Below are 72,089 nucleotides of genomic sequence, written 5' to 3'. Positions count from 1 at the left end.
ATTCTGTTATCCCACCTATGGGAAACTTGAGGATTACTATTGACTTTGACAAGGTGTATCCATGTTATGGCAAAAACTTTAAGAGGTGGAAGCAAATGGTGTTTTTCTTTCTTAATAGTTGAGAGTTGCTTTTGCTCTCACGGACCCCAAACCACCTCAAACTGATGATCCTATTTAAGATGCCAAAAGGCTAGCTACGATACAAGCTGATTTCCAATGCAAGAGTCACATACTTAATGTTCTTTCTATTGACTTATATAATGTTTATAATTCATATGCGTATGCTAATATGATTTGGAACGTACTAACAAAAACGTATACTCTCAACGACGCCGGGAATAGAAAATATGTAATTGGCAACCTCTTGAATTTTCAAATGAAGGATGGTGAAAATATCCCCTCTCAAATTGGCAAATACCAAGTCTTAGTAGGAAGGTTGTCGAAGAAGAATATTGTTCTATCTGACAAATTTGTGAGCTATTCATGAATTGAAAAATTACCAACTTCTTGGGATGCTTTCAAACTTAATATGAAGCTTAAAAGGAAGGATTGGTCATTTGATCAAGTGGTTGTCCACATAAAGATTGAGGAGCGAAACCGAGCCAAGGACTAAACGGAGAATCCTAAACTCAAGGCCAATTTGGTTGACACCAAAAAAGGAATGTCTTCTAAGAAGCAGAATATAGAAGATACCAAGAAAAACAAAGGACAACTATTTTATATGTGGTAAGTTGGGACATTACAAGTGGGACTACCAAAAGTAAAAGAAGAATTCAAAGACTTTTGACAAGGCAAAGACAAATCTCGCAGAAGATGATGTTTTTGCAGCCATGATTACTGAAATTAATGCTATTGATAAACCCAATGATTGGATAATTGACACAGGTGTTATTAGGCACATAACCAGAGACAGAAATGTATTTATGAATTATTCTACCATTGTTTCTTATGGGAAAGTCTTCATGAGAAATTCTCAACATTGCATGTGGTAAACTGAGACATTACAAGAGGGACTACCGAAAGTAGAAGAATAATTCAAAGACTTTTGACAAGGCAAAGACAAATCTCTCAGAAGATGTTTAGTACCCATAATTAATGAAGCTAATGTTGTTGAGAAACCCAATGATTGGATAATTGACACAGGTGTTACTAGGTACATAACCAAAAACAAAAATGTATATATGAATTATTTTACCATTGTTTCTAATGAGAAAGTCTTCATCAGAAATTCTCAACATTCAAAGATAATTGGCATAGGACAAGTAACTTTGAAGCTTACTTCAGGAAAGTTTCTTACTTTGAAAGATGTACTACATGTACCCGATATCGTTGAAATTTGATTTCGGGACCTCTACTTAATAAGGTTGGGATGAAACTATGTTTTGAATTAGATAATTGTATTATCACTGTGATGAATTTGTTGGGAAAGGTTACCTCAAAGAGGGTCTGTTTGTATTGAGCATTATTGATTCAATGAAAGATAAGCCAAGGGCTAGTTCGGTTTACTTAGTTGACTCATATGATTTATGGAATAATAGACTAGGACATGCAATGGATCATATGTCTGTAAAATTTCAATAGTATGACTGATTAATATTGATCTTAAATCAAATATCATTAAATATCTTACATGTGTAAAAGTAATTCTCTAAAAAACCCCATAAATCGATGACAAAGCAAAGTGGCCTTCTTGATTTATTACATAGTGACTTATGCGACTTTAAGTCGTATGAGAGTCGAGGGGTTGAAATAGGCATGTAATTACTTTTATTGATGAATTTTTCTAGATATGTCATGATCTTCTTCTTAAGACTAAAGATGAGGTGGAAAATGCTTTTATGTCCTTTAAAGTAGAGGTAGAAAATCAACTAGGTAGAAAAATTAAATGTCTTAGAACCAATAAGGGCATTGAATACGGTACCACTAATTTCGCTAAATTTTATGAAATTAATGGTATTAATCTTGAAACAACAGCTCCTTATCAACCCGAGTCTAATGGAGTGATGGAAAGAAAAAATCGATCATTGAAAGAAATGATAAACTCCATGTTAATAAGTTCAAGTTTACCGCTTGATTTATGGGGGGTGTTATATTATCCGCTTGTCATATTTTGAATAAAAGACCGGGTTATTGCCTTATGATTTATGATTTGGAAACAAACCGAGTTTAAAACGCTTAAGAGTTTAGTGCTGTTTGGCTAAGGTAGCAATACCAGAACCGAAAAATGAAAATTAGGTCTGAAGACCTGTGATTGCGTATATATAGGTTACGCAAAACATATTTCGGCAGATAGATTTTTAAACGTAAAAGCCATGGAGGATGTGTTAGAAGAAAACATGATAATAGAATCCCGGGATGCCAAATTTTTTAAAAATGTATTTCCTTATAAGTCTAACTTACCTATAAATATTGATGATGGTAGTAACTCTTAACTTGGGAAAAGATGTGTCAATAAATAAAAACCCATTTCCAGTTGAAGAAAGTCAACTTGGAAGAGATAAAAGACAAAGAAAAATCTACTTTTCAAGAAATGAGTAGCTTGTCTATTTAATAAACAAAGATCCTCTAACCTATAACGAAGCTGTAACTTTGCAGATGTCGTCTTTTAGAAAGAGGTAATCCATAGTGAAATAGATTCTATAATATCTCAAAAAAAATCTTTTGCATAGGATTGTATTTCCCTATTGCATTTTATATTTTGTACAGTACTGTTCTTTTTGCATCTCAAAAAAAAAAAAAAAAAAAAAAAAAATCATTTGCATAGGATTGTATTTTTCTTTTGCATTTAAGATTATGTTTTTATCGGACTGTGTTCCCCTTTGCATCTAAAAAAGAAATCATTTGCATAGGATTGTGTTTTTCTTTTGCCTTTTAGATTATGTTTACATAGGACTGTGTTTCCCTTTGCAGCTAAAAAAAATCATTTGTATAGGATTGTATTTTTTCTTTTGCATATTATAATATATTTTGCATAAGACTGTGTTTCCTTTAGCATAAAAAAACCCTCATTTGCATAAGCCTGTGTTACCTAAGCCTCTGATCTCCATCATCGTAGTACTAGCATACTACTTGACTTCCAATGGTATACATTACGGATCACAAATTTCATCTTCCTTTGTACTTTCTCATACTCTGACTATGGTAGCACTGGTATGCTGTTTGATCTCCATCGCTATAGTACTTGTGTACTACGTGACTCTAATACATGTTGGATTGCTTTTTCATTTACATCATGGATTTTTGTGCATAGGATTGCATCTTCCTTTGTACTCCTCCAAAGTTTGAAAGGCTAGGTTAGCCACAACTCTGCAAGATTTGCCAAATCCATACCATTTTCTTGGATCGACCGAAGGGTATCTTTCCAAATATTTTTGTTTTGGATCGACCAAAAGGTGTCTTTCCATATACCATTTTCTTGGATCGATCAAAGGGTGTCTTTTCATATATCATTTTCTTGGATCGACCAAGTTGTCTTTTCATATACCATTTTCTTGGATCAATCGAAGAGTGTCTTTTCAAATACCATTTTCTTGGATCGATCGAAGGGTATCTTTCCAAATATCTTTATCTCGGATTGACCAAAGGATGTCTTTCCACATATCATTTCCATGGACCGACCAAAGGGTATCATTCAAAAATACCATTTTCTGGGATCGATCGAAGGGTGTCTTTCAACGTACCTTTTTCTTGGATCGACCAAATGGTGTCTTTCCAAAATATCTTTTTCTCAGATTGACCAAAGGGTGTCGCTCCAAGGTTTCATTTTCTTGGATCGACCAAAGGGTGTCTTTCCATGTTCCATTTTCTAGGATTAACCAAGGTTGTCTTTCCAAAATACCATTTTCTCGGATCGATCGAAGGGTGTCACTCTAAGGTCCTGTGGTCTGGGAGCAACCGATAGATGTTTTTCCATATATCATTTCCATTGACCAACCGAAGAGTGTCGCTCCAAAGCACATTTTCTTGGATCAATTGAAAGGTGTCGCCCCATAATAACAACACTTGTGATCGGCCGAAGGGTGTTGAATCACTCCCTTACTCTCGTAGTTGGTCGCGTGCTACCATATCACCCTCATGCATCTTTGATCGGTCGAGTGATGCTTTATCACCCTTATACTTTGGTCGTGTGGTGCTTTATCACCTTTATACCTTGGTCTAGTGGTGTCATATCACCCCCATACATCTGTAATCGATCAAGTGGTGCAATATCACCCTCATGCATTTGTGATCGGTCGAAGGACGTCCAAATCACTATTGTTTCCATCATTACTTGAAGGGCATCATTCCTTCCCCCTCAGTTTTTTAACTAGAGTTTGGCCAGCGAGGAGTACCAATGTCGCTTAACCACCATTATTGCCTTTAATCCTCAGTCATTAGAAACCCTTAGGTTGATAGCCATAAGGCTGCCAATAGGGACTATTACTCAAAAAACCCTTAGGTTGACATCCATGAGGCTAACAATAGGGACTGTTACTAAAAAATCCTTAGGTGATAGCTATGAGGCTATCAATAGGGATTGTTATTCAAAAACCCTTGGGTTGTTAACCTGCTTGGGCTGCCAATAAGGAGTGTCCTCCTAATCCCATCATAAGTAAGTAACCTTATGAATACGTTTCTATGTTGTGACGGATCATATGAATATTACCAATCTACATGTTTTCAGCCTTATGATGGGCAACATGCGTTGTTTTCGGCTTTTATTGAGCAACAATTTAACCGATCAATTTTTACCAAGTTTGGTTTTGTCGTTTGTATTTTGCATTGCATTTCCGTCACCCCTACATAGGATACCAGCAGTACATGCTCTGGGCTTCAAAACCAGGTGCTCTTTTGTCTTTGCCCTTCAACTGGTGCATAGACCTCGGTCAAAGAGGGGCATTTTTGTAGACCCTAAACTTTGTTACCCCCTTGGCAGTAACGACAATCGGACGTGGATTGAGGAAGTTTCTCTCTCAAGAAGGGATCGACCACCTAACCTACCTCACCATGATTCCGTTAAGGTTCGTACAAGTGTTTTTTAAGTGTAAAATACTCAATGCTAGCCAAGGGTGCAGAAGTAGTGATTGGAAACACTGTCAGGAATTCACCGGGCACCAAATTAGGGTTAATCACTTTGATCAAAAATTTTTTACCCAAATTTGAACCAATTCTTAAACTATTGGATAGTGCTCGGAACGAAGAATCCAACGGTATATTATGCGTCAAAATCCGACATTAGGGTGAGAAACAGGACCTGAAACAGTCAAAGATGTCGATCGGGGTGATATGCATCAACCATGAGGATCCACGGATCCACCTAAGGGTCCATGGATCCGTGGAAGGTTCCACGGATCCATGGAACCGTCCAATGGGTTGTGGAGCCATCTGATTGGCCCACAGATCCATGGGGTTCCATGGATCCATAGAACTTCCACGGATCCAAGGAACTTACATGGATTCGTTTAAGCCCTCTCTAGCCGTGAGTTTAAATTATACCCCATTATATCCTAAAAATATCTAAAATCCAGAGTCTTTTTTTTCCTATAAATATGACCCCCCTTTATAAAGACATAACTTCTTCACGTGAAGAACATCTGGAATCCTTATCTTTAAAAGTGATTTTTCCTTTTTTAGCTTTCATTTTGCAAAGTTTTTACTTTGCCGACATGGTTTTGTCCCCCTGATGTTCCATTGCTCTGCGAAAAGTCCCTCGATAAGTCCCTCGAAGTCCCGAATCCGCAGACAATGGGAATGTTTCCAAACCCTACGCTATGGGAAGTATAGCCCTTTAAGTGAGAGAGAAGAAGTCTTTTTCCTTCCACCTGAGCCGAGGTTCTGTCCGATTTTCGATGAAGTTTCTTCCAATACGCCGAGGTTCTATTGAAATTCCAACAAAGTCCTTCCGATATGCCAAGGTTTCGCCCAAATTTCGTCAACAAAAGTTCGTTTGATAAGTTGGGGTTCTGCCCGAATCTTAATAAGGAATCTTGTCTGATAGAGCGCAAGCATCAACAAAATTTCTGTATGAAAGTTCTTCCCTTTCCAACCCTTGTGGAATCGTATCCAGGTATTTTCACTTGCCTACTCTATTTTAATTTGGCACAATGTAGGCCATTAAAGCAACCTCTTTTTGTACATATTAATTCAAGTGTTTCACATGGTTTTATGCACATAAAATATCAATTTTACCCATCGAGGGTATTTTGGTAAATATGATTATTTCATGCTGATTTGCCTTTTTGGTATTTGGAATACCTCACATATATGTTATTAATGTATTTAGCCATGTTTAAAATCAATGGTGATGTTTAAATATGATTTTTCATGCATTTGATGCTTTTATTCCCTCTAGGGGCATTTTGGTAAATATTATCATTTCATATTGGATTGGACTTTAGATATTTGGAATATCTCATATACATGTTATTAATGTATTAGTCATGTATTTAAGATCAATGGTGATTAGGGGTGTCAATGGGTCGGGTTGGGCCGGGCCTGCCTAAACCCTGACCCTGACCCTAGAGGCTTTAACCTAAACCCTGACCCTGACCCAACCCTGGCAGGGCCAAGAAATCCTCAACCCTGACCCGACCCTGCCAGGGTTTTTCCTAACCCGGCCCGGCCCGACCCGACCCTAGCAGGGTCGGGTTGGCCCTGATTGACCCTGTCCCTGAACTGACTTGACTTTAATTTATTTTTATTTTTTTAAATGGTTGTTATGCCTATAATTTTTACTATGCCAAAGTTGATCGATTGTAAGATTTTAAAATTGTCCGACCGCGATTGTCATATTCCACCTCTTGCAAGTAAAATATTTTAACTTAATTTAAAGCAAGAAAATGAAAAGATTATAAACAAGTGCACTCAATGAATCTCGTATTCTCGTTAGCTTGAGATCTGAAATTTCTCTCCATTCTGCTCCTTTCTAAGCTTAATTATGTACAAATGCAACAGGGAAAGAAAAACCGTGAAAATCAAAAGATAGAAGATGGATTACAAGAAGAAAAATAAGAGCAAGTACTACAAGTCCTCGATAATAAAATCAAACATGTTCATACCATCACACTAACCCGAAAGTCGGGTTCCTAAAAGCCACACAAAAAATATTCAATAATCCAAAATAAATTTAAGAAAGAAAATTATCTAAGAAAAGACCTGGATTTGGTATGTATCCGTTTCCATCCATTAATTTAAAAGTTCAAGAGATCTCTGCTTTTACATTCTATACCTCCATGCCTTTGGCCTCTGCCACAGAGAGTCAGAAAAATTTATCTACAACAGCCCCATCTCCCCAACCCCTTCGATTCCAACAAGAATAACCTATTCTCCTTTTATTACCCCTCCGTAAGCCTATAACAATAACAAACAAACAAGCAAACAAAAACCCCGGACTTCCATAGCAAAACACTCCTCCCTTCGACTCTCATTCCCATCTAATTACTTGACCCCAAACCAGATAACCTCTTAAATTTTCACTGAAAATCACCACACCCATTTGACTTTAAAAAAAAAAAAACCACTGTCGATTCCCAGCGAAAACGCCCACCACGGCACCACCCCTTTTTTTTCCTCTAAAACTTCGATTAAACCCTTCTAGGGTTCAACCCAACGAAAAGAAAAAAAAAAGGAGAAATAGCAAAGAGAAGAGAGCGAGGGACAAAACCAAGAGAAAATACACAAGAAGAAGAACAATCGGACATACCTAATTGGTCCAAACTCGCCTTGCAGTTCTCCTCCTCAGCCTTCTCCTCCAAAGTCCAAACGAGAACGATAGATGAAGCTAATCCAAAGATTCCGTATATCCGGACATCACAAAGGGTTCTATACAACTTCCCTTCCAAATCACCTTAAGTCTGCAGATGTTCAACTCCTTCAGTTCAACGATTCTTCCCTATTATTTTTCGATGTGGGGATAATTTGCGAAATCGCACAATGGGAAGATGGAAGGCCAAGGGAAAGAGAAGGGGGAAAGAGAAAAGAAAGAAAAGCGAAAGAGAAGGGGGAAAGAGAAGAGAAACAGAAGGGAAAGAGAACGGATTTAGCCATTTAGGCTGTTTCGTTTGAAGAAGATTTGGAGAAGATTGCAGAAACGGCGAAGGAACAGAGATGGGGTGAGTGAAATGTGATAGGGATTTGAGGGTTTTGAGTGTTTTTTTATTATTTTTTATTTCTTTAGTGTTAGGATAAAGAAAAAGTATAATATAAATAAATATAAATATCTATATAAGTATATATTGTATATATAAAAAAATATAAACATGCTTATAAACAATACAGGGTCGGGTCGGGCCGGGCCGGGCTTAATCCGAGGCTTAAACCCGATCCCGACCCGACCCTGCCAGGGTCAAGCAATTTTTAAACCCTGACCCGCCCTTCGGGCTGAAAAATCAGGGTCGGGTCCGGGCCGGGCTCAGGGCGGGTTCGGGCGGGTTCGGGCCGAGCGGGCTTTATTGACACCCCTAATGGTGATGCTTAAATATGGTTATGCACATAAAATTTCAATTTTGTCTCTAGGGGGTGTCTGTGTAATTATTGTCATTTTATACTGGATTGTACTTTCAGTATTTGGAATACCTCCTATACATGTTATGGACATATTTAGTCATATTTAGATCAGTGTTGATGTTTAAATGTGACTTCTCAGATCTTTTATGCCTTTATGCCCTCCAGGGGAAGGGGTATTTTGGTAATTATATTTATTTTAGGTTGATTTGTCTTTTGGATATTTGAAATATCTCACATGCATGTTCTTAATGTATTTAGTCATATTTTAATCAATGGTGATGTTCAAACATGACTTTATTTGCATTTTTTATGCATTTATGCCCTTTAAAGGTATTTTGGTAATTTTTACCATTTTATGTTGGTTTGCATACTTAATGTATTTTTGATCCCTTAGATGCATGACACTCTAATCATGGTTTAACCCTGCATGTTGTTATATGAGACTTTGTTTTGAGAGAATCTTTGAACCCTAGCATCTAATACGAAGGACCGACTCCTCCGGGTGGAGTGGGATGCGTAAAACCTTTCCATTTTTGTAACCTGACCTCTTACCCATTCTCTGGCCAGATCATATGGAATCAATCGTAGCACTATCCTTTAACCAGGACTTGGGCTACCCATTTAAGGTTCTAGGCCCTTCATAACCTAGGTGGGGACTCCCTTCCTTTTATTTTAAATTGTGCACTCTCCCTCATCTCGGACAAACGTGACATCATGTCACTGTCAACTCCACACACATACCATTTCAATTTGAGTCACTAATACAAAGGGATATCAACCTCTGGTAAGTCCTACGTCGGCCCCCACACCGCAAGGGTGGCAATCCGATCTAACGGCGTGCGTTGTACCTACAATGGCGACTCCACTGGGGAAAGTTTATGGTCAAGCTTTCAATACTAGATGCTTCTTTTGTTAAATGCAAAGATTTTTCTCTCTCATATAATGTTTGTGTGATAACATGCTTGTTTGATGACTTTGTTTTTGTACCATGATTGTACTAGCAGCATCATGCAACTGTGAAGATCCGCCATGGGATCGGGGGGGTTCTCGTATGGTTTTCCCCCTCCTCCTCAGAGGTGTCTAGATGTATCGTCCGTTTCTTATGGAAATGGTCCTCCCTTTGAGGACTGGAAAGAAAAGTTGCACGATTATCATGTTGGATATGTTATCTATCATTGTGTGTCCATCAAACCTGATTTAATTTGATTAAATTAATTAATTGATTTACTTATATTATGTGATTGTCATAATTGTTATTTAGTGCAATTGCTCACTTTATACCGTTTGTTGTTCACAACTTTAGACAGAGTTAGGTAATTTATTCTATGGTTGCCGTATTGTACATTTGTTCAATAAGGATTGGGCAAAAATATAAATACGGGCACATCTAGTGTTGAACATGGATCCACAAAGATTCCTGAATTATTCACCATCATGTTTTGATCTGCGACGGAAATCTCTGGTAGTTACCTTTTCCATACCTGAGAGATACTTTCTATTTTATTTGTGTTGTGTGCATTTATGGCGAGTCAATGGTTGATGCTTAGCGAAAGGACTGATTATATATCGGCTGCTCGGTGTATACAATCCGGATAGTAATAGATGTGATGCTCAATAGGGTTTCCACTGCCCGTATAAGGGGAACATCCAAAAGAGAGTTGTCGGATTTGATTGTGTCAAATCCAAGGCCTTAGTATTTCCAAAGTGTTTGCAAAAGAGAATTTTATTTTATTATTATTAAATTAAATTATTTTAAAAATAGTTTTCAAATGTTTTTCGGCCATTCAAAGTCCTAGACACTCTCGTGATTAATTATAGTAGACTGAAATTGTGGCGGTGAGTTTTATTCCATGGTTGCAGGGGTCTATTATGGATGTTAGTAGTATGGGGAGAAAGTGTAATAAAACATCTATCGATTGGGGGTTTACAGGTTACGCCTTTTGTAGAAATGTTCTTTTATGCAATTAAAAAAATTTTTATTGTAGAGATTAGGGGTGTCAACCGGTCGGGCTCGGTCGGTCGTGGTCGGGTCTAGCCGGGCCTCACCAATTTTATAGGCTGCACCGTGTCCGACTGTTTAGGCATTCGGGCTTGCCTTGGGCGGACATGGTACGGTTTCATTTCGGTCGGTCGGTGTTCGGTCTTTAATCGGGGCAGCCTTATTCGGGCTAAACAGGCCTAAACCGGGCTCAAAACGGACTAATGAACCATTTAACTCTAAACGATCTCTAAACGGTGTGGTTTTACTAATTGACATGCAATCAGAATTTTAAGTTCAAACCATCACACCGTTGGGCAGTCACGGTACACCTCAACTCAAAGTCAAATAAAGCTTATCCCAACTAAAATAGTAGCACAACACTGAATAGAAGGCATTTCTAACAAAGTAAGTAGAGGGAAAAAAAAAATTGCAGCACAACACCAAATAAAAGCACATCTAACAAAGTAAGATCTAAAAACTAAGCCTCATTTCACCTATGTTAGTGTATCTAACCAATAAATGTCAAAGACCAACAAAGAAATAAACAAAAATAGGAAATTTGGAGGGAAGGGGAGGAGAAGTTTATAAGTTAAAGGGTCGGGCTGTAACCAGTCGGTCTAGGTCGGGCCTGGAATCGGTCAGTCCGGTCGGGCGCCCGAAGGGGTAGGACCTCACACTAGGACCGCCCGATTACTAAACGTGTCGGACCTAGGCCCGACATGTTTAGTAATCGGCTCGGGTCGGGTCGGGCTTTAATCGGGCGGGCTCGATCGGGGCTGCCGGTTCGGGCCTGGAATTGACACCCCTAGTAGAGATGTCCTTATGTGCAAATATGGATAACTTAAAGGGCTACCCTTTAGGATCACACCACTTGGGACGATTTGAACCGTTAGACTGTAATCTCCAAAATAAGCATTCTCTTTAAAAGAGAAGGCTTAGGTCAATTTTAAGGACTAATCGTTAGTTCTCAATTGTTAATAATTTTAGAAAGTTGAGAGTTGAAATGAGAAGAGTCTCCTTCTTCAACCTCAAGCTTTGGCCATTGGAGGGTGGTCGTGACCTTGTGCTGCATTCCTTTAGAGGAACACGCCACTTGTGTGTTCTAGGTGACCATTCCATCCCCATCAAGATTAGTATGATATTCATGTATTCAATGAGATCTTTGTGCTTAAGATTTTTGAACTTGATTTTGAATCGATTCGCTTTAGCCACCGCTAATAATTGACATCAGAGCGATGGTTCTTCATTGAATACATTAGATGTTCTTGTTTGTAATCTATGCCATGGTTTTAGGCTTCTATTTTTTGGTTCCATGTTCTTCTCTATCTTCTTCCTCTTTTTCTAATCTTTTCTCCCATAGGATTTTTCTATTTTGAACAAGAAAAATCCAGCATTCGAACACCCCACATGGAGCATCGTCTTTGCAATAAGAGAAAGAGAGAACGAGAGCGGCGCGGCTAGGAGCACAGTCGATTCCACGGCTGTGCGCCTTGCAGCGGGTACACTAGGCGAGAGGAGGAAAGGCGAGGGGGGCGTGGGGGTGGCAGCCAGGCGCTGAGCATCACAAGCAGCAGGCTGCTACCAGTGCTCGCAAAGTAGCAAGCTGCTGCCTTGCATGAGCATGGAGCAGCTAGCAGAGGAAAAAAAAAAAAACAAAAGGGTTGTGGGGGTTAGGATTTGATTTTCGTCATTGTCTTCTTCTCCCATATTCTTGTTTTAGCTCCATTAATGGAGGTCTTGTTTGAAGGTCCTTCAATGGAGGTTGGTTCATGATTCTCTAATGGTGTTTTAAACAAACTAGGAATCTTTCATTGTTTCCTATTTAGATTAGAAGAGATCATTAATAAATCTTTGATTTGAATTAATTTTGGAAAGTGTTTCCTAAACTAACTCCAACTCTAGATTTGTTTTGTTTTAAAAGGAAAGCAGAATTGGATTGTAATTCCATAATACAAGAGTTGTATTGAGTTTCTATTTCTAAGAGGTTTACTTGGAGACAAATTAATCATAATTGCTAACTTTAATTTCTCTCTCTTATCTTCTCCTTTTTATTTTTGAATTTAAATTGAGATGGGACCCATATTAAAATCAAACCATGGGTAAGACCTATGGATCGAGCCATAGTGATCAAACCATGGTTAAGACCCATGGATCGAGTCACATGGATCGAACCATGGGTTAGACCCTTGGATCGAGTAATGTGGATCGGACCATGGGAAAGACCCATGGGTCGACCCATGTTGTGATCCACATGGGGCGACCCATGTAGTAATCCACATGGGTATGGGTCCATGGATCGATCCACATGGGTTTGACCCACATGGATTGACCCAAATTCTTGTAATCCTTTTCTTGCATTTTATTTTTGAAATTTAAGATCAAAATTGAGATTGATTGATTTTGAATTAATCTAATTTCATTTTATGACCAATTGCATGCATATGTTTCAAACTTCAATTAATTAAAAATTTTCAGATTTGCACATGGAATTGGGTAATTAATAGATGTGGTGATGTATTTTGTGCTAACATTTTTTTTGTAGCGTGGAATGGCTATGGGATAGTTGTGTAGTGTATATTTTAAATTTATGTCACTTTACTATTCCCCCCCCTCTTCTTTCTTCATTTAATGGCTGTATTCCCCCTTGAGTAGCCTTAATTTTGGAGGGTTGGTTTATCAAGGTTTTCACAAGGGTTGTAATTATTAAATTTATTTTTAAGTTCATTGGATGTAACTAGTTGAAGATATATGATGTACTTTGAGATGGAGAAAGAGGAACTACATCTTTTTGATGGATGCCGTATTAAGTGAGAACTTCTCAAGTTTCAAGACGTTGAAGATTACTTGGAAAATCCTATGACTAGTCTATAAAGTAGCTTATTTTATTTTACGTGTTTCTAGATGCATATGATGTATGGATGTTAGATGTAACACATGCGATATGTATCCATAATAATTTATCTTATTACCTTCGACTTTTAAAGCAAGTATTAATACGGGAATCTTTAAACGGTAAGAATCTCGTGGCCTCCTATCACGATGGGTATAGTGACTGTTTTGAAAGCACTTTGGGAACTTCGAAAAGCTAACCTTAGTGAGTGATGAATGAGTAGCTTACTCCCATCTCCGGTGTGATAAAGAATGAATCATGGAGGGTAAGGTATGCTATTTGGAGGTCAATACTATACATAGTTTTTTACAGCAATGGGAGTACACAGTGATAGGTACATACTTGACTTGAGTGTGCAGTGAACTCCGAAAGGCTAAGTTGTCACTCATAGTTTTTTACAGCAAAGGGAGTGCACAGTGAACTCCGAAAAGGCTAAGCTGTGTATATTCCAAGTGTTTAGTAGACTCTAATGCACATTATCGACTGAGAGGGATGTTAATTCTGTGAATTACTATTGAAATAGTGTTGCACGTTTTCCTTATTTCTTTCAATGGTAGATTTATTAATTAATTTCTTGTACATCGTTTGTAGACTTACTTTCTCAATATAATGAACAATAATGCCCTTAGCTCCCTACTGAATGACAATAGACTGACCGGGTCTAATTACCTAGACTGGAAGCGAAAGCTTATACTTGTTTTGAAAGCGGAGAAAATCCACAATTTGCTTACTTCTGATGCACCTCCTTTACCCAAATCATTGATGAGGATATCCTCAACGTTGTTTGCATCAAAGATGACTGATGGCACCACCATCCTAGATCATATGATGAAGCTTAATAAGACTTTCAGAACCTTGAGGGTTTTGGTACTTTGTTCGATCTCGATTTTAAACTTGACTTACTAATATGCTTGTTGACGCAGAAAGTACGCTCAAGAAGAGTAAAGTTGTAGCTCTTATCACTGAGTAAAGTTCTCAGTCTTCAAAGAACAAAAAGAAGAAGATAACTAAGAAAGGGAAGAAAGGCAAGTCAACCACAGTGAAAGATGGAGGGGTACAGAAGAAGGCAAAGGCTGAAAAGAGAAAGTGTTTCTACTGCAGTAAGCCGGGACATTGGAAGAGGAATTTCCAAGAGTACCTTGTTTCCTTAAGAAGGATAAGACAAAGATAGGTATTTTTTATACTTTTGTTGGTAGGACCAACTGACATGTGGTGTGTGGTCTCTGGATCCACTGCACACAGTTGTAATATATTGCAGGGGTTTCAGGAGAACAGAAGGACAAGAAAGAATGAGATCACTCTCAGAGTATTAACTGGAGATGAAGTCAACGTAGTAACTATTGGAACATATTTTATTCATTTTAGTAGTACTGAAACTTTAAGATTAAATAATTGTTATTATGTTCCTGGATTTAATAGGAATTTGATTTCTGTTTCAAGACTCATATATGATGGCTATAAAACTTCTTTTGATAATGATATGATCATTAGTTATAGAGGCAAACATGTTGCTTCTAGTTTTATAATGAATGGCCTTTACTTTCTTAATTTTGTATTGAATCAATCTGGTAGTTCCGGTATGACTGTTAGTGTAACAAACGAAAATATTCTCCAGATAATTAAACGTACCTATAGCACCTCAAGCTAGGCCACATAGGAATAGACAGGATATACAGGTTGGTTAAGGATGGACCTCTCGAAAGTCTTAAGGTGCAACCATACCCTATCTGTGAATCATACTTATAAGGAAAGATGGCTAAGCAACCTTTTCCCAAGAAAGGAGGGAGAGCCACTGGTACGTTAGATTTAATCCACTCAGACATTTGTGGCCCATTAAATATCACTGCTAGGCAGAGATATCAATACTTCGTCACTTTCACCGATGATTACTCACGATATGGATACATTTATCTAATGCACCAGAAATCGAAAACCTTTAAAAAGTTCAAAGAGTTCCAAGCCAAGGTTGAAAACCAATTAAATAAATGTATCAAATGCCTCCGATCTAATCGAGGTGGTGAGTATTTATCCGACAAATTCTTGGATCACTTATGTGATAGGAGTATCTTATTGCAGCTAACTCAACCAAGCACACCATAACAAAACGGTGTGTCAGAGAGAAGGAATTGAACTCTATTAGACATGGTCCAATGCATACGCACATACTCTCAGCTGCACTTGTCATTTTGGGGTTATGCTTTGGAAACGACGATATAAATTTTGAATAGGGTTCCGAGTAAGTCTGTACCCAAGACGCCATATGAGTTGTGGATAGGGCGCAAACCTAGTCTACAACATCTTAGGGTATGGGGTTGCGTTACACATGTGAAACGACAACATGCAGACAAACTAGAATCCAGGACTGACAGATACCATTTTCTAGGCTATCCCAAAGGCACCATTGTATTATTACTATAACCTAGTAGAGCAGAAAGTGTTTATTAATAAACACGCACGTTCCTTGAAGATGATTAGATCATCCCAAGATTTGAGCCAGTAGCCATCCAAGAGTTGGAAAACCCTAATGCTCAGACAGTCCCAGTCACACCCACCACTAAACCACCACTACCAGTGGTAATTCTTGTAGAATCAAGGCGTAGTGGAAGGACAATTAGAGCTCCTGATCGTTTGGTTTTCTTTAGCGAGGAATCAAACAAATTGGACGAGTTCTATATGATTACCGACTCTTCGGATTCAGATCCTAGCAACTACCAGGAAGCTATAGGAGATGTAAATACAACTAGATAGATAGATGTTATGACAAACGAGATGGACTCTATGTATACCAATGGCATTTGGACTCTAGTGGATCCACCTGAAGGTATTAGACCTATGAAGTGTAAATGGATCTACAAGAAAAAGAAAGGTGCTAATGGAAACATAGAGAGATTTAAGGCAAGGCTAGTAGGCAAGGGCTATACCCAACGAGAAGGCATAGACTATGAGGAAACCTTCTCACCAGTCGCAATGCTAAAGTCCATATGGATTTTCTTGCCATAGTAGCACACTTGGATAATGAGATCTGACAGATGGATGTCCAAACAACTTTCTTGAACGGACATCTTGATGATGACATTTATATGTCTCAGCCAGAGGGGTTCACCACTCAAGGAGAGGAGAACAAAGTGTGCTAGTTGTTGAAGTCAATCTATGGACTTAAACAAGCATCTAGAAGTTGGAACATCAGATTCAATCAAACAATCAAAGAGTTTGGATTTGATCAGAATCTTGATGAACCCCAAGTTTACTAGAAGTTCAATGGGAGCTCTGTTTGTTTCCTTGTCCTGTATGTAGATGACATACTTCTCATCGGGAATGATGTATGAATGCTATCTTTTATACAGATATGGCTATCTACTGTAAAGATATGGCTATCTATAAATTTCTCCATGAAAGGTTTAGGTGATGCCACGTACATACTAGGCATCAAAGTAGTTAGAGACAGGAAACTCAGAATTTTAGGATTGTCCCAAGCCAATTACATAGACAAAATTCTAAATAAATTTAGAACGCAAGGTTCTAAGAGAGAGAGGCATTACACTTTCTAAGCCGCAATGTCCACAGACTCCTAAGGATATAGAGACTATGAAAGGTATTCCATACGCTTTAGCGGTTAGAAGCCTTATGTATGCAATGCTATGTACTAGACCGGATATATGTTGTGCAGTTGGTATGGTCAGCCGGTATCAATCAAATCCTAGACAGGATCACTGGACTATTGTTAAGTGCATCATGAAGTACTTGAGAAGAACAAAGGATCATTTCCTTGTTTATGATGCAGATAACTTATCAGTAGTAGGATACACAGATTCAGATTTCTAGTCAGATAAAGATGATAGAAAATCGACTTCTGGAATGATCTTCATGTTAGGAGGAGGGGTTGTCATATGGAAGAATGCAAAACAGAAGTCAATGGCAGATTCCATAACTGAGGCTGAATACTTGGCAGCATGTGAAGTAGCCAAGGAGGGGGTGTGGTTGAGAAAATTTCTCACCGACCTGGGGGTTGTACCTGACCTCGTGAAGAACCCTATAAGTTTGTTATGTGATAACAGATGAGCCATTTCTCAGGCTAAGAAACCAAGAGCACATCAGAAAAACAAGCATGTGGTGCGCAAATATCATCTCATTCGGGAGATCATACAATGAGGCGACATATCCATTGCCAAAGTTGATTCTACTAAAAACTTGTCTGACCCCTTGACTAAGGGACTTGCACCTGTAGTATTCAATGGACATGTTGAAAACATGGGTATAAGAGTAGTTGGACGTTGGATATGATATACAAGTGGGAGATTGTTGGATATATTAGATATTGATATGTGGGTCCATCAAATCTGATTTAATTTGATTAAATTAATTAATTGATTTACTTATATTATGTGCTTGACATAATTGTTATTCAGTGCAACTGCCCACTTTATACCATTTGTTGTTCACAACTTTGGACAGAGTTGGGTAATTTGTTCTATGGTTGTCATATTGTACATTCGTTCAACAGGGATTAGGCAAAAATGTAAATATGGGCACATCTAGTGTTGATTATTGATCCACAAAGATTCCTAGATTATTCACCGCCATGTTTTGATCTGCGACAGGAATCTCTAGTAGTAGTTATTTTTTCCATACCTGCGAGATACTTGCTATTTTATTCGTGTTGTGTGCATTTGTGGTGAGTCAATGGTTGATGTCTACCGAAAGGACTGACTATATATTGGCCGCTCGGTGTATGCAATCCGGATAGTAATAGATGTGATGCTCAATAGGATTTTCACTGTCCGTATAGGGAGAACATCCAAAAGGGAGTTGTCGGATTTGATTGTGCCAAATCCAAGGCCTTGGTATTTGCGAAGTGTTTGCAAAAGAAAATTTTATTTTATTATTATTAAATTAAATTATTTTAGAAATAATTTTCAAATATTTTTCGGCCATTCAAAGTCCTAGACACTCATGATTAATTATAGTAAATCGGAATCATGGCGGTGAATTTTATTCCATAGTTGCGGGGGTCTATTATGAATGTTAGTAGTGTGGGGAGAAAGTGTAATAAAACATCTACCGATTGGGAATTTTTAGGTTATATCTTTTGTAGAGATTTTTTTTATACAATTAAGGAAAACTTTATTGTAGAGATTTTCTTATGCGCAAATATGAATAACTTAAAGGGCTACCCTTTAGAATCACACCACTTGGGACAATTTGAACCGTTAGATTGTAATCTCTAAAATAAGCATTCTCTTTAAAAGAGAAGACTTAGTTCAATTTTAAGGACTAATCGTTAGTTCTCAATTGCTAATAATTTTAGAGAGTTGAGAGTTGAAAAGAGAACAGTCTCCTTCTTCAACCTCAAGCTTTGGCCATTGAAGAGCAAAACAAGCTTCGATGTTTGTGACCTTGTGCTGCATTTCTTTGGAGGAACACGCCACTTGTGTGTTCTAAGTGACCATTCCATCCCCATCAAGGTTAGTATGATGTTCATTTATTCAATGAGATCCTTGTATTTAAAATTTTTGAACTTGATTTTGAATCGATTCGCTTCCGCCACCATTGACATATCAGGGGATTAGGATCATACAACATAAAAAATGGAGTCGCCACCTAGGATTAGGGCCTAGGACCCAATAAGTGTAGCCCTTTACAGAGCTACATGATTCCATGTGGTCTGGTCTGAGATTCAGGGTAAGTGGTCTACGAGAGTGGAAAGCTGTTTGGCACCCACCTCACCCGGGTAAATCGATCTTTCTACTAGATGCTTGATTTTGAATATTCTCCCATAATGGCAAACCCTATCCCAACATACATGACTAAATCATAATGCATCAATCATTCAAAGGAAAACAAGCTACATTATTCTAAGTATTATGTACACTATAGGGGACCTTTTAAGATTCTACATTGTTCCAAAATTAAAGATTAAAAGTAGGAATGTATACCTGTATGATAAACCAATACAGTCACAAAGAATGCAAGGTAGAGGACATCCCCTGGCTCAGGTGGAGACAAATGATCAACTTATCCTCTATCAAACAGAGTAACGACTTGCAAAGGTTGGTTTTGATGCTTAGACTTTGGGCAGAATAACGGCATCGTAGAAGATTCGTGAGCCAAATGCTCGATCTTCAGACAAAATAACCATGCTATATGGGATTCATATGCTTCAAGGCAAAGATGTAATACCCCCTTTTTTTTCTAAGCATTTAAGTTATTATATTTCTGTTTGTAGCCTGGTATGGTATGCTTTTATATTTTTATTTGGGCCTAAAATTACAAATTTAATTAATAGTATAGTGGTTATTAGTTTATTCAGATGGGTCATAGAGCCAAGGTTCAAATCACCTATTAAGCAATAACAAGACTTTGTGTTTTTTTTTTTTATATTTTGTTATAAGGCAAGGTCCATTAAGGGTTTTATGGGAAAGTCACAAGGAAAAAAAAAAAAGAATTTAAGTGAAGGCATGCAAACCGTTGATAAGAGGGGATGGGGCTATTATGTTAAGGAGAGGATGAAATAAGGAAAGGAGAAGATATGGATTGGCATAAGGGAGATTTCAAGGTTGGAAATAAGTTAATGAGAGGATAAAATAAAGAAAGAAGAAGATATGGAAGGGCATAAGGGATATTTCAAGTGGGATAAAAATCAAAGAAAGAGAGATTAAAAGAGAGAGTCGTTCTAGGGGGGAGAGATAGGGAAGAGAAGAGAAAAAAAAAAAGAAAAGAGAAGGAAGGAAAATCGTGGAAAGGGGGAGTGAGGCTTTTGGGATTTGAGAGTTCAAGTTCTAGGGTTTTGTGAGAAGAGTTCCAAGGCGGATTTGAAGATTGGAGCTTGGAAGATGGTGGAGTGAATGGCCAAAGCTAGGATCAAGACTTGGTTCTTCAACAAGGTAGGTTTCCCATCCTTGAATTTTGAATTTTTGCCTCTTGAGAGAAGATTTCCTAAATGGGATGGAAGAATAGGGCTTTAATGTTTGAGGATGCCTTATGAATTTTATATGGATTAGGGCATATATTATTCATGTTATATGGATGTTTTTCTAAATTTAAATCATGGTATTGAAGATTGGAAAATTCAGATATGAGAGGTGATGAGAGAAAAAGTAAATGATTTTTCTTGTTTCTGAAATTTCTGGGTTGGACAGAACAGTAGCCCAAGATTGTTCATGTTATCTACCATAGTTTGGGATCGATTCATGGTCTTAAATAATTATTGGAAGTATATATATGTTTTAATATGATCTCCTGAAAATTTCATTAAGAAATAAGTTCATTTGATATGTTTATAAATTCGTGCTCATAGACAGGTCACTATTAGGGTAGTTTTCTGTACCCGAGATTGAGAGATGTGTTTGAGGTACTTATACTTTGAATTTTGATCTAATTTTTGGACTGAATGAACTTTAATCAATCTTATAAATCCTCCAAAAATATTTAGGATATTTGAATTAGGGAGAATGAATTTATGATTTTTACAAGTTGATGACTCCAATTCAGTCATAGTCAGAAGGGTGTTTTTGAAATATTTGAAACTCTATGTTAGGAGGGGTTTCAAGATGTATGGTCTGATTATGAAATTAATATAGCTTTCAGTAGCCACTGACCTTGTTCAAAATTAAGCACATTAAGTATTTATTTTGTATTTTTATATCACTGTAGGTAAAACAGTGACATAACAAAATTTTACAATTGATGATTTCCACTAGAACCTATCTTGGATTAAAGAGAATTTGAGCTTGTTTGAGGATCTGAGATAAGAACCCTAAGTTTTGGGGATTTATTTGAAGAACAAGGACCCTCAAAAGGCCGACATTAATTGGATGATCGGAACGCGAAAGTGTTGGTAAGGAAGCATTGTTAATTGATGGTTAATATTGTAGATTGAACACATATATGTTTATGCAATGTTTATGGTGATATTTAGTAAAGATACTTGAATGTTGAATGATCTTATGGTTATTAATGGGAATGTAAATGGTACATGATTCTATGAACGATGACTAAAAATGATTAACAAAGAATGAAAATGAAAAGAAAGTTATGTGCCGACGGGCACGGCCAACATACAACCCGGTGCTCATGAAGTGCCTATGAAGATGGGTGTTGAGGCCATCACTGAACCCATTCCAGTGGTTTGTCACTGGATCCATTTCTATGGTACGACTGAACCCATTCTAGTGGTTTGTAACTAGAGCTACTTCAGTAATAAGACGGAGATATACTAGATGAAAATTTAAGACTGAAATGAAATGAAAAATGATAAAATGAATGAAATGTTACCGATAGACAAATGATTGAAAGATTGATGGAAATTGGCTGTTGAATGATTATTATTCAAATGATAAGAAATGATACCATGCTTATGGATAGGGAAAATGAAATTTTAATTGCATGTATATTGTGAGCTTGATTGGCAATGTTATTTCTTACTGGGCGATAGCTCATTCCTCGAATGATAATCTTTTTACAGATAAGACAGTCATGAATAAGGGCAAGGGCATTGCTATCGTCGAGCAAGATGAAGACTGATGATCTGCGGATCATTTTCAGAGTCTATTACTTTGAAATAAATAGAACTCTGTTGTTGTAAAGGATATTTATTTTGAAGGAGGATCTTGAATCCGGATGACTGTAATTATTTTGAAGTTTTGTTCCTCTCCTTGGAGAGTATGGATTGTAGACGTTAGAGCCATCAGTACCATGTTTTAAGTTTTAAATCGTTATCTTCCACTTACTATTATGTCTTTAATTTTATGCACTTTGATTATATTAAATGCTTGACCGAATGTTTTCCTGGGTGTCATGGGCCCCACCTGGTCCTTGGATTGGGGTCGTTACATGCTAGGACCTGCAAGAATAGTTTTTCCTATGGAAGAATGCCTACAACTATTTTCAATCACTTCCAAGTAGATTTTTCTTATGAAATTCCTGATGAGAAGCCTTGTGACATTAATGCCACTACCATCAAGAAGATGGGAATCTCTGTTGTGGCTCCTACTGTTGACAACTCTCAAGCTTGAAGAAAGCGTGCTACACAAGCAAACGCCTTCAACACTGAAAAAGAAGATTACAATATGAGCGATGATGAGGAAGATGAGGACTATGCTGGATATGCTACATATTGATGTGTGTCTATCAAACCCGATTTAATTAATTGATTTACTAATATTATGTGCTTGTCATAATTGTTCTTTACTCCAACTGCCCACTTTATACCGTTTGTTATTCACAACTTTGGACAGAGTTGGGCAATCTGTTCTATGGTTGCCGTATTGTACATTCGTTCAATAAGGATTGGATAAAAATATAAATTTGGACACATCTAGAGTTGAATATTGATCCACAGAGATTCCTGGATTATTCACCACAGTGTTTTAATTTGCGATGGGAATCTCTGGTAGTTACTTTTTCCATATCTGAGAGATACTTGCAATTTTATTTGTGTTTTGTGCATTTGTGGTGAGTCAATGGTTGATGTCTATTGAAATAACTGACTATATATCGGCAGCTCAGTGTATGCAATCCGGATAGTAATAGATATGATGCTCAATAGGGTTTCCACTACCTGTATAGGGAGAACATCCAAAAGAGAGTTGTTAGATTTGATTGTGCCAAATCTAAGGCCTTGGTATTTGCGAAGTGTTTGCGAAAGAGAATTTTATTTTACTATTATTAAATTAAATTATTTTGAAAATAGTTTTCAAATGTTTTTCAGCCATTCAAAGTCCTAGACACACTCGTGATTAATTATAGTAGACCGGAATCATGGCGGTGAATTTTATTCCATGGCTACGGGGGTCTGTTATGGATGTTAGTAGTGTGGGGAGAAAGTGTAATAAAACATGTGCCGATTAGAGGTTTTCAAGTTACGCCTTTTGTAGAGATGTCCTTTTATATAATTAAGAAAAACTTTATTGTAGAGATTTCCTTATGTGCAATATGAATAACTTAAAGGGCTACCCTTTAGGATCACACTACTTGGGATGATTTGAACCGTTAGATTGTAATCTACAAAATAAACATTCTCTTTCAACGAGAGGCTCGATCGATTTTAAGGACTAATCGTTAGTTCTCAATTGCTAATAATTTTAGAGAGTTGAGAATTGAAAAGAGAAGAGTCTCCTTCAACCTCAAACTTTGGCCATTATAGAGCAAAACAAGCTTCGGTGTTCGTGAACTTGTGTTACATTTCTTTGGAGGAACACGCCACTTGTGTGTTCTAGGTGACCATTACATCCCCATCAAGGTTAGTATGATGTTCATGTTGTTAGCATCGCAAGTGCGATCAATGCGAAAGCGAAAACAAGATCACAATATCGATGGAGAAGTCATTCAAATAACTGAACGAAGCAGGGATCGATTATTACCTAAGCCTCACAGATGTAAGACCTCCAATCGATGATAGTCATTTCTCGATCGTTCTACGCACCACGCAAGCTTTGTGTTTCCACATGGTCAAGCTGTATATCTCCTCCACACACCAAGGAACACACCATCTTGATTTCTTCTAGGATCAAACACCAAAGAAGAGAGAAGGGAGAAAAAGGATTTTGGAGAGGGAGAGAGAGCTCAACGTTTTTTGGGTTCATGTGTATATTCTATGTGATTTTGCCATTCATAAAAATATATATTTGTGTCTCACACAATCCCAAAAGGCTATCTCAAATGGTTGTGATATATTGAGTTTCCAAATATGACTCAATTATCTACCCATCCAATCTTTCTCAATGAGGAAAGATCTACATTGCTAGAGGAATCCAATATTGGGTGGAATATCCAATATTCCCTCATTGGCTTTCCTTTTCTAACAATCTCCTCCATCCTACTGTAAGATCCAATCTTACAAGAGGATCATGAAAAGGAAACCATGATCAACTGTTACAACGTAGATGAATGGAACCGAAAAGAAAGGGGTAGGATCGCAATGGGATTCCACTCAGCTTCTAAGATGTGCAACATCGAAGATGCTAAGCAGATGTAATAACCTACACCCAAGGTAAGTAGTTAAAACATGCATCAATCCCCCCAAGAAACAATGTTGCATGTTTCAATATAAGGCATGTGTACGAGACTGTCAATCCTCAATGAACCGTTGCACCGATCGAGAGATTCAATTACCTTGATTGGACCGAGAAAAATCAATTCAAACAAAATGTTCAAGGAAATAGATAATGTTTTGTATATATATCTAAAAACATTTCAAAAACATTTTGAAAAATGCTACAAGATCCAGATTTGTGTCCAATCCTGTATTGAATACACTCCTCAACATACTCCCAACATATGGGCGGTGGGTTCTATGTTGGGCATCTCTTTCAAATACAGTCAGACATTGAGAATCCAATGCACCGATATATAGTCAAAGAGAGGCATCAACCATTGGTATACCAAAACTCTCAACATATGAATGCATTGATAAGGACCCGTCAGGTCAAGGGACCAATCATGAACTACTTAAGAGAATCTCATTTTCTTTATAAACTGACAGTACACCACATGTGAAATTCTCAAATGATCTAATCCAATGTACACGCCAAATGTACACTCACATTTGTGTCTTGGAAAAATAACCATCCTAAGCACACACAATGTGACCACCATGCCGGATGGGATGTCTAGTCCCATCCCCAGTGGTGAACAGTTTTAGGTATGAATACCTAAGGACAATAACTGAGCTTAATAACTGATCATGCTAATCAAAATCAAAGTTTATTTATTCAAACAGAAGGAGTTTTTGTACATCAGTGTCAGTTACCCATGGACTTCACCCCCATATTCCCAATATGTTTCTCAAAAAAACTAGGAGGCAATGCCTTAGTCATGGGGTAAGATAAGTTATCACCACGCTGAATAATCTCACGAATCAAGTGATATTTTTGCTCCACATGTTTGTTCCTCTGATGAGCTCTTGGTTCCTTTGTTTGTGCTATAGCTCCCCTGTTGTCACATAACAATTGTATGGGTCACTCCACTAGCTTAGGCACCACCCCTAGGTCTGTCAAGAATTTCTTGAGCCAGACACCTTCCTTGGCTGCTTCACTAGCTGCCAACTACTCAGCTTCTGTTGTGGAGTCAGTTGTTGACTTTTGTTTGGCACTCCTCCAAATCACTACACCCTCATCAATCATAAAGACCATCCCAGAGGTAGACTTTCTGTCATCCTTGTTAGTTTGGAAATCTAAATCTGTATATCCAACTACTGACAACTGATCACAACCATATACAAGGAAGTAATCTTTGGTCCTCCTCAAGTACTTAAGGATCCCCTTAACAACTGTCCAATGTTTTTATCCTGGATTGGATTGATATCTACTCACAATCCCTACATCGTGCCAAATATCTGGCCTGGTACACAACATGGCATACATCAGACTTCCTACTGCCGAAGCATAGGGAACTCTCTTCATAGTCTCAATTTCCTGGGGAGTTTGAGGGCATTGTGACTTGGATAAACCGATTCCATGTCTGAGAGGCACATTACCTTTCTTCAAATCCTGTATGTTGAACCTCTCAAACACTTTGTCAATGTAGGTGGATTGTGACAATCCCAACATCCTCTTCTTGCTATCTCTCACAAGCTTAATTCCTAGGATGTAACTGGCTTCGCCCAGATCTTTCATTGAAAATGTTTTGGATAACCACATCTTTATCGATGAAAGTAACTCCACATCATTCCCAATGAGTAGTATATCATCCACATATAGGACAAGAAAACAGACGGCACCCCCACAGATTTTCTTATACACACATGGTTCATCAATGTTTTGGTCAAACTCAAATTCCTTGATAGTTTGATCAAAATGGATGTTCCATGATCTGGAAGCTTGCTTTAGTCCATAAATGGACCTCAACAACCTGCATACCTTGTTTTCCTCCCCTAGGAAGACAAAACCCTTTAGCTGATTCATGTATATGACCTCATCAATAACCATTAAGGAAAGCGATCTGTACATCCATCTGCCAGATCTCATAATCATGGTATGCAGCAATCGATAATAGAATCTGAATGGATTTAATCATCGCTACCGGTGAGAAGGTTTCATCATAGTCAATACCCTCTTTCTGAGTGTATCCCTTCGCCACCAGTCTTGCCTTGAAATGTTCCACCTTTCCATCCACACCTCTCTTCCTCTTGTAGATCCATTTACAGTCAATGGGTTTTACCCCTTCTGGAAGATCTTCAAGAGTCCAGACATGGTTAGAATCCATGGAATCTATTTTACTGCGCATAGCTTCCTGGCATTTTACCGAGTCAACATCCTTAAGAGCCTCAACATAAGTATAAGGATCTGTGTCTGAATAATCAAACACTACGTGGAATTCTTCCACCTTTTGATCCTCCTCAATGAGAAGGTACAAACTAGTTGGTGGTCTGATAGACCTCTCACTCCTCCTAGGCTCTTGAGGCTGTTGCTCAACTGTGGGTACGTTAACTGGAATTTTTATCGGCGCAGAAGGTACTTGGTCATTGGTTACTTCTTTAATGACCATCGGATCTGATCTAGGTGAGATCATGTCATCCTCAAGAAAAGTCGCATGCTTACTAACTATGACTTTCTGATTAACAGGGTCGTAGAAGTAGTAGCCTATTGTAGTCTTAGGGTATCCCAAGAAATAGCATCTATCTGTTCGGGATTCTAACTTATCTGTCTGTGGTTTCCTTACATGTGCTATACAACCCCACACCTTAAGATGTTGAAGACTAGGGTTACGCTGATACCACAACTCAAAATGTGTTTTGATCACAGACTTTGTTGGTACTCTGTTCAGCATATAGATGCCAGTTTCCAGTGCGAAACCCCAAAAACTCAATGGCAGTTCTGAATAACTCAACATGGATCGAACCATGTCCAACAAGGTTGTTCGGTTCCTCCTTTCTGAAACTCCGTTCTGTTGAGGTGTTCTTGAGGTAGCCAACTGAGTTATAATCCCAGCTTTCTTCAAATAGCCCCTGAACTCATTTGATAAATACTCTCCTCTTCAATCAGATCAGAGGCACTTGATGCTATTACCCAACTATTTTTCAACCTCCGCTCAGAATTCTTTGAATTTGTTAAAGGTTTCCGACTTGCGGTGCATCAAGTATATGTAACCATAGCAAGAGTAGTCATCAGTAAAGGTTACGAAGTATTCGTAACCATACCTCACCTGAACATTGATGGGTCCACATACATCAGAGTGTATCAATTCTAACATAGCTTCAGCTCTTCTTCCCTTGTTAGAGAAGGGTTTCTTGGTCATCTTTCCTTGTAGACATGACTCACAAGTTGGATAAGGTTCTACCTTCAATGATTCCAAAGGCCCATCCTTTACCAACCTTTTTATCCTTTCTACTCCAATATGACCTAATCTCAAGTGCCAAAGATATGTTGAATTATCTTGGGCTGATTTTCTTTTTAAAGAATTATTGAAGATCTCATTAACCTCTAGTACCGGTTTTAAGAGATATAATCCGTTATCCAGTAGGCCAGAAGCAATAAAAGAATTATTAAACCAAATAGTTAACTTATTATCAAAAAAGAAAGTGTAGCCATCCTTTTCAAGCCTACTAACAAAAACAATATTCCTCCTAAAATGAGGAACATAAAAACAATCTCTTAAAATTAAAGTACTATTATAAAAAACTAAAGTAAAATCTCCAACGGCCTCAGCACCCGTACCCATTCGCAAACAAACTTCATCCTTACTCAGTCTTTTTGTCAGCTTGAACCCCTGCAACAAGTTGTAAATATGGGCAGTAGACCCTGAGTCCACCAACCATGTGTCAGTAGGTTCCTCTGACAAATTAGACTCATAAAGGACTAGGGTTTCAGAAATGCATTCTTCCTGTTTCTCCTGCTTCCTTTTCTGAGCAGCCAGGAAAGCACGACATTCCTTCTTCCAATGTTCGTCCTTCTTACAATAGAAACAAGTTCCCTTGCCCTTGTTCTTCTGAATTTACTTGTTGCCAACCTTAGGGTTTTTGCCCTTGTCAGCCTTCTTCTTCTTCTTCTTGCCCTTAGGCTTTGAGGAAGAAGACTTGTCATCTGTAGTCAAGACCTCCATTTTCTGTTTCTTGGATGCAGCTTCCACTTCTTGCAACATGTTGCCCAGCTCAAGGAGTTCCTCAGAGAGTTTATTCATGTTATAATTAACAATAAACGATCCATAGATCTCCTGAGGCACAGAGTAGAAGATGACATCCGTCTTATAATTCAGCTTGAAGGATGTCCCAAGGTTCTCCAATTCTTGGAACAAGTTTTGCATTTTCATGACATGGTCAATAATCGGAGTACCTTGAGCCATCTTCGTGCTATGGAGGAGTGTCACCAGTTGATGATGGGCATGTCTTTCTTCTCTCCCATACATCTCCTTCAACTCCTCCATCATGTCCTTGGTCAAGTACAGATCCTTGACCGAACTAGCTATGGTCTTCTCCAGAGAACTCAACATGAGGAGTTTTGCCTTAGAGTTTTTCTGTCAAAACAACTCATAGGCCGGCTTAGAATCAGGGTTCTCCTCATTAGGGAATTCAGGCTCTTCTTCATCCAAGACAGACATTAGACCTGCTGCAGACAGGAGTAACTTGATGTTCCTCCTCCAGTCAACATAGTTTGGGCCGGTCAAAATATGGTCTTTAATAAGGGCGGCATAGTTCATTTGGGTTGACATTTTTAAAATCTACATGATGTACAAAAAATTAACAATTAACATAATCTACAACCATTGAAATAACTGGGGTAAGTACAATCAATGGACAATCACACCCCAAGCTTACCTCTAGCTTATAGGGCATGAATTGGAAACCAGCAACCCTCATGCTCCTGACTTAGCCTATCAGAGTTCATCATTCGCATCTTGGTTGGGTGGACTATTCTGTCCGTCACTTAGACTTTCAATGTAATTAGGCTACCTAAGTGCCATGCCCATTCCTATCGGCTGACACACACTCAAGTCAAGTGTTTACCCTTAATTTTGGAGGGAACTATGGGTTGGCCTATTATCATAGTACATATACCACTGACCACAATCTCTACCTATCACATGTGAGATGAATGCAGACAATTTCACCAATTCATCTAAATATTATCCTATCGGCATCTACAAGGGTAGATCAATGAAAATTTTACACTCACCAACTAAGGGAGGCCATGAGAATCCCACCAACTAGGGTTTCCCATATCACACTTGTATTGAAATTGAGGGAAAGCGGGAACGCACAAAAATCATAATTATACATCCAATGTACAAACATAATAGCTCATCAATCCAAGGAAAAATATAAACACCAATGGTTATGGGATAGCATCTTTAATCAACATGGTTTCATATCCATGATAAACTCTCTTTGATTAAAAGTGGATCGGAGCAATCATAGCCTCATATGTCACTCCCACTCATGGCAATAATAGTGTAATAATGTATATGCAACTAACTATTACAGGAAAATTCCAAAACTGCAATAAACTTGGACACTTCAAGTGAGCAAGCCCTTCCTTCAATCATCTCTCCAACGGACCGGCAAGATCCTTGATCCACGATCCCGATCTCAGCACGATCTCCAGGAGGTTACAATGAATAATTTTTAAACTAATTCAAAAATTATTACAACTCTTTCCAAATAAATAAAATTACATAACAGAAAACCAGTCCACCAAAATTGGACTGCCTAGAGGATAAAAAGGAAATTACATATAAAATCACATCCATGCCATGTCTAGCACACACATACATCTAATGCATGTAATTTTTAAATCCCATAATCATGGTTCTCATTACATATATGATGCTCAAAAATAATATTCCAATATTTTATGTGAAAATTGCCCAAAAACACATAAAAACATCATTCCATGACAATCCAAGTCATTATGATCATGTGCATCCATGATACAACCATTACTATGACAACTTATATCACAATGGTTATGTACATTATATGACCATTACCATGACAATCCAATGTCACTATGATCATGTGCATCACATAGCCATTACCATGACAACTTATGCCATAATAGTCATAACACATATCCCCACAAAGCCATCACATACATGCTTAAAATAAAATTAATAATCATAAAATTATAATAAGTCATTATGCCTATTGGGGAAGGTGGGTGAAGGGAGGAATCTCTTCACCCATCTTCTCCAATGAAATTCCCTTCAATAAGCAAATCAGAATTTTTTTTTTTTTTGAAAAAATTGCTACACAAAAAAAAAAAAAAAAAAACAAAAACAAAAGGGAAAATCATTAAACAAGGTGCACAAAGGCACAAGGTAGCACCGCACGCAGCAAGGCTGCCCATGCACGCACCCGGCAGCCAGCCACGTGGGCACGCGGCAGGCAGCCAAGTGCACACAAAGAGGGGGGTATGGCACGGCATGGGGCTGGGGTGTGTAAGGCAGGTGGGGCGAGTGCGCACGTGGCCGGCAGCCCTTGGCAGCATGCATCTCATCCTAAAAAATTTTTTTTTATTAAAATAAAAACTGAATACAATTTTTTAGAGCATCACATGAATAATGAAAAATTGAAAACAACCCCATCGATAAAGAGGCTCTGATGCCACTGTTAGCATCGCAAGTACGATCAATGCGAAAGCGAAAACAAGATCACAATATCGATGGAGAAGTCATTCAAATAACTGAACGAAGCAGAGATCGATTATTACCTAAGCCTCACAGATGCAAGACCTCCATTCGATGATTGCCATTTCTCGATCGTTCCACGCACCACGCAAGCTTTGCGTTCCCACACGGTCAAGCTGTAGATCTCCTCTACACACCAAGGAACACACCATCTTGATTTCTTCTAGGATCAAACACCAAAGAAGAGAGAAGGGAGAAAACGAATTTTGGAGAGGGAGAGAGAGCTCAATGTTTTTTGGGTTCTTGTGTATATTCTATGTGATTTTGCCATCCATAAAAATATATATTTATGTCTCACACAATCCCAAAAGGCTATCTCACATGGGTGTGATATATTGAGTTTCCAAATATGACTCAATTATCTACCCATCCAATCTTTCTCAATGAGGAAAGATCTACATTGCTAGAGGAATCCAATATTGGGTGGAATATCCAATATTTCCCCATTGGTTTTTCTTTTCTGACACATGTATGCAATGAGATTTTTGTGCTTAAATTTTTTAACTTGATTTTGAATCGATTCGCTTCCGCCGCCGCCAACAGACTATACAGGTGAAGGGTCATCTAGTAACACTGCTGATCGTTAACTTCTTAAGGAGTACATGGAAAAGACCGATGGACTGCTGAACAACATGGACAAGAAGCTTAACTCCGTTCTCCTTCAACTCTCTTGTCTCACTCAGCATTTCAACCTACCTCCTGCAACCGATCCTTAGTTTATTTCTTTTTGGCATTTTGATTTGGACAATTTATGGTTATGTTTGTTAAGTTTTGAACTGCTGGAATGCTTTTCTGTCACGTATTTTCTTTAATTACTGTAGAACTTTAAAATTTCTAGTATGTATGACTCTATGCATTATATGGTTTGAATCATAATTCCATAATTATTATTATTTGTGACATGGCATAAGTTGAGGAGGAGCCTAGTTAGCATTATCTCTTTTTGTTGCTGACAAAAGGAGGAGAAAAATAATATTTTCTTTGTGAGATTCTTTGTAATATAGTTTATCATATGGTTGTCCATAGATTGATTGGATATATTTTAATTGTCTCAAAAGAATCATTTGTTTGTCATCATCAAAAAGGGGGAGATTGTTGAAAAACACACATTTTATCTAAATCCCTTTTTATAAGTTTTGATGATAACAAACATATGCCAAAGAGAACAAACCATGATACTAACAACTTGCAGAAGGCTCAAAGAATAAATGAAAGCAAACAAAAAGAAAAGTATGAAAGCTATAAACCTCAACTTGAAGAAGACCAGAAGACAGAGAAGATTGAAGATTATGTAATAGCTAGAAGCATACATCATGAAATTTAATGAAAAACCGCATATCATTCATGCATACATGCTTAGAGACCGTAGGAGATGATTTATAGACCTTAGAGACCTTAGGCATAAGATGGATAAAGGTTATGAAAAAGTATATCAGAGACAGCCAGCCAAATAGGATAAAAACAGGCAAGTGGTCGATCGGCCCACAAAGCATTTTTGACCGCTGGAAACAGAAGCTTGCTGGTTTCAACCGGTCGCCCAACAACTACCAATTGACCAACCAGAAGACCAGCAATTGACTGGTAGCACAAGAACAAGTCCTAATGGCTCTATTACACCCAAAGGTCACATTCAACAGTCGATCGGTAAAACCTAGTGGTCGACCGATAGACAAAAAAAACTAGCTGTCTTATAGCCATTAGAGCTATTTTGACACAGTTTTTTCGCATTAAATGATGCCTATAAATACCAAATGTGTCAGACCTTTTCACCATCACTATAATCCAAAAGAAGACATTATTGTGAGGTGAAAAATTCAATTCAAAGCTCATTGTGCCATCATTGCAAGTCAAGAAGAATTCTTCATCATTCTAGTTTGACTTCATTGTTCAATACCTTGCTTTATTAACGAATCGCTTCTAAGAAGAAGCTCCAAAAGGTCAAGTGTTATTGCACTCATATTTGCATATCTTCATTTGCATTGCAAGAAGTAGTTGACACACTTCTTGCCTAGGTAACACTCTTTTCTTATTTTTTTAGTTAATTTTTTTTTACTCTTGAGTTGGGTGGACTCTAGATCAGTAAGATTGTTCTTACACTTACCTAGACTGTACTTAGGTTAAGTGTAAGAGATTCTTTTATCCTTAAAAGATTGAATGATCGTCTTAGTCTGGTAAAAATATTTGTAAAAGGTGTTTTTCTCACCTACTGTACTGAAAGGAAAAATATTAGTGGAATTCTCTCAAGGTTGAGAGGAGTGGATGTAGACTCTAGGTAGAATCGAACCAATATAAATGTTTGTCTTCTTTATTCTTATTTACACCATTTTATATATCTTAATTTAAGAAAAGATAGTGAAAATCGAGAAAGATATAAATTTGAATAAGATAACCTATTCATCCCCTCTAGGTTATCCAAGTCAACATGTAAATAAACATGGGTTTCCATAATAAATGTTTTTTTCAAATGTAACAAGGATGAGTCACAATTGCACAAAATGTTTAAATTACTCCCATTTCGTCTCTATAGTGAGACAATCAAAGGTAATTTTTAGTGATGTCATCACATATACTTGTGCACTAACCCTTTGTGAAGAGTAGATATTGTGTAATATAGATAAAGAAAATGGAGAATCTCTGGTAAACATAATCATTTGTCTATGGTTGTGTATGACCGTGTTTTCCTTTGTCTATCTTTGTCTATTTGCATAAGATTGTGTTTTCCTATTGTATTTTACATTTTGTGCAAGACTGCGTTCTCTGTGTATTTACAAAAAAAATCATTGTATAGGACTAGGTTTTCCTATTGCATTTCATGTATTATATTGGATTGTGCTTCCTTTTGCATCTCAAAAAAAAAATCATTTGCATAGGATTGTGTTTTCCTATTGCATTTTATATTTTGTACAGAATTGTGTTCCTTTTACATTTCAAAAAAAAAAAAATCATTTGCATAGGATTATGTTTTTCTTTTGCATTTCAGATTATGTTTGCATAGGACTGTGTTCCCCTTTACATCTCAAAAAAAGAAATCTTTTGCATAGAATTGTGTTTTACTTTTGCATTTCAAATTATGTTTGCATAGAACTGTATTTTCCTTTGCAACTCAAAAAAAACAAAATCATTTGTATAGGATTGTGTAATTTCTTTTGTATATCATAATATATTTTGCATAGGAATATGTTTCCCTTAGCATAAAAAATTCATCATTTGCATAGGATTGCGTTTCTTAAGCCTCTGATCTCCATCACCGTAGTACTAACATACTACTTGACTTCCAATGGTATACATTATGGATCCTTTTTTCCATTTCCATTATGGGTTTATTATCTACATAGGATTTCATCTTCCTTTGTACTTTCTCATACTCTGATTATAACAACACTATTTGAAAGGCCAATTTACCAACAAGTCTTCTAGATTGGCCAAAACCATACCATTTTCTCGGATTGACCGAAGGGTATCTTTTCAAATATCTTTATCTTGGATCAATCGAAGGGTGCCTTTCCATATACCATTTTCTTGGATTAATTAAGGGTGTCTTTTCATATACCATTTTCTTGGATCAATTGAAGGGTTTCTTTCCATATACCATTTTCTTGGATCGATAAGGGTGGCTTTTCATATACCATTTGCTTGGATCGATCAAGGGTGTCTTTCCATATACCATATTTTTGGATCAACCGAAGGGTGTCCTTCCAAATACCATTTTTTTGGACTGGTCGAAGGGTATCTTTCCAAATATCTTTATCTCGGATCGACCGAAGGTTATCTTTCAACGTGCCGTTTTCTTAGATCGACTGAAGGGTGTCTTTCCAAAATATCTTTTTCTCAGATTGTCCAAAGGGTGTCGCTCTTCTTACTGAATGAACAAAAATGCCTTAAATACCTGAGGCTGAAATGGTAAAACCCGATGAAAGTACTACTGCCCGACACTATCAAGACAAGGAAGCCTATGATGCTTCATTTAAAAAGGAATTTAGTGCATACTTTATTATGCTAAACTGCATGCACGATGATCTAATTGGCCAATATGAAAAATATGAGACTGTCAAGTCCATGTGGGACCAAGTTAAGTTAAACCATGGTGGTGCATCAATTATAAGGTTAAGGGCAACGACCTTAAAGTTTATGATGTACCGTAAATCCCTAAGCACAAATGAAATTAGTTTTCACATATAACGACGGTGTCAAGACTTTTAATGACATTGCCTCCCATGTGGAACTAGAGGCGGAGCACCAAGAGACGACCCATTCTCAAGCCCTTGTCGCCCAAGCGGGGCAGCGCAAGACATCTGAGTCTAAGCGTAAAAGACAAAGGAAAGTAAGGAATCAGGGACAAGCACATAATCAGGTACCAAGTGGAGACAAATCCGCCAAGCGCAAATATGGCAAGCGTAGCGGAAAAAAAGATTTATCCAAAGTCAAATGCTATAACTACCAGAAGATGAGGTACTTCGCTCGTGATTGCACTGAGCCAAAGAAGGTATCATTTCTTTCCCACTCTCCTTGTACTTTTGTATGTACACATGTTTTGGTTGTTCATATCCAATCTGACTAGATTGTGGATACATGAGCAATAAGACACATAGCTCGTGATCGAGGGGGATTTGTAGATTATAGGAAGGTTCCGGATGGCTCTCAAAACATCTACATGGGAAATGGCACAAGTGAAGCAGTTCGAGGAGTTGATACTTATCAACTCACTTTGTGCACTGGAAGTCCAACATAATCTACTTTCAGTTTCAGCACTTTTATTTTTGGGATATTCATTTTCTTTTTATGGTGGTTTGATGGAGATACATTTGGATGGTAGTTTTTTTGGACAATGTTTGTTTGAGAATGATTTTATTAAATTAGATTTAATAAGTCTTGTTGTTTCTTCTTCATCTTTTGTGATTAATACTGATAATAACTCGGAATCAATTGCATGGCATGCTAGACTAGGACACATAGGTCGTGACAGAATGATCAGATTAGCTAGAGAAGACCTTCTTGACTTACTCGCTAAAGTCAACCTATCGACATGTGAGCCCTATTTAGCTAATAAGGCCCATCAGAAGCCTTTTGGAAAGGTAATCTGAGCTACTCAGACCCTAGAGCTTGTCCATTCAGACATCTGCGGACCAATGAATGTGAAGGCATGCCATGGTGCTTCTTATTTTCTTACCTTTATTAACGATTATTCGCAATATGATTATGTCTACTCGATCACTCACTGCTACGAGGCATTAGATTGCTTCAAACGCTTTGTAGCAGATGTTGAAAATAAAAATTACAAGAGTTTAAAAACTCTACGCACTGACCGAGGATGTGAATATCTTTGTTAGATCAGTTTAAAGAATTATATGAGAAAAAAGAATCACTAGGCAATTGACTATTCCTTACACCCCACAACAAAATGGTGTAGTGGAACGAAGGAATAGAACCCTTTTAGATATGGTTAGGTTGATGATGGGGCAGGACAACCTCCCAATATCTTTCTGGGGGATGCTCTTATAATCGTTGCCTACATCCTTAACCGAGTGCCATCACAATCAGTTCCTTCCCCTCCCTATGAATTGTGAAAATATGCAAAGCCCACTTTGGGGCATCTGCGACCATGGGGGTTTGCTGGTTATATTCACAGTACCTCCCATATGTTTGGGAAACTTGGACTTTGAGCTAAAAAGAGCATCTTTATAAGATACTTTGATAGATCAAAAGGCTACGTCATGTATGGTGAACATCAAGATGGAGGAATTACAGAAATCGAGTCACATGATGTAGATTTTCTTGAGACCGATTTCCCTAGTATTAAAGACACAAGCAGAGATCTTGACCTCTTTGAGATAGAGACTGATGAAAGCGTCTCACCTAGTCTTGGCAAATGTGGAGAATTAATAACTCATCTAGTTATCGCCAAAGAGGGTGAGAGTGATCATCAGTCTAGTGGAGTACGCCACCTAGTGAAAGCGCACAACCCGAAACTAAGGATCCTTTTGCGTGCAGAAGCGCACGTGGACGCGTTCCTTGTCGTCATTTTGAGATTGAAGGGGACGTTCTCATTTGTGTTCCAAGGGATGAGGATGAGCCAGCTTCGGTAAGAGAGGTGCTCTCCTCCACCTAAGGAAATGTGGCAAGTTACTATTGAAAATTAGTTGAATTCTATGAGTAAGAACCAAGTCTAGGAGTTAGTTGACCTTCCGCTGGGCATAAAGCCATCGGGAACAGGTGGGTCCTAAAGGTCAAATGCAAAGTAAATGGTTCAATTGACAAGTATAAAACATGCCTTGTGGAAAAGGGATAGATCCGAAGAGAGGGTGTAGACTATGATGAGACACTCTCCCCTGTGGTGAGAATGGCCTATATTCACCTCATTCTAACCATTGTAGCAAAATTGGATTTGAAACTCTACCAAATGGACGGTAAAACTGTTTTTCTCAGTGGAGAACTAGATGAGGAGATCTTTGTGGCTCAACTAATGGGTTTTGAGGTCAAGGGACAAGAACGCAACGTATGTCGTTTCAAACGTTCCATCTATAGACTTAAACAATCGTCCAGGCAATGGTACATTAGATTTCATCATGCCATTACTTCTATTGGTTTTGAAATGATAGAAGAGGACCACTGCATGTATGTAAAATGGTCCAATGAAGGTTTCCTTATCCTATCATTGTATGTTGATGACATCCTATTGGTTGTGAATGACATTGAGTGGATTGTCCCCACTAAAGAATGGTGATTATCCTCTACTTTTCAGATGAAGGACATGGGTGAGGTTAACTTTGTGTTGGGCGTGAAGATTGTGAGGGACCGCACTAAGAAATTTCTTAGTTTGTTTCAAGAGACTTACATAAAGAAAGTCCTGGAGCGATTTCATATGAACAACTCGAAACCTATAGATACTCCAATAGACAAGGCATGCACTTTGAGCCAAGACCAGTGCCCTAAGACTGATGAAGAAAGAAACCAAATGTCCAAAGTACCCTATGCAGCCACAATAGCCAGTTTGATGTATGCAGTGATGTGCACGCATCCAGACATATGCTTTGTTGTTGGCATGGTTAGCTGTTATTAAATTAACTCAGGACCAGTTTATTGGGAAACTGTAAAAAGAATCCTTCGATACCTACATGGGACTATAGACATCTCGCTCACCTACAGTGGTTCAGACTTTAGACTGAGTGGCCATAGTGATTGTGCTAGTGACAAAGACAAGCGTAAATCCACCTCAGGGAATGCATTTATCCTAAGAGGCAGTACTGTTACTTGGAGTAGCAAGAAACAGACTTGCATCGCCCTATCCACGATAGAGTCGGAGTATGTCGTCGCATGTTCAAAAACAATTCAGGAAGTCGTTTGGCTCAGAAGATTCTTGCAGAGACTTAGTGTTTCTACTCACTCAGATGACGCTGTGCTTATATATTGTGACAGCAAAGCATTGCTGGCTTTTGCGAAAGTCCCAAGTTTCATGGTAGAACCAAAAATATTGACATACGATATCATTATATTTGAGACATGGTTGCACAAGGTGAAGTAGTCCTGAAGATAATCACCACTAGCAACATGCTGGTTGATCCTTTCACGAAGCCCGTTGCTAAAGATGTCTTCCTTGTTCACGTTAGGAACTTGGGATTGAATCGGATTTGATATGTAATTTACTTTGGGACACTTTCTTGGAAGGACATTTATTTGTATCTCTCTTTCCATATATATATGAGACATGTTTTCTTGAGCGATATTGTGTGTACACCTTTGTTTATTATTGTAAAGATGTCACCAAGCATTGAGTCGACCCACTCACACGGGTGACTCACCTTGGCGCTTGAGGGTAACGAGTAAGATGAGCCAATGAGCATTTGTGTTTCGCACATCTTAGTTAGAGCTAAGATTAGACCTTATTTGGTCCAATGCAGAGGAGACCACACTTCTACGTAGCCTACGTAAAACCATCCAATAGTTCATGCATGTTCAATTATTTGTTGCAGGTAACACCCAATCTTTATGATCGACATAGTCATGAGTACATTACATACAAGGGGTTAGCACTGCTCATTATGAGGGATCGAGTGTTGGATCTGGTGTAGTTGGATTTTTTTGGGTATTTCTGAGATTCTTTGTGAATGATGTGCTATGTTGGTTAGATGGAAGCTCGATACAGTCCTCCAACCCTATTTTATTTCGTGAGGTCGCACGCCCCATTTCCTGTATGATGAGCTACACGATTGAGAGAAATTTGGATGCATAGTTGAACTAGTGCACCCTGTATGGGCGAGTGGGAGATGTAAATAGGAACCAAGTCATGGACCCAGTTCATGGTACCCACCTGGGGCAGCCTGGCCCTATTCGCGAGGAGTGAGGGTGAGAGGGCCGATCACTTTAAGTAACTGACTCTCCCTCCTCTCCTTCCCACTCTGAGTACGACTCTGTTGGGTAGGGGACCTAGGGTGAGGTTATATAAACCCCCTCTTAAACCCTATGGCAACACACATTGAAATCAATTCTCTCTTTTCACTCTTGCTCTCGAAGTCTTCGTGTTCTCTATGGATTCCATCTGGTCCCAAGAATTTGTGGTGTGGAGATCTCTTTGGAGGAGCCTTTCAATGTATCCAGAGATTGTAGAAGATTGTTAGTGGTGCTCGTAATCAAAAGCTTGGTTCTTGATCTTTTCTGCTGTCTTCCCATATCCGTTCAGGTAAAATCCAAACTGTATATATTTGGATCATCAATCAATTGATTTAACACTTCCAAATGTATCAAAACAATAAATGAAATCCATCATACCTTCAAAATGCTATTTCAGCACTCTCCATGGCTCTTGATTTTATATAACAACACAACACAGCCTTATCCCAACTACATGGCTCTGATTTTATAAGGATTCAAATTATTTCAAAAAAGAGATTGCATTTGCTGAATCTTCACAGAAACTGGAAACCCCGACAATGACAAAGGAAAAGAAGGAATAAACTCTGAAACCTTGGTCTCAAGCCTGAAATGATGTTTGTTGGCAGGATTGAGAATGGAATCCTCTCAATCCAGAACTGCTACGACAGCATCCACTACCTCTTGCGTGGTGCTCTGTCCTCCAAGATCTTTTGTCCGATACCTGCCCTCAGAAATCACACGCTTCACGGCAGTCTCCAATCGATCAGCAAATGAGGGGAACTGCAGATGCCTCAGCATCATGGCTGATGACAGAAGCAGGGCCACTGGGTTGGCCTTCTTCTGCTTCACCAACTTCTCATTCCCCACGTTACCTGCTGAAGCGCCTTGCTCGAAGATAGCATGGTCAGCCCCAGCATTGCCTGCAAAACACCAAAATCAAAGAGTGTCTTGGTTAAGATGATGGAAGAATTTAAAAACCAGGATAATAATTTTTTTCATTATTTTTATGTAAATTCCCTCCACATGCACAAGGATGAACAAAAGGTACTAACAAAATCAAATCAGCAGTCCCTTTGTGCATGAAATAAATGTCCACGATAAATATGTCAAGCTGTCAAACTCAATAAAGTAAGATTTGTTTTGCTAGAGATAGGGTATGTCAATTGCTTCAAAATCGTTTTATTTGGCAACTTAGAACTAAAAACTAAAATAAATAATACACAGTTTTGTGTAGTTAATAATCGAGCACAATAAAACAAGTCCAGAAGTACCTACCCACAAGTAACTACAGATGATAGCTTCCAAAATCACAGTAGGTAAAGAAGTGAGCATGAGGAAGAATCAAAGAAACAAAAAGAAAAAAACAATAAGGAACAAGGAGTGGGTCAAGTATTTTATCAGCCTACCCCCAGGCATGACACCAGTGCCTCCAGCTATACCCGCTGCTGTATTTGCCACTAGGTTACCATAAAGATTGGGTGTTACCTGCAACAAATAATTGAACATGCATGAACAAATGTTAAAGAGTTGGATAATATGACCAATAACATAAAAAGAGAGCTACTGAGTTAGCATTAAACAGAACCCCAATTTAGCAGCCTTTACCTATATAAACCAATCTGAATTGTCGCATTGGCATGAAATGATACAAGTCAATATGCATGAATTGCAGATCAAGAACTTAAAAGTAGAGCTACGGAAGCCCTAATTTACAGGCATTACATACCATACACCAATTCCAGTTCAATTGGCATGCTCATACTTGACAAACCTCTTACAAATAAGTTAACACTAGAGATTATCCTTCTATTGATTTATTATCCTTCAATTGATTTATTATCCTTCCTAATTATTTTTTGCAAGAATACTGTCCTTTCTAATATGCTTGTTAAATATTTGTAACCAGAAACTACCACTAGCCGCATCATTATGAAGCACTGGATGGGTCCCTCACTGCCTCAAGTTTGTTAATGGCTTGAAATGGTCATGGTCTAAGTTTCATTAGTGACTTCAACGATCCAAAGTGGTAAATATGGAACTTCGATTGTTTAAGCCATTAATGACTTACAAGAAATAAGGTTCATAAAAGGCCGGCCATACTATCCAACTTCGATTGTTTGAGCCATTAATGACAAGAATTAATGATTCATAAAATGCCAGCCATACCATCCAACATATGCTGAGAGGTAAACAAATAACAATTTCTAAATCAGATAAATAGAGGAAGCAGTCATTTTTTCTGAATACTTCACAAAGAGAGAAGCCACAGAAAAATAGATTTTCACCCTAGAAGCAACTCAGCATGCTGATTCCCAGGGCTGAGCCAGGACATTATTTCTCGAGGTGACAAAACTATACCTCCTTTATAATGGAAGTTACCACGGTATTAGTATCCCATTAGAAAGAGCGTCCCCAGTACAAGAGTCTCCCGCCACTTGCAGGATCTAGGAAGGGGTCATAATGTATGCAGCCTTAACCCCCACTTGGCAGAGAGGCTTTTCCCGACTCAAACCCACAACCACTAGGTCGCAATGGAGCAACCTTACCGTTGCACCAAGGTCCGCCCTCATGGTATTATAATCGCATTAATGATAACAAAATCAAAGACATTCTTTTGATGTTTAACTACTATATAAAGTACTAAAATAAATTAGCGTATTGAATTGTTTAACTTAAACATATCAACTAGATTTCACATAATCCTTTTTTAATTTCCAGTTCTTGCTTTCTGAACCCTTCTTTGTTTTCTGAAAATAGGATTTGGCTCAGGATTGCCCATTTTTACTTCCAGGGTTTCTCTGAATTTGAAAGTTTTCACTTAGTAGGTTTCCATACCAAGGCTCAATCCAATCAAGTCCGTAGCGTCTACCAATTTCGCCATATCCCCCTTTGTTTTGAGGTTAGGATCTTATTGTGATGCCATCCCCAGCCATAGACCCCCTGTTACTGGATCTAATCCTCCACGAAAAGTAAGAAATTCCGCATATTTTGACCAATTTAAGGTGAAAAATGGGATTGCTTCCTCAGCAAAACTGGGACAAAGTTGAGCCAGAAGATCCCGATTCAAGATAAATTCATGAGGAAGTGGGATTTCTTTAGGATCTACTCCAGCGTCTAGAAATTGGTTGATCGGTAAAGATACATGTACTTGGTGTCCCGCCCAAGAAAGAGAGTACATTGAATGTACAGAAATGGCTATAACAGAGTTTTTGTTATTCGTATTAACAGCTACTCTAGGAGGAATGTTTTTATGTGGTGCTAAAGATTTAATAACTATCTTTGTAGCTCCAGAGTGTTTCAGTTTATGCTCCTACCTATTATCTGGATATACCAAGAGAGATGTACGGTCTAATGAGGCTACTACGAAATATTTACTCATGGGTGGGGCAAGCTCTTCTATTCTGGTTCTTGGTTTTCTTGGCTATAATGGTTCATCTGGGGGAGAGATCGAGAGCTAGCTGGTTCTCCCCGAAATGCGCTGAGGCGCAGCAGTTGACTGGACATCTAGGGGTAAAGCACTGTTTCGGTGTGGGCCACAAGAGCGGTACCAAATGAGGCAAACTCTGAATACTAGATATGACCCCCCCAAAAAAGGGGTCAAGGTCGGCCAGTGAGACGATGGGGGATAAGCTTCATCGTCAAGAGGGCACACAGCCCGGTTAAAAAAAACAATCCTTATTCTGATTGAATTGGTTTGCTTTGGGATGGAAGGATTCGAACCTCAAAGTAGCTGGACCAAAACCCGATGCCTTACCGCTTGGCCACGCCTCATTTCGATTTCTATTCGACACTAATAAACATTAATATCGATGTTGGTTGACATAAGAAATAAATAAGTCGAAATCTTTCATGACCTTATTGGCTTGACCGGACCGGGAAAAAATAAATTACCCTATTTATATTTTATATGATTTATATAATACGTTTATGCTCCTAATTGAATTAAATTCTAATGGGTGTGAATTGATGTAGATACACTTAGATGTATATACTGTTATTGGACAAATTCCATTCTATATCCGAATCTGAAAGACGAAATTTGATGTTTTGAACTCATCACGGTATATGAATCAATTTTCAATTCAAATTAAGACGTGATTCTCACCAATCAATAGCTAGGATTTTTAGTTATTGACCAAGCAAAATGAAAGAGAAGTAAACATGTTAGTAACTGAACCTTCTTCAAAAAGGTCTAAACGGTAAGCTACATAAGCAATATATTGATTTTCTCCTCCAGCAACCGGATCAATGTGGTAGCATCGTCCTTTGTAACGATCAAGGCTGGTAAGTCCATCGGTCCACACAGTTGTTCATGTTTTGATGAAGGGGAATGGAGATACACAGCCTTGAAGTTGTAGCAGGAATCATGCATCAGTCCCACTCGAATGAGTGCAGCAGAAACAGCAACAGCCTTGATGTTGGATGGAAAGTAGTAGCAGCCTTTGAGTGTTCTTCACAGTGGTTGCAGCAACACAACAGGGGATCGGTTGCGATGGAGGAGAAAATAGAGAAGAGAAGGGGGTAGGGGATGGCTTTCTCAGCCTGGGTCTCTCACCCACAGCTACCCCAGCTGTTGAAACAAGGATATTCTCCCATAAACGATGGCAACATGGCCTGAAAATTCTATTCTCCAAAATCTGTTCCTTCCTTATAATAAGGGACCTATTAATAGCTTAGGTTAGCTTACAATAAAAATATAAACTAATCTGAAAATAGCAAGTAGGGAAATAGAAACTACTAAAACCTAACTAAAATAGAAGGTAACTAAATTTAAAAACTACTAGGCTTCATAACTCAGCCTTCTAAAACAAACAAGGACACTAAAATAGAAACTAAATAAATTAGCAACTAGGCAGTTGGAGATGATCTGTCAAAATCGTGGCCAACAAAGGCCTCTTCTAGAAGGCCAGCTGGCTGGCTCGAGCTGGTCTTCTTGGCTGGTTCAAACTGGCCCAAGCTGGTCCACATGAGGCTGACAAGAACTACCTTGGTTCTTCTTCTGTTTCTTCTTCTAGCCAGAATCTACATCACTTCAAGGAGCTGCAAGAATACTTGTTTGGACAGAAATTTGACATCCATCACACAAAGCTTATCCCTTAACTTAATAAAACTTGAGATCGAGTTCTTTTAAGTGGGGGAGAGTTGATGTAGATCGAAGCATGATGCAAATTCAAGGGAGTTACTGTTCATGTGAACAGTGATGTGGGGCCCATTCTGGCCATTAGAAGGAGGTAATTCAGCATATAGTTACAACCTTGCATGGGAAATAAAGTGGAGATTTTCTGGAGCAGTTTCTCCTTGAGGAAGAAGACTTCTAGAAGATCTTGTGGGCCCAGGGACAGATTGCGTGGAGGAAGAATATTGCTGAGATTTTCGCAGAATACCACCTACTTTCTAATTTGGTTAGTTTCTATATTCCTTTCCACCTTCTAATTTGATTAGTTTCGATTTTCCTTTATTATGATTCATGTAACAGTATTATTTAGAGTTACTTTCAAATTTCAGATTTCAGTAGTAAGTAAGATTACTTTTTATTTTGGCTGTATCTAGAAGATTTATCTCTTCCACGCATGGAGAGTTAAGTGGTAACTGATTTACCTTATTATAAATAAAGGCAGGAGGCTATATTCAGCAGCCAATGATTTTATGAATGAAGAAATAGTTGCTTTGCTCAATGAAAATCTGTGAGAGTGAGGTGAGAGATCAGTGTGTGAGATATCCTTGGCTGTGATAGCCTTCTCCCTTCTTCCCCTTCCTCTTCTCCAGTCGATACCTCTCTTCTCCCCTATTCTGTTTTTTTATTTCCCTGCAAATCTGAGAGCAACCGACACTCTAAACCACAGCAGGAATTCTATATTTTAACAGAAGATATCCTACGGAGTTGCTGCAACATATTGCTGATTGAAGGAGGTCTCATCCAATACCTGCGATTCTGTGTTTCTTCAAGGATCCTGCGGCAACATTGACTCCACTGATCTGAGTATCTAACCATCAGCTATTGCTGATACTTAGATACTTGAATCCTGACATACAACCATCCCTTCGATCCTGATATGGAGTAGATCTGATGGCTGGTTTTGTCTCTACACAGTTACCATCTAATTCTGAAACCTACCTTCTATTTTCATGTCATGGTGATATTTCAGCATCTAGCCATTTCAAGGAGCTATTCACCCCTTTGAGACCCAAACTCAATGGAACTGTAAGGCCCATCCAGTGTGTGTAACTACTGTTTCTAAATTTGGGTGAGTTGTGGTTGTTTGACCTTGTTCCAGACCTATGATAGTATCGTTACTGCTGCTGATTATTGCTCTCTTTGGTTGGGGTTACTCAATACCCTTGTTAGGTGTTGTTGGGGATATAAGGGTGATTTTAATCCGTCGTTACTTGCGGATTAGTACAAGTTCATATACTGTTATTAAGTCTGAGAACAGTGTCTGTTTTGGTTTATATTTGTGATCCTGCCTGGGGTTAGATTGTTGAATCCTAGCTCTACATTAAATGTGAAGTGTCGACATCGACTGAGGGTCGATCCATGCCCAGTCAACAGTGACTGAGGCCCATCAAAGGTCAAACAAAGGCCTTTAGCCGTCGACATGGATATTTCTCAGGTCAATGCTCACTGAGAGCTGTCCATGTCAATTGAGGATCGACTACCTCTCTGTCAACGTCAACTAAGAGATATTGACAGTCAACTAGAGGCTATTCAAGGTAGACTGAAGGCACACGTGGCCCTTTTGCCTTCAAATCATTAAAGGGTATTTAAGAGGGTTGTTGGGCCTACAAAAAGTGTGAGAACATATTCCCACTCAAGAGAAGGAAGAGAGGAAAGACTCCAAAGAGAAGAAACCCTAAAAGACTACCTTCAAGTCATCCATTGGAGATATATTGCATCAATTCGGGAAGGATCCCTCAAGTCTATTGAGAGTCCATCAAGGGTTGTGAAGAGAAGAGAAGAGAAAATCCACACAACAAACCTAGGGTTTGTGATGAAGACACAAGGACAAGAAAGGTTTTTCTTGCTCAAGAACATTGGTTGAAGCCCTATTCTTGTGGAGTTAAAGCTTGTGAGTGGGTCTGAAATATTACCTAAAAACAGCGCTTCTGCAGCTATATAAGAGAACACTAATTTCAGAAAATCAGAGCAGCCGATGGTCCTAATATTGGGATCGAGTGTTCCTCTATATGGACTCAATATGTCCTCAAAAGAATAGTAACATCACCTGGCTGGATGAGAAATAATTTCAGATCTCGAGTGAGTGAAGAAAAATTCCAGAAATGGAATCTGCAACCATTATATGCAAGAAGGCTGATGTCTGGATCAATAAATCCTCATGAGTAGCAGCACATAAGATGTAGAGTGCCCTAGTTTATATTTGTATCACCAATTCATCATTAACTAGGGCAAAGAACAATATGTAGACAGCAAAAGGTGCTGCAACCAGAACCGAGAGTAGCCTTTGAATAGACTATCAAAACAGCTGTTGAGTGGAGGTGATTACTAGTTATCTGAGCTCTAATACCATGTAACAATATCAGAATATAAAACCAGTAACCACAGCGAAGAAAAGAGAGAGAGAGAGAGAGGAGACTGTAGGAGAAAACTCACAGCCGATACAGCCCCCTCTCCACTATTGTATTATATTTATAATCACAAATGCAAGAGAGAAAGGAAGCGGGTCGTCGCTTGGTGCGATGGCAAGGTCTCGTTACCGCCAGCACAGTGGCGCGGGTTTGAGTCCTGGGAATCAGCCTCTCTGCGAAGGGGGTAAGGCTGCCTACCATCTACCTCTCCCAGACCCAGCGAAACACGGGAGCCTTGTGCACTGGGTACGGCCCTTTTTTACAAGAGAGAAAGGACTGACTCAGTCCTTGCGATAAACTAGAAGTCTAAAACAGAAACCCAACTAAACTAGGAAAGTAACAAAGTATTTAGTATTCTAGTCTAGATAGGAAAGAAGGAAACAAATAAACTAAAACACTACTGCAAGAAGACTTTCCATGATAGGACGACTCCCCCTATCGTGCATACATCAATAACACCCATGGTTTAACAATTCTGATTTCTATGGTACTGATAGTGAATCCATCAGAAGCTTTAAATTCCCAATCTAAAACTTTAGGGCCCTTACTCAAAGAACATTCTAAAACTGTCCTAAAAAACAGACTTCAAAATGACACTTTCCATGGCTTTTTAATCTTCATTCTAATAGATGTCTCGTTAAAAGTCAGAAACCTCAGCCATTTACCAAGGAGAACATATACCACTCCTGTTCCATTAAATAGTCAAAAGGAAAACACAAGTTCCATGTTTGTTTTTTAATCTTTGTTTCCAAATCCTCCATGAATTATGATTTTATTTGTGTCAGCAGGTGGACAGAAGTTCTATTGAGATTCTAGAAAAAGTAGACCAATTGAATAATGGCACTAGAGTCCCTTTTCAATCCCAAGACTCCAATACCTTCCAGTTATATTTCCTAAGAAAAAAAATAAAAAACAATTTTTCAGAACAAATTTTTTGCTGCACCATTTGTCAATTAATTGCTCGAAAAGAGAGCATAACATTACCTTAGACTACAGAATGCCAACAACAGCGCATGGATTCAAAAAATATGAATGGGGAAATTGCATCACAACATTTCATTATCAAAAAGAGAAATCATAAAACTAGAAATAAGTCATAAAAGAATCAATATGGCCAGAAAACTAGAGAAAGGATAAAAATAATTTAGACTATTAAATCACATACCATGACATCAAACTGCTCTGGCTTTGAGACAAGTTGCATGCAGCAGTTGTCCACAATAATCTCGTTATACTTAATTCCAGGATATTTTGTTGCTATCTCACGACAAGATTCTAAGAATAGACCATCTGCAAGTTTCATAATGTTGGCTTTGTGCACAGCAGTCACTTTCTTCCGGTTGTTTAAGTATGCGTACTCAAAGGCATATTTGGCAATCCGTTCTGAGCAAAACTTTGTAATCACCTAGCAACAGGTCTAGATGAGAAACAGGAAATACCAGACCATGCAGTTCTGCGTGAAACAAGACATAGGAAATTTGAAGAGGAAAGATTTTATTAAGAACTGAAATGGAGACCAATTACATAACACAGATCCCACCTCAAAATGTACGTCAAGTCGGTCAAGAACAAAGCAAGGATCAGCAACCTTGTAATGCAATCCAATTGGCAGTTAAAGAGTAAACCGTCTCTTTATGTACCATGCAGAAAATGAAAGGATCTTCATAAGGTTTTCCTTGCTGAATCTTATTCTTATTTATAAATTCATGTTATAAAAAGTGGATCACAGTAGCACTCAGGAGCCCCATAAGCATTACAAACTAACCATATTGTAAGTTACTTTTCTTATTGATGCTTCACTTCCACCATGTTGGGTTTTTCCTCTTCCAAAATTAAAAGATGGAAATGAAAATGATCCAAGATTTGACCTGATTCTTTGATAGAATAAAGTTGTCAAACAAGTTTCAGAAGGCTATGTGCTTTCATACAAAAAATTGTTTACAAAATTATAAAATTCTCCAAACTACAATAAATGCATCTTAAATCAAGCTATTACGTAGAGGAATATACTGTTTAGACATTGTATTTTGTAGTACGTTTTGGTGATAACTTGTTTGTATTTGGTGAAAAAGTTTATACTTCAATAGATATCCAATGCATCTTCTCCATGCACAAAGCAACATAAGGATTAAGCCCAAGCAAATGGAAGTGAGTCATCGAGCCAAAGCTTCAAAGGCAAATCATAAGAACATTCAACAGTAAAAAATGATCCACAAGCTTGGACGACAAGTTACATGAAGTGATGGAATCATAGAAGCATCCAATGGAAGATCAAGCTTCAAGTGAACACTTAATGAGCCGAAATGCCTTGAAAGCAATACTTGGTTAAGGACACCTTCAATGGTTGTTACATTGTTCCACATCGGTGTAAGCACTTAGGCTTAGTTTCATATTTGTAAATCTTAAGTTGTAAGATTCTCACTCTAACGCTCATGGACTCAATTAATAAGTCACCCATGTTTGACTAACGATTTTACTATAAGAATTGGTGACATTGGTATAATTAGACAGGCTTGATGACTGACAAGAGTTGGTGATCAACTGGCTATGGTCATAGTAATCAGTCTGGCCAAACGGTCGCCTGGAAGACCAGGCAGTCGACTGGGTCAGTCTACTGGCCTGAAGCCAGACAAAATTCCCCAAAAGTGAAGTTTTTGGCACTTTTGCTGAGACGATCGACCGGCTTTGCCAGGCGGTCGACTGGATGGACTTTCTTTACCAAAAATTATTTAATGTTCATTTAGCGGCTACTTTAGAGGGTGGACCTTGGTGCAACGGTTAGGTTTTTCCATTGTGACCAAGTGGTCACGGGTTCGAGTCTCTGGAAACAGCCTCTCTGTGAAGCAGGTGTAAGGCTGCGTACATTATGACCCTCCCCAGACCCCGCAGTGGCGGGAGCCTCGTGCACTGGGTACGCCCTTTATTTTTAGCTGCTACTTTCCAATCAAGGGAGACGACTGGTCCTGCTAGGCGGTCGAGCGTCTCTTCCCAGAATAGAGCTGTTAGAAGCTCTAACAGTCATATTTTTTACTGTTGGAAATGTTCTTTATTTGAGGAGAACATGGAAAAGATTCCTAAGAGGCTAAGACTTTTGAGCTTTATTTGTAGATCATAGTCTTGGGTTTTAGTGTGTTTGAGATTTTTTTTTTGTGAATAAAAAATTCATTACCGAAAGAAAGCAGGGAAAAGAGGGGGGGGGGGATATACAAAAGAGACCCTAGGAAGGGCTAGGGGAGAGGAGAAGAGAAACAGGTAAGCCCCAGGTAACAACAATATGCCTATTCCTTGGGGAGTCTACAATAGATCTATGGGGAAGCAAGTGAATCTTGGAGCTAACATCAAAAAAAGATGGCCTTCCAAATCATGTCAAGAGAGTGGGAATTGGAAGTCCATCTTCAAAGATTCTGCTCCATCCAAATGTGAGAAATAACAGCACCAAACACAAGCTTGCCAACAACATCACAAATAGTATTACCGGCATATCCATCCAAAGCCACTCCGTAGAGAAGGGTAAAGGTCTTCTACTACAGGGCTAGAAGGAGTCTAAAACTTTCTTCCAAACTGAGCAGGCAAAGGGGCAAGAGAAGAGAAGGTGGCCGATGTCCTCAATACCATTCCAACAAAGGATACAGGAGGGGGAGACAGAAAGGTGGCGATGAAGGAGGAAAGCTTGGGTGGGTACGCAATGGTTAAAGACTGTCCAGACAGTGAAACTGTGGCGGGGTATATGGCCTTTGAACCAAACCAATTTGTGCCAAGGGACAATAGGGCCAGTGTGCCTAACAAAGTTCTAGGTAGATCTGGAACTGAACAGGCCATTGTGGGAGGGGAGTCAAAGGCTCTTGTTAGAGGTGGAGGCATGGGGGGAGTAGGGGGGAAGGGAGGCCCAGACCGGGGAGAGACTCGGGGGAGGGGGAAGAGAGGAGGACCAAGAACCATGAGACATAATAGAGGAAATATTGGCATTTTTGGGATACCAAAGGAGTAAACCGTGTAGGCTCCTACAAAAGGGAGGAGAACACCAAAGGGGTGTCAGTGGTCAAGCCAGAGGGAGGTTGAATTCCCATCAGCAATCTTAGAGATGATAGCTTTGATGGCTAGTGGACAAAGGTGAAGGATTTTAAGCCAGACCCAAGAAGAGTCGGCATGAAAGGGAGCAGTCCATATTGACTCATATTTGAGAAGATAGGAGTAAACCCAATTGACCCAGATGGAGTCATGCTGAGTGAAGATTTTACATAGCAACTTGAGAATTCCAAAAATATTAGAATCACTGATTCTACAGATGCCAAGTCCAACCTCTCTTTTGGGAACGCAGATGGATTTCCCACCAAGGGGATGGAAAAATTTGGAGCATTCTTTTCCTTTCCAGAGGAAGGCACAAAATAGATATTCCATGGCTAGGATGGTAGATTTAGGAAGGTCATAAATGCCACACCAATAAATGTAGGAGGATTGGAGGGCTGATCTGATCAGTTCTAGCCTCCCCGCATAGGAAATGAGTTTTCCTTTCCAAAGTTGGCGCCTTCTGCGAATTAGGTTAAGCATGGGGGTGCAATGATGGCCAGTCAGCCTAGCGGGGATCGAAGGAGGATATTGTCCAATTACTTCTTCCCGAAATGAAAGCCAATTAGTGGGGGCTTATGAGGGAAGGGATAACCAACTGAAGACGGTTGGCCAAAATTTTGACGATTAATTTGTATAGAAGGTTGCAAAGAGATATTGGTCTAAAGTTGGAAAAGGAGGTGGCCCCTTCTTTTTTAGGGATGAGACAAAGAAAAGTGTGGTTAATCCTAAGGATCAAGCTAGGGTTGAAGAAGAAGCTACAAATAGCTCTGACAATGTCCTCCTTGATGATATCCCAACTAGCAAAGAAGAAACCTTTACTAAAGCCGTCAGGACCAGGGACATGATTGATCTTGCGGGAAAGGACAGCTTTGATGATTTTGTCCTCAGAGGGGATAGATTGGAGCATTTCAAGGAGAGAGGGTGGGGGGACAAATTTGTTGAGGAGACTGGGGGGAGGGGAGAGAGGGGAGAAAAGGGATGAGTAAAAGGAGACAGCTTCCGTCTTAATGTCGTGGACGAAGAGAAGAGGAGTGCCATCTCAAGCAAGGAGTATGGAGATGGAGTTAGAGTTTGTGCATGCTTTCAGGGAGCGGTGGAAATAGGCCGTATTTGAATCACCAAGCTCAAGCCATTTAATGCAAGATTTTTGGCAAAGAAAACTCTCTTCTTGGGAAGAGAGAGTAGATAGCTCATTGGAGAGTCTTTTCTCCTCTTCCACCAAGAGGGGATTGAGCATGTCGAATTGGAGGCGGGACTGGACAAGAGAGAGGCTAGAAGGGCACAAAGAAACTTAGGAAGAAATATTCCCAAAAGTAGAAGAGTTCCAAGCTTTAAGGGCTCCTTTGGTATTGAGAAGTTTAATCGCAAAGGAAAGGAGGGGAAGGGAGTAACAGTGGAAAGGCTTATTCCAAGCGACATCGACGATGGAGAGGAATTGAGAGTGGTTTGTCCACATGTCGAAGAATTCAAAAGGTTTAGGCCCGAAGGAGATATAAGGCCAGATGTGAGAAGGCATGGGTTATGGTCAGAGATGCAAAGGAGGAGAAAATTATCATGGGAATTGGGGAAAGAGGATAGCCAGGCTTCGTAGATGTGAGCACGGTCAATTTGCACGCAATTTGATCATTGCCTACATTGTGGTTGTGCCAGGTGTGAGGGGAGCCCGACCATCTTAAGTCATTTATGCCTAAATCTTCAAGACAATCATTAAAGGCATTGACTGTAGATATGTCAGGGGGTGACCACCTAGTTTTTCTTGGCTAAAATGGACGACATTGAAGTTGCCACAAACACACCAAGGTTGAGGACCAACCGTAGGTTTGATGGCAACAAGATCAGACCATAAGGCCAGCCTATCAATGGCACGGTTGTGGGCATAAACAATAGAGAGGAAGAAGGGAGAAGGGGAATTAGGGAGAGAAAGCTGGAGGTGGAAGAGTTGGGGAGAGAAGGAAATAGAGAAGTGAATTTGGTGGGGTCCCAAAAAAACCAAATATGACCATTAGGGGAATGGTCATAATTGGTGAGGATGGGCAATAAAGGAGGCGATGCAGGGAGCATTCCCAGGGGAGACACGAGCTCCTAGGAGATCACAAAAGGAGCAGTGGGAAGATTTGATAAGGGCCCTACTGTCAGCATGTTTTGATAGGGATTTAAGACCCCTTACATTCCAGATAAAATCGGTAAACAGGACAGGACAGGGAGATTAGTGCACTGATCGGGGGGGGGGGGAAGACTTTTGTACCTATGATGAATATAGACTATCCACTGGGGGGTCAACCTAGGGATGGGCAAGGTCGTCAGACCCACAGAGGAGGGGTGAAGGACCCTCGGGGAGGGAGAGATGTGGGGGTGTCTCGAGGGGGGGGGGACTCCACAGCCAAGGCCATACAAGGGGAGGGGGGATGGATGGGTTAGGATTCATGGGTTGAGTTAGCTGGGTGACCCGATTCAAGTTACAAGGGCCAAGGGGGAAGGGGTTGGTTAAAGAAGGATAGTCGGACTAGGTAGGGGGTGGTTCTGGATTAGAGATTGGGGGGTTGGGTTGGTTAGAGAAGGGATGGGTGAGGGGTTAGGATGAGCAGGCTAGGCCAGGGGGTTCAGTTCAAGTGGAGGGTTAAGGGGGTTCTCAAAAAGGGGATAAAGAAGATGTGACTAAATGGTTTAGAATTATTTAGTTGTTCTATGTCTTGTATATTTTTCTTTTGAGGCTTAATTTGTTTGTTCTCTTCTTCATTGTAAGAGTTGTGGGAGATTGGGTGTCTCCATAGTTGTAAGTCACAAGATGTGATTAAAGAAGTATGATTGCCACTATGTTAAGCAATCTAGTGTGATTGGTACTCAGAAAACTAATCGTGCGACGGTTTGATTGCTACCGGTTAAAGGAATTGAGAGAGAGAGTGGAAATCCAAAGACGAAGTATTTGGTAGTGGACGTAGATTGCAAGTTTGGCGCTAAACCACTCTAAATTCGTTGTGTCAACTCTCTCACCTTATCTCATCTTGTGATCCATCACCCTTTGTTTTCATCAATTGGGAAAGTTTTCACAATACAATTATTTACTTTTATATAGCCAACTCAAAACCTCCCTTTGGTTGCCACCAGTCCTACAATTGGTATCGAAGCAAAGTCCTCTTCACCAAGGATTTAACCATCCAAAGAGCAAATGGCAACCAGTTGAGAAGAAGAGATTGAGAGAAGATTGGCTTCTTTAGATTGACGGAGGCCACCTTTATTTATAGATAGGAGAAGGGATTACAAATAGGGAATGTTAGGTAAGGATGAGTTTCAATCCTTATCCAAACACACACACACATACAATGAATCTAGACACAAATGAATCGACACACATTAACACTCCCCCTCAAGTTTGTGCATATATATCTCTCATGCCCAACTTGCATACAATAGGATAAAACACCTTACAATGTAATCCCTTGTGAACACATCAGCTAATTGATACTCAGTGTGACAAACAGAATGTAAATTGAGCCTTGCTCAAGTTTCTCCTTGATGAAATGTCTATCAATCTCAATGTGCTTGATTCTATCATGCTGGAATGGATTATGAGCTATACTTATTGCAGCTTTGTTGTCAAGGTAGAGTCTCATAGGCTCTTCAACAGTCACCCCTAGATCACTAAGTAGTACCTTGAGCCACACCAGTTCAAAGACACCCTATGCCATTGTTGGGTACTCTATTTTTGCACTAGATCTAGATACCACTGGTTGCTTCTTGCTCTTCCAGGTAATCGAAGTTCCGAATTAACCAATTTGATCATTTCCTCCATACATCATTGTTGATCGTAAAACTTCCCTCTAGAATTTGCTTTAAGTTTTAGAGGAATACGTCTCTCACACAATACTCCAAAAGCACTCCTCCACTTTCTCCACCCTATTCTAATTCTTTGTGCAACATCATACTTTATTTATCCTTATTTATTTATGACTAAACCTAGGTACCTAAAATTTTCACTTTGTGCTATCTCCTTATCATCATTTTTTCACAACCCCACACTTAATCATATTGCTACTAAAGCTACACACCATACTCTGTTTTTGTTCTACTTATCTTAAAGCTTCTATATTTCAAAGTTGATTTCCATAATTCCGACTTCCCATTTATCACCAAAGATCTAATCTTGAATGTCTCTAGTCAGCTCATTTATGTTTATCGCAAACAAATACAGGATTAGAGTTGATCCTTGATGTAATCCAATTATGATTGGGAATTCACTACCCTACCTCCAATAGTTCTTACACTAGTCAATACACCATTATTCATATCTTTAACCTTGTCCAATGTTTACTCGAAAACCTTTTCTTCTCTAATACTTGCAAAATCATAAGAGTTTTCTAAGTCAATAAAGACCATATGGAGATCCTTCTTACTGTTTCTAAATCTTTCCATTAGTTTCCTAAAATAGCTTTCGTGGTTGATCTTCCTAGCTTAAAACTAAATTGGTTATCCGAAATATTAGTTTTTGTCTTACGCCAGTTTCTACTCTCTCCGATAATTTCATACTCATAAGTTCTATTCCTCTATAATTTTATTACAGCTTTGAATATTACCGTTACTTCAATAAATCAGAACCACAATGCTTATCCTCCTCCATTCATCTGGCATTTTTCTTGTGCTCATAATCATATTAAACACTTAGTTAGCCAAGTTATTCCACTAATGCCTATATGCTTCCACACCTCAATTCGAATACCATCTAGACCAATTGTTTTATCTATTTCATCTTTTTTAAAGCTTCCTTTACTTCAGACACCATGATTTTTTGCATATATATCTAAGATTTGTGGTTTCTTGCTAGTTATTACAACCTTCTAAAACACTATTACTTGTATTGTTTTAATTCAGTAAGTTGTAGAAATAGTTTTTTCATCTTTCTTTAATCTTCTCATCACTTAGTAATAGATTATCACATTCCCTTTAATGAAATATGGTTGAAATCTCCACTCTTCCTTTCCCTCATTTGACAAGTTTATAGTGTTGCACACAGTAAAGATGGCAATATCTGTCTGTTGGTTGTCATTGTTGTCAACACAGTGCATGTGTGTTGTTGAGTGTCAACATAGTACATCTTGATGTAGCACAGTGATAGTGGCAGCGTACAGTGTCAGTCCAGGGCAGTCACAGAGGTCAGGGCAGTTCAGCAGCATTCTGGATGAGTTGGCAAACATCTAGCAGTGCAGGCAGCGACTGGAAAATGTCCCAGCATCCTCAGCAGTTCTTATAGTGTTCACAATGGCAGTGACAATGTTAAAAGGGTTTGGCAATGTACACAGAAGTCCCACAAGGATTCGGAGTCATCCAGGGGTAATTCTATCATTTACAGGCATGGACAGCATTACAGGGGCATTTCTATAATTTTATAGAGTACAGATGGCCTATACAAAGGTATTTTGGTGATTATGTCAGTCACAGAGGTCAGTGGAGTGTTGACACAGCTCACAGGGATATTTTGGACATTGGCCGTGATGCTGGAGCATTCGGGCTTATGTGGCAGCATAGGACAGACACCTCACCTCAGTGTTTTACAGTGTTTAGTAACCGTGGAGGAAGATCATAAGCTTTTGGAATTGTGTTTTTATAGATTCACGCGAAGGCAGTGTGTTTGAGGGCAATTTCGGAAGTCCAGATGGCATAACTGAAGAAACATAGTTCTTCGAGTCTGTGGACCAATGCTTTTGGTTCCATGTCGTTTCAACATCAGACGGAAGAGATATATTGTTTCCGTGTAGTGTTGCAGTTTAGAAGCCTCTCTAAGGAGAGAGAATGTGAGGTGGGCCCCACATGCTGGTAGGCCCACGGTGCCACATGGCATGTCTAGGTAGCAACATGGCTGAGGTGGCAGCCTCGTGGCATGGGCAATAGGTGGCCAAGTGTTGGGTCATGCCCACAGTGGGTGCAACAGGGCCCAGCCCCCTACGTGCGCATGGCACATGGCCCATATCCCTTGGTTGAAACATGTCGTCAGGGTTAAATTACCTAAAACAACTAACAATGTAAACGATGCATGTAACAATCCATCCCCTCTAAAAATTGGTCTTGTCCTCAAGACCACTTGTTGGAAATTGAATTGCTTTGGCATCTAGATCCTTCCATGCTGCTTCAGCCGGTGGTTTGGGATGGAGAGATTCCTTGTCGCCATGCACTATACTGGGAGGTCACCTTCAATTGGATGTCTATAACTAATCAACTTCTTCAACGACGAGAAAATGAAAATTGGGTGAAAAGAAAATGTAAGGAATCCACCGATAGGGCCATGCCTGAGCTCTGATACTAGATGATACGTGCACGGTAGGGAGAGAGGAGAGATGATAAGAAAAAAGAGATAATAAGAAGAGAGAAAATGCAATTTAAAATAAAAGAGATAATATAGGCATAAGGGGTTTGCTTACAAACGAAGCAAGGGCATCTTAGCTTATTGGAACGTAGCCAACCTCCTCTCAAGATAACCTCTAGAGATAATTTAGGATTTCAAAGACTTCTTTCTACTTCGTCATTCATCAATACATACATGGATTATCCTAACTACCCACTCCTACAATTTCTCCTACAACTCATCCCACTTCTAATAACCACATATAACTAACAATGTAAGCCATGCATGTAACAAGAGCTCCAAAAGATATACCAGCCAGAAAATCACATTTCAACCCCATCACAAATTAATCTTGTCCAAAATCAAATTGAGGTTCTATTTCTCGAAAAATTATGGTTCAGCACTAATATCGATTTGAGGAGTTGCAATTGGAACTCAATGCCACTAACTTTCTGATATACCCCCCCCCCCCTTATCACCAAAGTGATTCCCACTCCTTATAATCTCCTAACCTCCTCCTGTTTCCCAGTGAGAGGCCCTTATGAGTATTAGACTGAATTTAATCTCTCTCAAACACCCTTCACACATATTTGTCTCTTGCTTGAAAAATAATATCAATTATATGGCTCACCTCAACAGCACCCTTGACTGCCTCTTTGACTGGCATTTGCATGAGGATCAGAATTCCTTGCTACTTCTCTATTACCTCCCTTTAGTTGAGGGTTCACCATCACTAGGTTTGAATCTCATCCACCAGCAACAGGCAATATTTGCAGACAAAATTGAAACTTCTTCCAAGGCTATGTTAGGATGTCAAGAAAAGAAAAAATTCAAAAAAACAAATGAATTTTAGGAGGGAGAGATAGACACATAAATCAATCATTGCATCATCATGATTTTTGTCTCATTATGTTTTTTGTTCTTTTCTTTTCTTTTCTTGGCATCCAGATTCCAGACATAGCCCAAAAGTTGATCTCCCCTTGCACCAAATTCTGTAGGCTTGTCAAACACCTTTTTTTTGTAAAGAGGCTTGTCAAACACCAGTAACTAGAAAAAATCCCCCTGAAACAACGCTCCTGGGCATCTAACTGGGATAGTCAGATGCAGCAGCAGTAGCATGCGTCACCACCATTGGGTATGGTTTGATTTCAAAAAATGGCCACTTAAATTTGTTTTAATTTTAGGGGCATTGCAATATCATGCGCCATCAGCATGAGAGTGCCTTTTTTTTAATTAGAAAGAGTCCTTTTGTCAAGTCCAAGGTTTAAAGCATCGGTATCGGGTATCGTATCGGAAGGTTGATTTTAAGAGACGTATCGTATCGTATCGAAGAGACGCAAGATACACATGGAAATGTTTAGGATACATGTGAAATACAATTTTGATGCATAAAACACTATAAATAAGTAATATGTAAAATATTGTTTATAAGAGATGTATCAAGTGTATCGATCAATATCAACCATATTGGGTCACGTATTGACCCTATACAATTGATACTTTTTTTAGGTATTGTATCGTGTCGTATCGTATCGGTACCCTAAAATTAAGATATGAATCGGTTAGTATCGGCGGATACGTTAACAGACTAAAAACCTTGGTCAAGTCAGAATCTTCTTTAATATCTGAAGTTCCTGAGGAGCATTTGGTCACTTCCTCAGTAACCATTTGACCAAGGGGTCTCTTTTAAAGTTGTAGAGGTAAAATTGTAATTTATGTCTTTCAAAGTTGATCTTTAAGAGGTCAATACATGTGAATCTTTCATTGTCTAAAGTAAGTTCTCTTTCCTACTTTATTCCAATGTCACAGAAAATGCAAGTTATTTTAGTCTTAGAAGAAGGTTTGTTTTAGGATAAGATTTAGTGATCTAGCTGTTCAAGAACTATATGACCAAGTTTCACCTTACTGGCTTCCTGTTAGTTTTCATATAATTAAAAAAAAAATCATGAAAGCAAGAGAGAAGAAACAATAAAAAAATGGATTGTATGGGCTAAAGAATAGAGAAAATTAAAACAAATTCTTCAATGGAAACCTCCATCTTCAAAATATCAAGATCTAAAACGACAGAAAACCAAGAAGATCAACTGCATGCCTTTCACATCCATCAGAGTTACCTCTTCTATGAGAAACTTGCAAGAGACACAATGACAAGATTGTTTGTGTGTGTGTTGGTAGTGGGCATTGGGCAACAATACAATAAGAAACTTCTTTACAAGAAAATACGGAGAAACACAGGATGAGATCCAATCATCCAAATGGATCAAGAAGAAACTAACACAACAGACCCAAGAGCCAAAAGGCCCAGGGGCCAGGGCCACCAGTTCTTCAACCAACAAAGAAAAAAATGGCACGACAGTACTCATGAATCACTCAATTACCGGATCAACAGTTACCATTCAAGAGACAAAACGAAATAGAAAATGGCCAAAGAAGAATACCTTAAGGCTCTCAACGACACCAGGAACAACCTCATGCTCAAGCCCTGAATATTCCCCTTCTGTGTTCTCCCGAATCACAACAATATCGACATTCTGATGCCTGGTTGGCAGCCCAGGAAGATTGAAACAATTCACAAGTGATGCATATAGATCAAGCTCCTTTCTTAGCTGAACGTTCAATGAGCTGACACCTCCACCAACTGGAGTGTCCAATCCACCCTTCAAACAAACCTTGTTCTTCTGTATTGAATCAATCACCTCCTGAGGAACCTTTGTCATGTCACCATGAACTTCAAATCTTTCAAAATACACTGGGGCGTGCATCGCTTCCATGACCTGCTCAACGGCACCAGTAACAAGAGGACCAATCCCATCTCCTGGGATTAAGGTAACAGCTCTTGGAGCACCATCACCTGGCCGGGGCATGTAGGTTACAGATCTCTTGAAGTCAAGACTCAACCCTACACCCGGAGCTGGAGGTACGGAAGAAGAGGAGGCTAGTGAGCATCCAAGGAGTCGCTTTAGAATCGTTAAATTTCTTCTTGCCATGGTAGAAATCTGTTCAAAATTTAGATTTTATATTAGTGTTGGAAAGCCAAAAATTAAGGGCGAGGGCAAAAGGAAGAAAAAAGAGGGAACAGAAGATAATGTAAAAGTCCTCAGAGGATATTATATTGGAACTACATGCACAAACTTCAACATGCTCAGCTCTAATATTGAGATCAAATATTAGATTTGTCAAGCCTTCTACTTGCACATTAACCATATATGATATCCACCAACTCCCTCTTCTCTTGATAAGTCAAGATGAATAGTTGTCTCTTTAAGCCAAACAAAATAAATGTTAAAATTTTCACTATAATTGGTAATGACAAGTTAGTTGCCCTAGTCTACATTACCTGTTTAGTGTTGCAAGACACTCTTTCATTCATTCAATCAAAAGAATTGACTTATAATGTTATTGTTAAGATATGTACCACGATACATTATGGTTAGTGGCCGTCACGATAAGGGGGTTTGTCCTTATCGTATTATGAGTTAGTTTAGTAGTTGGGTCTTAGGTTAAGTCTAGTTTGAGTCTTATTTTATTTCCTAATCCTATTGTAATTGTACTTTGACTCTTAGTAGAATACCTACTAAGAGTCCATTTAGTCTCCTATAAATAGAACAGAGCATCACCATGATAGACACATGGAAATCACTTCTCTCCTTCTCCCATTGTTCCCTCTCTCTTCTACTTTGCAGGTACTGGTTTCAAATCCTGGTTTGTTAAATGTATCAGAGTTGTAACTGGTACTTGCCTTCTTCTTGATAGTTGTTTTGAGAGTCGTTCAAGGTTTCTGGTTTGTGGTGTACAGCCACCCATGCTGTCCATTTCACTTTGTGAAATCCTAGTTGATAGAAAAGAAAAACTAGGGCTTCTTGAAGACTCAAAAAAATAAAATAAAATATTTATGCCAAGTCTATCCTCGATCAATAAATAGTGGTTCACTTCATGTCCCATTGCTTCCTAATTTACCAATAAGCCCTTGAAAACTTCTGGTTATTTATCAATCTGCTTTTCCTTCTCTTTTATCTATCTGCCTAAAGGCCTCTTGAACATTATGGTTAATTACCTAATTGACATTCCTGCATTATAATTGAGTTTCTATTTCCATTTGTGGGCTCATAGTACCTAATTTAAGTTCTTGGACCCCTTGATCACATCAGTTTGGGGTTGCAATTTTTTTAATATTGGTACTTCCGTGACGTTATGGTTGGTATTGCTATTATTGGATTTTTTTTTTTTTTTATTTGGACGAATAAAAAATTCATTACCAAATGCAAGAAAGGGGGAGGGAGAACACAGACAATAGAAAAACAAACTACAAGACCCTGCCTTTACAGAGGAGGCAAGGGACAGAAAAGGAAAAGGGGGAGAACCACAAACAACTACAACTGACTAAATTTAGGGAGGTAGCACACCGGAAGGAGGCCAAAGCAAGCAAAGGCCTAACCACAGCTTGACAAATAAACCCAACTATTAATGGAGATTACTTGCTCAGATTTGTTTAATCCGGCATAACTGGTATTTTATTGGCTACCTTGAGGGGGAGATTGGAGATTATTTTATTGAAATCTTATTTGTGCTCTTGATTATGGGATTTATGTGATGCTCATCCTTTGTGATGTTGGTTGTTGCTACCATATGATGGTGGATTATTCTATTTTGCATCCTCTGCATTATTGGTCCACCTGTGACGCTACACATGACGGGGAGATTGAAGATTATTGTTATTTTCTGCTCAAGTCATCAGCTCTAGATTATTATTACAATTTATTTGTTCGTGTCATCTTCTCGTGTCCTCGGTAACAATTTTACCTATGAAGATAGTTGTTTGTGGTATTCAGCAACAATGCAATTTATCAGTGGTCCACAACAACCTTATGTTGTATGGTTCACAGCAACCTTATGATGTCTAGTTAACAGCAAACTTTTATTGTTTGGTTCATAACAACCTTATGTTGTCTGGTTCACAACAACCTTATGCTAAGTTATTTGAGTTGAGATTTAGGTAATGGATGTAAGGTAAGAAAGAAGAAGAAGATAGAAGAAGAAGAGAAGAAGATGAAGAAATGGAGAGAAAGAGAATTCGCTGGAAAAGTTGTGTATTAGAGAGAATGTCTCTCACACACCTATATTACTTCACTAATGAGAATAGAACAAATTACATACTCCTCCCTAGGGAGGTAAAAGGGAAAAAAGAGAATTACAACATAACGCAACTAGTAAACTAACTAGTCCCTAAAATACCCTTACAACATATAAACTCTAACACAACATATAAACTGTAACACTCGCCCTCAAGCTGGAGAATAAATGTCATGCATTCCCAGCTTGCATAATAGGGTACCAAACTGGAGAGAAGAGAGCCCTTTGGTAAAGATGTCCGCCAATTGATCACCTGTCTTCACAAAAGGAGTGCAAATACAGCCGGAGTCTATTTTCTCCTTGATGAAATGCCGGTCCACTTCGATGTGCTTAGTTCTATCGTGTTGTACTGGATTGTGAGCAATGCTTATAGCTGCCTTGTTGTCACAATAGAGCCGCATAGAATCATTTGCAGCAAACCCTAACTCTTGAACTAATCGCTTCAGCCATATAAGTTCACAAACTCCATGTGCCATTGCCCTAAATTCTGCCTCTGCACTGGATCTAGCTACAACACGTTGTTTCTTGCTTCTCCATGTAACCAAATTACCACCAACAAATGTGCAATAACCAGAAGTAGATCTTCTGTCTGAGATGGATCCAGCCCAATCAGCATCTGTAAAGCCCTCTATCCTCAGGTGATCATGCCTGGCATACAATAGTCCATTCCCTGGGGAGGACTTCAAGTATCTAAGTATACGGTATACAACATCCAAGTGCCCACTCTTGGGGGCATGCATAAACTGACTCACAACTCCCACTGCATAAGAAATATCTGGGCGAGTCATAGATAGGTAGATGAGTTTCCCCACTAATCTCTGGTACTTCCCTGCATCAACAAGAGGGGGACCACAATCTTCTCCTAGTTTGTGATTTTGCTCAATAGGAGAGCTCGCTGGTTTGCAGCCCAACATCCCTGTCTCTTTTAACAAGTTAAGAACAAACTTCCTTTGACATATGTTGATGTCTTTTTTGGACCGTGACACTTCAATTCCCAAAAAATACCTCAAGGGACCCAAATCTTTAATCTCAAACTGTTGAGCCAAGTAGGACTTCAGTCTAGCTAACTCAACACTGTCATTACCAGTCACAATAATGTCATCAACATAGACTATAAGGGCTATAATGGTACCATTACCACTCCGAGTAAATAAGGTATAGTCAGCTTGACTTTGAGAGTATCCATTCTTCAGAATAGCCTGCCTAGGCTATTCTGAACCTCTCAAACCATGCTTTTGGAGATTGTTTGAGACTATATAAAGCCTTCTTGAGGAGACACACCTTGCCTTCAGCTGAAGGGAACTTGAAGCCAGGAGGAGGCTGCATGTATACTTCCTCCTCTAAGTCACCATGGAGGAACACATTCTTCACATCCAACTGGAATAGGGGCCAATCCCTATTAGCTGCCAATGATAAGAGAACCCGAATAGAATTGTGCTTATCTACAGGAGCAAATGTCTCCTGATAATCAATCCCATACACTTGACTATAACCTTTGGCTACCAATCTTGCTTTGTACCTCTCAACTGCACCATCAGACCTATACTTGATTGTATAGACCCACCTGCATCCGACTGGGACTCTTCCCCTGGGAAGATCTACTAATTTCCAAGTACCATTCTTCTCAAGAGCCATCATTTTCTCAGACATGGCTTGCTTCCACTTTGGGTCAGACATAGCTTCAGTGAGATTCCTAGGTATGGAATCAGAAGAAAGAGCAACAGTGAAAGCAAGACTTGTGGGAGAGAGAGCATCATAGGAAACAAACTGGGAAATAGGGTTAGTACAAGCTCTCTTTCCTTTCCTAACAGCAATCGGAAGGTCTAAATCAGAGGGAGGAGAAGGGATATCACCTGAATGAGGTCGGTGGAGCTCAGGATGAGGATCCAAAGAGGGCTCTTGGCAGGTCTTCTATCCTGTATTATGCAAGCCTTCACCTCTTTTGTATGTAATGTGGTAATCTTTCTGATTACCAAAACCATTTTCAACAACAACAGTAGCTTCTGTTTCATTGGTAGCATCATTACCTGAATGAGTATCAGTATCAACAACAGCCCCTTCTTTGTGTTTCCCAATATCAAACAGAAACGGAGAAGTAGGCAAAGGTGGATAGAAAGGGATAGAAGCAGCCTCTTCATTTCCACTATTCTCCCCCTGAAGAGGATGATGAGAAGAAGTAAAGAAAGGAATAGATTCAAAGAAGGTAATATCTTTGGAGAGAAATGTCCTTCTGGAAGAAGGATGGTAGCACTTATACCCCTTGGTAAAGGAGGAGTATCCAAGAAAAATACATTTGAGTGCTTTGGGGTCAAGCTTGGTCCGAGCACATTTATTGACATGGACATAGCAGACACACCCAAACACCTTAGGAGGAAGAGAGAAAGCAGAAGTCTGAGGAGACAACAAGTCTATAGGGGATTTGGAGCCAAGAAGTTTAGAGGGCATGCGATTGATTAAAAAAGCAGCAGTAAGAAGGGTTGCAGACAAAAAAGTCTTAGGAACATGCATGCCAAACAGAAGACTCCTAGTGATTTCCAACAGATGGCGATTTTTCCTTTCTGCCACCCCATTCTATTGAGGGATGTCAATACAGGCAACTTGATGGATAATGCCATGATCAGTAAAAAACTGTTAAAGCCCCCCATACATATACTCCCCCCCTTTATCAGAACAAACAATTTGAATGCGAGTACGAAACTGGGTACAAATGAGCTGATAAAAATTTTTAAAAGCATCATAAACATCACTTTTTTGTTTCATCAAGTAGGTCCAAGTGGACCTAGATTAGTCGTCAACAAAGGAAACAAAATAACGATAGCCAGACAAAGAAGTAGTGGGAGATGGTCCCCAAACATCAGAGTGCACAATATGGAAAGGAACATCAGATCTATGACCATGATAAGGATAAGGAGAACGACAATGTTTGGCAAATAAACAGGGTTCACACTTAAACACATGGGAAGAAGGAATGGAAGAAAACAGGTGGGGTAATTTTGCCCTCATAATACCAAAAGAAGGGTGACCCAAATGCTGATGCCACAACATAACAGAGTCAACATTACTATTGTCATTACGCCCACATACATATGACTAAGCAGTCGTAAGAGAAGATGGACCTGTATCAAGAAGGTAGAGCCCCTTTTCCTCACGGCCTCTGCCAATTACCCTCTTTGTCACCAAATCCTGAAAAACACAATGAGATGGAAAGAAAGTAACAGAGCAATTCAAGGATTTGGTTAGATGGCTCACAAATAGGAGATTAGTATGAAACTGAGGAACATGTAGAACAGAGTCAAAAGAGAGAGATGAAGTAAGACGGACACTACCTTTACCAGAAATGGAAGAATAGGAACCATCAGCAACTCTAACCTTTTCCTGACCATAATAGGTAGAGTAAGAGTCATAACACTAAGATATGCCAGTTATATGGTCAATGGCTCCAGAGTCAATGACCCACATAGAGGTAGTAGAAGAGCCAAATGTAGAGGCCTGTAAAGTGGAAACTGGCAGTACACCAGTGTCTGTCTGTAGTCTATATGGAGGTCGCATAGGTGTATCCTCAGTCAACAAGGTGCATGCTCTGGCTCCCCCTTTTCTGCTGCCTGGTATACCAGGGAGATAACCATGAAGTGTCCAACATCTCTCTCGCGTATGTCCAAACTTCCCACAGTGGTCACAACGGAACCTATCTCTGTCATTTTCTTGGGTTGCACCCTGGCCTCTTCCCCCAAGAGCTGACATAATGTAAGAATAAACAAAGAAAAAGAAATAATATTCAAATCCAATGGGGAGTATATTCTCAACCCAAAAAGAAATTTTCAAACACTGGTAATTGCAGTCTAGGTAGCAAACCAAGCTAATACTTCAACAATATCCAATTCCACCATATGCTTCAAAGTGTAATGGCATCATACAACAACACGAGAGACTCAAACAACACACCTCACCAACACCAAGCAGCTGAAAGTATCACATACCATCTAGGTTGGTAGCTCCCTTCTTCACCAATAGCACCTTCTATCCATTATAAAACAACCCATAATCTTGAAACAATATAACTCAGCAAATAAAACCCAATCAAAAAGGTTCAATACAGTAGTATATCACAAAACAATCATTATTTCAACAACTGCCAGCATTATAGAGCATCACAGTTTGGAGTAGTAGAGAAAGAGGGCTAGATATCACCAGCTGAGCCTATAGAGGCTTGAAAGTAGACTCCAAGGCGACTCCACAGGACCTGATTCCATCTCCAACTGACCTTGGATGAAGGAGAAACAAGAAAAACTTCCCAGAATAGGCGGAGTTACTGTAGCAGCAGCATAAAAAGTGAGTTGTAGACCTTGGGCTTTCCTCCTTTGCAACCATTGTTTTGGGGGCTTGAAAGGGGACCCTAGGGCGACTCCAATGGGCCAGGTCCAAGCTTTAACAAAGCCAAGATGAGGGAGAACAAGGGCTGTTTCAGAAAAAGAAACAGTAATTTCTTGGGTTACTGTTCACAGAACAGTATTCTGGGTTGTCTTTCATTGATTTGGGCTTCAAACAGTCAAATCTTCACATGAAGACCTATCTTAGTGCTTCCATAGGCTTCATCAAGAGATATGGCATGATTTCTTCAAATTTTTCACATATCAGCCTCTTCCTTGGAACCCCTTTGTAACTTAGGGTTCCAAAGAGAGGAAAGGGGGTAGAGAGCTTGTAGGACGACTCTCAAACCAGAAACGGAGGGCGCTCTAATACCAAGTTGAGATTTAGGTAATGGATGTAAGGTAAGAAAGAAGAAGATGAAGAAATGGAGAGAAAGAGAATTCGGTGGAAATGTTGTGTATTAGAGAGAATGTCTCTCACACACCTATATTACTTCACTAATGAGAATAGAACAAATTACATACTCCTCCCTAGGGAGGTAAAAGGGAAAAAAGAGAATTACAACATAAGGCAACTAGTAAACTAACTAGTCCCTAAAATACCCTTACAACATATAAACTCTAACAATTTGGTCTCCAGCAACCTGACGCTACTAATTGGTTCGCAGTGATCTATACTACACTTGTACCTGATTCGCAGTTACCTATGCTGCAATTTTATCTGTGACCTCTATTTGGGCTCATAAGTACATAGATATTTGCACTTATATTTATCTTCTTTGTGAAGCTCACTAACCTGCCTGCCTTGAGAAAGGCTTATGATGTAGTTGTTGCATGTTGCATCTTTATCTGTCTTCTTTGTGAAGATTACTACATACTACCTACTACCTACCTTCTTTGAGAAGGGCTTGTGATGTTGTTGTTGCCAAGGTTTAAAATATCAGTATCACGTATGATATCAATGGGGTGATTTTAAGAGACGTATCGTATCGTATCGGAGATACGTATCACACATTATAGATACGCATGGAAATGGTCAAGATACACATAGAAATACACTTTTGGAGCAAAAAAACAATATAAATAAGCAAAATTGCAATTTGTTTCCTTGATTCAACCAAAGTGCAATTTGTTCCGTTGAATTGATTCATTTCTCAGCAAGGAATCGCCAAGCATGAAATTTGAACGAAGCGGTCACAAAGTTGAAGTTTTGGGTGAAAACTTGTCCATCCATCTGCTATTGGTACTTTTTGGTTTCTGGAATCACGATTTTGAAGTCACATGTGCCTTTGAATGTGCGTATCGCATTGTATCTCGCTATATCGATCAATACGATGCAGTACGTACCAATACTTAAATTTTTTTCAACCCCTAAATCAATCATATCGAGGGTATTAGTACGTATTGATCATATTGTATTGCACTGTATCAACCGATACAATGCAATAATAATCGATAGCATTTTTTTTCAAAAAAAAAGATACGTATCTCATTGTATAGTATCGATACCCTACGCTACCGATACGTATTGGCCGATTCGATACGATACATTGCAATACTTTAAACCATGTTGTTGCTGATATGATATTTTGGATTGTGGTTTGGTGTTCTCTACCACATATTTTGTTCGTTGCAAGCTGGATTTATTCGACACAAAAAATTTCTCTACTAGTGTTCCTAATGATTGGTATGCTTGAGTTGATATTGCTACCAGGATGAAATTCTCATCAATAAATTTGTGCCCTCATCCCTTTTCGCGTTCCTCCAATCCATCCCCTCTGATGATGAAATCCTTAAAGCGGTTCTCCCTCATAAATCCAATCGGGATCCAAGCCCTGATAGGTTTAGTATGGGGTTCTTCTTGGCCTACTGGGACATCATCAAAGATGACCTCATTAAAGCTATCCGTAGCTTCTTTTTCAACCCCAGCCAACTTCCTCGTGTCAACCAAACTTTTCTCTGCCTCATCCCCAAAAAGGAAGGAGCTTACTCTTTACTAGACTTCAGGCCTATCTCCCTTTACAATCTCCTCTACAAATTCATTGCAAAAATCCTAGCTAATAGGCTTCAGTTGGTTGTCCCCTCCTTAGTTAGCCCCAATCAATCTGCTTTCATCTCTAGTCGTAGCATACCGGATAACATTCTCCTTTGTTCAGAAATTGTTTGTGGCTTTAATCGCAAAGCTTACTCTCCTGCCGCCCTCATGAAGATCGATATCCATAAAGCCTTCGACTCCCTGCGTTGGAACGTTATTTGTGATGTCATGACTCAGATGTCCTCCCCCCCCCCCTCTTTATCCACTGGGTTTACTCTTATATGTCCTCCCCCTTCTTCTCTATCATCATAAATGGCTCCCCCGCCGGTTTTTTCCCCTCCCAGGTTTGTATCTGCCAAGGCTGTCATCTCCCCCCCTTTCCTATTGTCCCTTGCCCTTGAGGTCCTATCTAGGAGTATCCAGTCAAAAACTGATCAACTCCTCATCTCCCCCTTGCCCAAGTGCAAAGCCCTTAAGCTTACCCATCTTGCCTTCACTGATGACCACATGATTTTTTCCAAACCTTACCCCTCTTCCATCTCTTCCATTATGTCCTCCCTTCAGCTCTTTGAGAGTCTTTCCGGTCTCCGAATTAACCTCTTAAAATCCCAAATCTTCCTATCAGGCATCCCTAACTCTGATAAGGAAACTCTCTTTCGCCTCACGGGCTTCACTCTTGGCTCCCTACCAGTCAAATACCTAGGTCTTCCTCTTACCCCTGGTAAGCTCACTGGCCATCACTGTACCCCTATGCTGGACCTTATCAGGAAAAGGCTTCAGCTCTGGAAGAGTTTCCTCTCCTATGCAAGTAGGATTGTATTGATTAGATCAGTCCTCTAATCCTCCTACATTTACTGGTGTGGTATCTAGGCGCTCCCCAAATCCACCATCAAAGTCATGGAATCTCTTTTCTGTGCATTCCTCTGGAAAGGTCAAGATTGTTCCAAATTCCTCCATCCAATTAATTGGGCTTCCATTTGTCTCCCTAATTGTGAAGGAGGTCTAGGTCTGCGTAGAATCAAGGACTTCAATACTGCGGGTATCCTAAAATTAATTTGGAAGATCTCCACCAAGCATGACCGCATCTAGGTCAACTGGGTTTTCTCCTACCTCCTAAAAAATTATTCCATCTAGTTTGTCCCCCTTCCCGCAAACCCCTCCTGGGTTTGGCGCAAAATCCTTCTCCTCCGCCCCTTAGCTCTTAGAGTTATTTCTTATGAAATCGTAGATGGGTCCTCCACCTCCCTCTGGCTCGATCCTTGGCACCCCTCTGAAGTTCTCTTCAACTCTGTTTGTGCTCGTTCGGTCTACTCCTCGGGTATTCCTAAATTCGCCCCTCTCTCCACTATCATTTCCCATGGTTTTTGGTCCTCTCCATCCCCCTTCCCTCAATGCCTCACCCAGGTCTAGGCCACTCTCCCTCCCATTCCGCCCCCCCCCCCCCCGGCCTTGCCCGTTCAGACAAGGTTATTTGGTCCCCCTCCCCTAATGGTCTCTTTGGTACTAGATCTGCCTAGGACTTTGTCAGGACTCATGGCCCCCCTCATTTCCTGGCGCAATTTAGTCTGGTTTAAAGGCTATATCCCTCGCCATAGCTTTACCATTTGGAGAACCCTCAATAACTGCCTCCCTACCCAAGCCTTTCTCCTTCACCGCCACACCACATTCCCGTAGCTCCCTCATGTACCCTTTGTTGGAATGGCATTGAAGACATCGACCACCTGTTTTTTTCCTGCCCATTTGCCTCCAATATTTGGAGGAAAGCCCTAGCTTTCTATTTGGCCCCGCTCTAGGAGATCCTTACCCTTCACTCAGGAGTGGCTCTGGTTGGAAATGACTTTTTCAGGCAAATCTATCTGTGACACCATTGGCAAACTGGTGTTTGGGGCAGCTATCTCGCACACTTGGATGGAGAGGAATCTTCGCACAATGACTTCCAAATCTCGCTTTTTGACATGATTTGGAAAGCCATCTTCTTTGATGTCAGCTCCAAGCTTCACATGCTCCCTCATGGCTCCCTTTGTGACTCCCCAAGGAACAGGCTCATTGTTGTTTCCTCGGGTCAAGATGTTTCTGTTCTTCAGTCTCACAGCCTGGTTCCTTGGGGCTTGTGATTTGTATAGTTCCCCCACACCCTTCTTTTCTTTCCCTCCCCTTCGCGACTTTTGGTTTTGGAATTTTTTATCCACCAAAAAAAATTTCTTTGTGCTTACTGGCATCTAAGACTGCTACATATGTTCAAGACTGGTGCTGCTTTTAATGTCTATTCTTGTTGTTCCAAGCTGGAGCCTTTTGAGATATATATATATATATATATACTCCAGCTTGAGAGGGAGTGTTAAGATATGTACCACGGTATATTATGGTTAGTGGCTGACACGATAAGGGGGTTTGTCCTTATCGTATTATGATTTATGAGTTGGTTTAGTTAGTAGTTGTGTCTTAGGTTAAGTCTAGTTTGTGTCTTACTTTATTTCCTATTCCTATTGTAATTGTACTTTGTCTCTTAGTAGAATTCCTACTAAGAACCTGTTTAGTCTCCTATAAATAGAACAGAGCATCGCCATGATAGACGAGTTGAATCTATCATGGTTCAGCAAATCTATTCTCTACTTCTCCCATTGTTCTCTCCTCTCTCTTCTACTTTGCAGTGGTTTCAGATCCTGGTTTGTTACAGCTATCATAGGGGAGATCCTTTCTGAGTCAGCAGTAAACATTCCTACAACCTCAGCTTTTTTGCCAAATGGCAACATCTGTACAAACCTATAATTTGTGGACATGTCCATGTAATCACCTAATTTCTATCCAATCCGACATTTCCATTTCCTAGAATGATGCTTTGAAAACTGTTAACTATATTTGACTTGACAGGGACCGTTGAAAAACAAAGGGAGAATCACCAAAAATGGTTTGCCAAACAGTTATATAGTCCATCAAACTTGACATGCGGCCTATTAGGTGTGTCAACCGACCGGTCTCAGTCAGTCCTTAATCAGGCCTTGACATCTGAGAACCAGCACCGTGACTGACCGAGTAAGCAATCGGTAGCAATCAGTCTTCCAAAACCCAGCACTGTGACTGACAATTAAATGGCCGGTCGGTTGGCAGGTCTAATAGGTCTCACTAGAAAATAAAGGGAAGGGGAACAAGGTGAAGACTGATCAATGATGGTGGGGACAGCGGAGGAGTAGTGGCCTTAGAGAGAGAGATTTAAAATCTATTGAAGGTTG

At 39.3% G+C, this 72,089-nt stretch overlaps 1 protein-coding gene and 1 long non-coding RNA gene across 3 annotated transcripts; one reads left to right on the top strand and one right to left on the bottom strand.

Annotated features, from left to right (window-relative positions):
- Positions 1 to 24,506: 24,506 nt before the first annotated feature.
- Positions 24,507 to 43,648, top strand: LOC122642694. The gene is made up of 3 exons (XR_006330082.1): positions 24,507 to 24,519; positions 27,461 to 27,465; positions 43,495 to 43,648. It is a non-coding gene; the product is annotated as an uncharacterized LOC122642694 (long non-coding RNA).
- Positions 39,692 to 60,363, bottom strand: LOC122642693 (isocitrate dehydrogenase [NAD] regulatory subunit 1, mitochondrial-like). 2 transcript variants are annotated; one of them, XM_043836249.1, is made up of 4 exons: positions 59,766 to 60,363; positions 48,091 to 48,318; positions 40,748 to 40,826; positions 39,692 to 40,261 (listed from the first exon to the last, which is right to left on the bottom strand). In XM_043836249.1, the coding sequence occupies exons 1-4, from the start codon at positions 60,312 to 60,314 to the stop codon at positions 39,987 to 39,989; spliced, it is 1,131 nt and encodes a 376-aa protein (XP_043692184.1). In that variant the 5' UTR covers positions 60,315 to 60,363; the 3' UTR covers positions 39,692 to 39,986. The 2 variants fall into 2 exon arrangements, with proteins under 2 accessions (XP_043692184.1, XP_043692183.1); XM_043836248.1 differs by having other exon boundaries at positions 48,091 to 48,330; positions 59,766 to 60,360.
- Positions 60,364 to 72,089: the final 11,726 nt, after the last annotated feature.

This window comes from Telopea speciosissima, chromosome 10 (assembly GCF_018873765.1).
Source record: "Telopea speciosissima isolate NSW1024214 ecotype Mountain lineage chromosome 10, Tspe_v1, whole genome shotgun sequence".
Classification (NCBI taxonomy): domain Eukaryota; kingdom Viridiplantae; phylum Streptophyta; class Magnoliopsida; order Proteales; family Proteaceae; genus Telopea; species Telopea speciosissima.
Note: the sequence above shows the minus strand (reverse complement) of the source record. Positions and strands in the feature narration are given on the sequence as shown.

Bases quoted from the DNA above. Each gene is read 5' to 3' on its own strand.
- LOC122642693 (XM_043836248.1), bottom strand. From the start codon at position 60,314: ATGGCAAGAAGAAATTTAACGATTCTAAAGCGACTCCTTGGATGCTCA. The intron at 40,827-48,090 runs GTATGTGATTTA...TATTTGTTGCAG, and splicing joins CAGAGCAGTTTGATGTCATG to GTAACACCCAATCTTTATGG. The intron at 40,262-40,747 runs GTAGGCTGATAA...GGTGTTTTGCAG, and splicing joins CACTGGTGTCATGCCTGGGG to GCAATGCTGGGGCTGACCAT.